Source organism: Pogona vitticeps, chromosome 6 (genome assembly GCF_051106095.1).
Source record: "Pogona vitticeps strain Pit_001003342236 chromosome 6, PviZW2.1, whole genome shotgun sequence".
NCBI classification, from domain to species: domain Eukaryota; kingdom Metazoa; phylum Chordata; class Lepidosauria; order Squamata; family Agamidae; genus Pogona; species Pogona vitticeps.
This window is the reverse complement of record NC_135788.1, coordinates 88,773,711-88,845,799: the sequence shown is the minus strand read 5'-3', so window position 1 is coordinate 88,845,799 and position 72,089 is coordinate 88,773,711. Positions and strand designations below refer to the sequence as shown.

At 41.4% G+C, this 72,089-nt stretch overlaps 2 protein-coding genes and 1 long non-coding RNA gene across 5 annotated transcripts in view; 1 reads left to right on the top strand and 2 right to left on the bottom strand.

Moving 5' to 3' along the window:
- The window catches only part of ZNF385C (zinc finger protein 385C), a 204,655-nt gene extending 193,631 nt beyond the window's left edge, over positions 1 to 11,024 (bottom strand). Inside the window, exon 1 of the mRNA XM_020811683.3 lies at positions 10,890 to 11,024. The gene's annotated coding sequence lies outside the window, so the exon portion shown is untranslated. The remainder of the gene's footprint in view (positions 1 to 10,889) is intronic.
- Positions 11,025 to 47,529: 36,505 nt separating this feature from the next.
- METTL16 (methyltransferase 16, RNA N6-adenosine) lies at positions 47,530 to 64,391 on the bottom strand. 3 transcript variants are annotated; one of them, XM_020811689.3, is made up of 10 exons: positions 64,210 to 64,391; positions 63,921 to 64,067; positions 62,244 to 62,446; positions 61,354 to 61,494; positions 60,987 to 61,102; positions 58,944 to 59,086; positions 56,021 to 56,090; positions 53,707 to 53,796; positions 49,265 to 49,438; positions 47,530 to 49,160 (listed from the first exon to the last, which is right to left on the bottom strand). In XM_020811689.3, the coding sequence occupies exons 2-10, from the start codon at positions 64,046 to 64,048 to the stop codon at positions 48,573 to 48,575; spliced, it is 1,653 nt and encodes a 550-aa protein (XP_020667348.2). In that variant the 5' UTR covers positions 64,049 to 64,067; positions 64,210 to 64,391; the 3' UTR covers positions 47,530 to 48,572. The 3 variants fall into 3 exon arrangements, with proteins under 3 accessions (XP_020667348.2, XP_020667350.2, XP_072860262.2); XM_020811691.3 differs by having other exon boundaries at positions 64,186 to 64,340; XM_073004161.2 differs by having other exon boundaries at positions 64,166 to 64,284.
- LOC140708412 (uncharacterized) lies at positions 64,250 to 66,816 on the top strand. The gene is made up of 2 exons (XR_012088579.2): positions 64,250 to 64,357; positions 65,902 to 66,816. It is a non-coding gene; the product is annotated as an uncharacterized LOC140708412 (long non-coding RNA).
- The last annotated feature ends 5,273 nt before the right edge of the window (positions 66,817 to 72,089 follow it).

The following is a 72,089-nucleotide window of genomic DNA, read 5'->3' as shown; positions in this document are numbered from 1 at the left end:
TCTACCCCTGCACATTCACTCTATGTTAAGAGCTGTGAACAAGAATCTTTAAATATGAAGAAAATACTGATGAGTAATTCCATCAGTCTTACAAAAAGTCTTACACTTTCCCTTGAAATTCTTCCTAAAAAGCAGTGTAAAAATAATTTAAATGAATGAACAAATAAAAATGCATTGCTGATATAGCTGCCAATTAATTATTCCAGGAATATGTAGCATTTTAATTTTCATGCAGAGTTGGTAAAATAGAGCATGGGCTATTATATACTTCGTTTTTTCTTAGTACCTTACAGGTTTACTTCGGAATCCATGTGACAAGATTTAAAATGCACTCATGCTCAGTAAGCACTGCTCCTCAATAGTCCACCCGTGCCATATGAAAGGGAATTAAAACCCACCACAAGTAGTAACCTTAATCACTCACATAAGTAGCCAAATTAATTGAATAATGTAGCTGAAGACACAAGGGGATGGCTGATATCTTCTCTTTGCAGATTATCTCTCTTGGTTTGCCACTTCCGATCACTGAGCTTAATTTGCCAGAGGCATAATTACTTTATGGATGCAAAAGCTATCAAAGTTATAAATCAGCTGCCAAGGTTCTCAAGTCTTGATCCCTCCTGGGATTCTAACAGGAAGCACAGACTTGAAGGATCTCTTTCACTGTACTGCCACCAGGTCCAAATGCAAACACGTTTTCTCGAGGAAAACCAATCTGGTAGAACAGGACCCTCACCCTCACCATGGATGCCTGCTTCCAGAGGGGGCTCTTATTGTTCAGTTACCCTTGACTTGTCCACAGAATTGTGCAAGAGGCCCAGACAGAATACCTTGCCTTTCTAATCCCTCCTGTGCTTTCCCCACCATTTCTCCCATTTTTCTTCCTTAGCAATCTAGCAACAACAACAAAAATAACAATAACATGGAACATTTACACAATTATCTAGTCAAACCGGTTGCTGGGCCAAGCTAGAGCAGAGCCACTGAATTTATTGCTGAGCATTCAGTTAACACATATGCAAATATAACTGATTCAATAGGTCTGCTTAGTTGGAGATTACCAATTAGATTGAGATTGATATTTTTAATAAATTCTGCAAGATGTCAGTCTAAATGTACATCATATTGAGCTCCCCCCCCATGCAGCTAAAAACTCTGCACATGAAACCAGGGATTAGTGAGAACATGACAGAGTAAACTTGCTAACCACACAGTTTGGTTGCCTTTTATGACAGTTAGCTTTCTGTTCAGAAACTGGGAATTGACATTTGCTGGTTTTGTTACAGGACTTCAAGTCACCTTTGACTTATGGGAACGCCGTGAATGAGCAATCACAAAATGTCCTGTCCTCAACTGCCCTGTTCAGCTCTTGTAAACTCAAGTCTGTGGTTTCCTTTAAGGAGTAAATCCATCTCATATTTGGTCATCTTCTTTTCCTGCTGCATTTCATCTTTTTCTACCATTATTGCCTTTGCCAGAGAATTCTGCCTTCTCGTGATGTGCCCAAAGTAGGACAGTCTCAGCTTCATTATTTTTGCCTCCAAAGGTACTTCAGGCTTGATTTGATCTAGGACACACTTGTTTGTCTTTCTGGCAGTCCAGAGTATCTGCAAAGCACTCCTCCAGCACCATATTTCAAACAAATTATTTTTCCCCCTGTCAGCTCTTTTTACTGTCCAGTGTTCACACCCATCCATGCTGATTGGAAATCCAAAAGGGGGGATGATCTTGGTCCCTTCACTGCTGCTCTTCCTAGTCTTATTTATTTTATTTTATTCCTGTCCTTCTCCTTAAAAAGAACCCAAGGTGGATTAGTCTTAGTCTTCTTCTGATTCCTTGGCTGCAGTCTCCTTGAACCAAGGTATACAAAATCTCTATTTCAACTTCTTCATTGCCAACAAAGAAGTTGCGTAGTTCTTCTGTAGTCCTCTTAAAGTTTAACTGCAGTTCTGCATTGGCACTTTCTATATTTCACTTTCACTAAAAGGCATTGTTGTTTTCTGCCAATAAGATGGTGTTTTGCAAATACTATTGATGTTTCTTTCACCAATTTCCACTCTTCCTTCTGTTGAATCAGTTCTGGCTTTCCATATGATATGTTCTGCATACAGACTGAACCAATAAGGGTATAAAATGCACTTTTGTCTGATACCTTTCCCTATGGGAAACCATTCTGCTTCTCCATATTCTGTCCTAATGATAGCTTCATGTCCACAATACAAGTTTTGCATCAGGACAATCAAGTGCTGAGGGATAACCATTTCTTTCAGAACAACCCCTAGTTTCTACTGATTCACACAGTCAAAGGCTTTGCTATAGTCTATAAAGCATAGATTGCTCTTCTTCCTTTGGTGTGCTCCAGTAGCCTGCGGATATTTGCAATATGACCTTGAGTGCCTCTTCCTTTTTGAAATCCAGCTTGTAAATCTGGCATTTCTCATTCCATCTAAGGTAAAAGCCTTTGTTGCAACACTTTGAGCATCATTTTGCTCTAATGGGAAATTAAAGCAATGATCCTATAGTTACTGCACTCCTTGAGATATGCTTTCTTGGAGATTGGAATGTAAATTGAAAGCCAAGAAAGCTATCAGCTTTCAGAAGTTTATATTCCCTCAATTCCCCTTATTGGTCCCTCCCCCCCCCCACTTGCAATATTCCTGTTTGGTGCTTTTTAGCAACTATAACAAAAACAAGAAATCTAAATCTAGTTCTAGAAAGCCAACATGACAATTCATTTACAACACATAATAACAATTCAGGATTTTAAAAAGTGAAATCCAAAAGGGTTCAATTCAAAGCTCTGAAATGTTGCCTTTAAAATTAATATTAAAATTTTCTCACAGCATATTTAGATGTTGCAGAGATCTTTTGCAGAGATTTTCCCCAGCAGCCTTGACAATAGAGTTCTGGTAAGGATTAAGAGTTGTAAAAGGATGGATCTGAGTATAGGCTGGCTGGGCCAAACTCAATACCCTCATCCCTCTCTCTACCTTCACTGGCAGTCTATAGACAAGTTCCACTGTTATAGTCTCCATGCCCTCTGCTCTTACCTCTCTATCTTATATATAGTTATATATAGTTACCAGCTGGAAGGCCAGATGCTTTACCTCACAATGCCCTGGGGTTATCAAAAGCCAAGAAAGAAATAATTTAACGTTCTGAGGCACCATTAGGATCTAAAGAGACACATTTTTTCCCTGTAAGTCCCTAAGGCATGCACTTTGATTTGACCCAAAGTGAGGATTCTAGGAGATATTCTCCAAGAAGAACAATGCTTGGAAAATTATTATTTTCAAATAATGCATTTCTATTTTTCATTACAATGTTTAAAAGAGAATTTATTACTGTTACTCATTATAATATTTTAGCAGGTGATTGTGTCGCTTATCACTTTTTAGTTCTTTTTCTTATTTCTTCTGGAAGGGGAAACCATAGGAACGATAAAAAAGGGATGAAAAATTGAGAAAAATCCTGTCAAAATGCCACTGAAAACACCCATAAAGGTAATCAGAAAAGGTAACCAGAAAATGTTACCTGTTATGCTACTATAATGGCTTTCTCTCCCTCTCCTTTACATTGCTTTTGAAATGTGGCTTTGTTGTACACTTGCTTTTCCAAAAAGCAATTTCTTGGAAGAAATTTGTTACTTCTGACCTCTGAGAATATCCAGAATATGTCAAGCTAAGACCCATATTTCCCCAAGATTTTTCAAGACATGCAGATTTGTTAGAAAACCTGAGAATATATTAACCTTTCTCTCTCTTGCTGTATGTCAACATGACCTGAAGGTCTATCTCCAAAAAGGATATTTTCAAGTTATTACTACCGCTTGAGACCTACGTCTAGTGCATCTATGTGATGTCTGTTACTTTTTGTGGTGTTCACCTGCTTTCCAAATCTTTCAGAGTATGTTTTCTCCCTTTCCACCCTTAACATGTTTTAGAGGGAGTTACTGTCACTGTCGGGACAGCATGAGCAAGATGAAGATATACTAGTTTGCAGAGAACACACAAAATAAAAGAAATATTGGTAGTCCTTATTCCAGCTTTTTGTTCCTGCATAGAAACCCTTGAAGACTTTGTTGACTGTAAGTCAACACCAAGCTGATAGACGGGAAAGTGGGCACCCATGATTTAATCCTAGATGAGTGAGCTGATATGTCATTATTGAAATCTGACAGGGCACAGCTAAATGCAACTCATCTGTCCAAACTTAGCTTACCTGAAATCTTGGTCCAGCAGCCACCCAAACTGAATGCAAGGAGAGGAAAGTGTCACTGTGGTATATCAGAATGCTTTTTCATATGTTAGGTATCCCGTACACAGCAATTTCCCAGTTATGAATGTTGGTACTTGGTTCAGAGGCATGAAAACAGAATAGTAGCCCTATGGACATACCATCCGTTACAGGAATACAAGAAGCTGCCTTACATTCATTTAGAACACTAGTACCTCTAGACCAGTTTGAACACTAGTCCCACTAGTTCTCATGGGTGGCAGGCAGTTATCTGGTTTAGGAAAGTATAGTCCTGCTGCCAAAGGTTATTTCAGGGACTGTGCTGGAGGCTACCTTGATTTCCTGGAGGGATTTCAGTATTAATTCACCTGGTAGTGTGGAAATGCAATGGCCTGGATCCACACCTATCTATATTTATACCAGCCCACTAATATCTATGGGTCAGCTCCTCATATGACATCAAGATACATGGTTCTCACACTTGGTCCCCAGTTGTTCTTGGCCTTCAGCCAACCCTTAGACAGCATGGTAGTGATCAAAGATTCTGGGAGTTCTACTTCAAGTGGAGACCCAAGATTGGGAATCATTGATCTAGACCAGTAGTTCCCAACCTTGGGTAACTCAGGTGTTCTTAGATTACTGTTCCCAGAATCCTCAGTCAAGACAACTGGTAGTGAAGGCTTCTGGGAATTGCAATTTAATAACACTTGGGTTACTCAAGGTTGGGAACCACTGGTCTAGATCAATGGTTCCCAAACTTGTGTCCCCAGATGTTCTTGGAGTACCACAGAGAAATCTTGGCCAGTACATTTAGTGGTGAAGGCTTCTGAGAGTTTAAGTCTAAGAACATCTGGGGACCCAAGGTTGGGAACCGCTGATCTAAATCCATTCCAAACCAATTAATTTTCTTTCATTTTTCATTTTCTTCCATGGACAAATTCAGACTTTGGCAACCAATTAAAATTGTTATCCACTGAAAACTGATGAATCTTAATGGATTGTTGATGCTGCAAAATGCCCAGCTGACTTCTGGAATCTGGGGATGCTTTGTCTCACTGAGAAACGGTCCTTTATATTTACAAGAAGTTGTTGATGAAATGGCAGAGATAAATAGCTCAGAAGCAGAAAACTCATGTTGAATCCAAGTGAAGGTGTTCTAGAGCCCAGTTTGGGGCCTGTTCCTTACCATTAACTTTGGAAAGAGGACCCACATTAGTCCTGCCATCGCGACTTCTTGAGCTCTCCAACAGATCTGTGCCCATTGGTGGAGGGCCTTTTACATTTAGGCCTCCTCCAGATACATACGCCACATGGAGCAACCACCAGTGGCAGAAAACTCACTTGTTATGTTGCAGATTGCAGATAACACATTTAGCTAAAACTAGCATTCTGGATGTGGCTAGGACTTTTATTTATCCTTTTTCAGTTTTATTGTTTTGCTTACACTGTATAGTCTAAAGACACAGATCTTGCTGGAGAGGGGGAATCCATCCAGAACACAGACCTCTGTTCCTGTCTGACTTGTTGCATCAGAAAATGACAACTGTGGTGTGGAGGTACTGAATACTTCAGCAAGGAACAAAGTGGCAACCAAGTTGTCACAATACTACACCACAGGCAAGGAAAGTTAGTTTTAAAAAGCAAATTCATATGGTTACAGATCCGCCAAAATTAATCTGTTGCCATTAATGTGATATAATTTAAAATTTAGTAATTCATCCTGTTGCTTGCTGCTTTTTGTTGCTTAGGGAAAAAACATAGGTTGAGAGAATGACATAAAACCTCTGCTAATGTCTCTAAAATTTCTTTAAAATTTTATCCCCAGAGCAAGCAAAAACATGACCCATTACACACAGAAACACACCTATTGTCTTTCCCACTTTTTAGCTCACTTTGGAAATCTGGTGGCTTTTGACCGTTACGATGCCTCTCTCTCTCTTCACTATTTTTTAAAATCTTATTCTATTTTTTTACAACAGACCCAGAGCTCTAATAAAGGTGGAAAGGCCAGAGCTTTGACTCACCTCCCCCAGATTTAGGTTGTGCAAACATTTGTTGCTGGAAGAGTATGCCAGTGCCTATTCGTATTCTCTGTTGGAAGGGTTCACATGTTTCAAGTGTGTATGCTGCCACCAGCCACTCCTTCCCAAGGAGAATAAAATACAAAGAGGGCTGGCTCATCCTAGAACCAATACGATCATCACGTGCTCAGACCCAGGCATTTCTTCCCATTCTTCTACATTGTCCCTACATATGCCCACTACGTGTGACTTAAGCTTGACCAATAGCATAACAAGGTCGCAGGCATCAAAATTGCTAGTAAGGGCTCTGAGCAGACGAACACAACTACCTCCCTGAAAAAAGGTCAAAACTGATAGATTATGTGGGATGTATGTATGTGTGTGTCAGATTATTTCCTACTTACTGTCACTAACCCTCTATTTTAAGCATCATGCAAAAAAATTACCACAAAGCAGTCACTGCACCAATATTTTCCATGAGGAAATAGTGTTTTCTTGCCCTTATTTCCCATCTCTTTGTCACCTTTGATATATTAAAAAACATTTATGCAAGGGAGCAAAATAAAGTAAAATCACTTTGGTTTTTATTCCCGGTATTAAAGTATCCAATGACATTGTGGAGACTGGTACTGTGTGTGTATTGGGGGGAACACCTGCACTGGTTCTGATTCACATATTGAATGGGCGCAACCAGGAGCTCCAGCATGTACAAACCAGGCCACAATCCAGGATTGAGAAGCCTCAGCGATGTGTAGTCAATTCTGGCACTTCTGGCATCCCAAACTAGTCCCTTGTGGTTCTCCAGTGGCCACATCGCCTTCCCCATGACACCACCATTTGATGGCTTCCCAGCTTCTATGCAGCCACGGCCACCTCTGGCCCATTATACAAGGTTGGAATGCTTCTCCTGAGAGCTTCAAGCTAAAATATACTGCCATTGTTGGCCCCATCCTTCTACATTTGCCCCCTCTCATCATCCGTATGTGCACCCTGACAATATCTCTGAAATGGAATTCAGCTCTTGAGCTAAAAGAACATCCCCCACAATTAAAGCTCAGTCTGTACCAATATATGACACATTTGATAAAGTGGGATATAGTCCACAAAAGCTGGTGCTGTTGATAAACCTGTCTGTCTGTAAGGTGCCACAGTCCTTTGTTGTCTCTACCAACAGAATAGGCTGCCTTCTGCATGACTAACTGCTGTGGCCTTGCTTCTTCCCAATCAACCTCCACTGCAGGCAAGTAATTTAGTCCCTTCAGTCAATCACTCCAACTGCAGAGATGCAGCCAAATTACTGGCCCTCAAAGGAGGTCACCTGTTGCTTCTCTGCATGAATCAGTGTTCTAGAAAGATCCTTTCCAAGTAACAAGCTTGCTAAGTCACCCAGGCACATATCAGGTGCTTGTCTCTAAGGCAGGGTAGCTGTTTTGCATTTGCACATTAAAAGTAAAACCTTCTGGCTATAAGAATATCATCTCCCATGCCCCAAAAAAGAGTGGGAAAGCCTTATTGGTAAAAAAAAGTTCTAGGAAACACTGGCTTAGATTGAAAGTGATTATTGTGGCAGGAACTCCTCAAAAAACAATTTCCTCCATTAGATGAACTGATGTCCTACGGCAACAGCAGGTATAGCAAGAGATGGAATTCAGGTACAGTATGGTAGAGGATAACATGGGTTAACAAAAGTAGAAAGTGTGCTCAATACTGGAGCACTAAACACATCATACAAAACTGCTACATTTTGTACTAGAAAGGGGACATCCAGGCTTGATTTAATTCCTGAGAAATTTAATCTCATTTGTCAAGCTATTGCTCCAATTTGCCCTTTGATTTTTTTTTTAAACCAGACAAGTCCAAGATTGAAGAAAGTGTTCAGAGATATTCTATCTATATCCTTATATTTCACATCTGATTTGGTATCATAAGGACATTTTAAACATGCTTTACCTCAGATAGCAGTTGCAGTTTGTATAGACATATTTTCTCCTTAATATTCCAACAACATCTCCAGTTGCGAATTGCTCCTTTTTAGGAGCACCCCTAGCAGGTTTGCGATAGGGGAGTTTTTCAGGAGGGGAATCTTCTTTGCGATGGGCCTTTGATTTGATCCAGCGGGGCTATCTGTCGTTTTAAGACACTTTTGAATGAAATGGGAATTTATCTCCTATGTACAGGCCTCCTGCCATTCCCAACCAAGGACAAGCTTTTTTGGAAGGTTAATAAATGTGTCAAAGCCTTGCGGTGTAGCAATCTCTATCTGCACCAGATTCTAGTACTGTGCTATTAACAATTCACCCCACTGGTGCCCTTGAGAGAGAAAGATACTCCCCCAGCTTCTCTTAGAAATGGTCCTAGAAGAATTACACATATTGGAGATTTATCAACTAGAGAATACTACCCAAATTAAGAAAACAATGAGAAGGGAAGGAGCTTTGGGTAGTATCAGAAATTTTTACGCACAAAAGATGACACTTTGCCACAGTTGCTTACAAGCTGTTATTGATGTGAAATAATTGTTACTGAGTTGGCTCCAAGCAATATAGTGTCTGTCCACCAATAACTTAAATTGGACTGGATTTTGTTGAGGTGTGAATAAATAAGCTTTTCTGACACTGGATTCTCCTTTAGGCAAAAGTTATGCAGAACTAGTACATCTGGCTGATGCAGAATTGTGTCTGACATGAAAGCTTCTGAAATCACAAAATTCTTCATTGGGTTGAATTAGATGAAGGGCTCAAAAATAAGGAATTGTCCATCAAGCTAATGAAGAACTATGTTCAGTGCCTAATGAGTGCCAAAGTATGCATAGTTCAATACTGAGAAGACTTGATTGTATAAAAGATGCTGCTGTGCTAAGTTTGCCTACTTCAAAATTCTGACACTATGACACTATTAAAATCTCTTCATCCATTTCTATTGAATTGTGGTCTTTTCATTGATATTCAGCCTTTTCAGTTGTACAAAATTGTTTACAAGGTAGCCCACTTTGTCAAAATAGGCGAGTAGATATGTGTTATTGAGCCAGCTTCTTGTAGCACAGAATTCCACAGGGTCTTTCAGTTAAAAAAATCAAACAGAAAGAGTTTCTGTAGCTGGATAGGAGTTCTGCAAAGCTACTGCCTGTGACTAGAGTAATCTGAAAGTTTATGTTACATGCATCTACAAGTCAAAGGGAGAAAAGCAATGAGAAATACATTATTTCATCCACATTATTGGCACTAAAAGTATCTATGTAACTCAAAGGACTGCATAATCATGTATCAACGGAAGTTGGGGCACTATTAAATTTTATTTGCCTTTTTGACCGCCACACTGTAAACTGAGTTTAAGTCAAATTCCTGCATACTTCTACACCAATTATCTTTTATAAATCACGTGTGCATGTGTGCGCACGCGTGTGGGTGTGCGTGCATCCATGCGTGCATGCACACAGATGAAACTGCCGTTGGAACGCTGATGAAACTACTGTATATCCTATTTGGATATACAGTATGCTAAATAGATTTCCAATCTATATTAAATGCTTAAAATTAAAACTGAAAACTTAAAGTTCAGACCATTTATCATGTTAAGTCCTATATAAATCTTTCAGAACCTATCTTGTATGAACCCTACTCAGGACAAACACCAAAAGACTCTACGGATACCCTTCTATTTGGCTTCAACCAAGCCATTCACCAGCCTACCCAGTGTCTATATTTCAGACCTGAAATCCCTTAGAACCACACTCACACCTTGAAAAAAATATCTCTGTACAGAAAATAGCCCACTGTAGGGTAACAAATGCAGAAGGAAACATTCCTAATAAAAACTTAGTTCAGCCATCCCTCTGGGCTCTCTATAAAGGACATTCCACTTGCCTGAACACACACATCTTTTGGTTCACAGAGAATCTGCATCTGCAACTGTTGATCAGCAGCACAGTAGTACCTTGTTAATAACAAAATAAATAAAATTAACGACAGGAAAGACAAACCCAGAGAGGGCAAGCGCAACCCCATTCAGCTCCAAAAGAGGATCAGATAGGGCGTTTTCAGAAGTCCCCTTTGCTTGTCTTAGGTTCATGGGAAGCGGGGCGGGGGGGGGGGGAGGAAAGGTGGCCGGGAGGATAGCCGGGTTAGAGAGGTATTTAAAAAGTGGAATGAGGGAGAAGCCATAAAATGGACCGGTACACGGACAACGAAGAAATGCAATCGAAAGCAAATAAGAGTAGACATTAAGAGCATAAAATTCGAGAAGAAAAAAATAAGAGGAAAAAGGGGGGAAAGGGGGGGAATAAGGCGAAAGGAGAGAGAGAAAGAAATTGAATGGAGAGGAGGGGCAGGCAAGAGGGCCGATTGACAGACACCGGGGTTTGACAGACAGAGGGGCGCATCCTTTCCCCCCCTCCCTCGAATACGTCCTCTGGGAAGGTTGTTCTTCCTCACCCGGGCCCACGCCAGTGGTGCCCACGCGTGCCCACTTTTCCACGCACACCTGCCCATTAGTAGACGGACGAGCCCAGGACCGGTTCCGCCTCCCGCGTGCCTCGCACCGCTGGGCGCGCTTTCTTCCAAAAGGGGGGAGAAGTACGCAAGCCCCCCCCCCGGATTCGCCCGGGGGGGGCGACCAACCTTCCTTTCCTCTCACCTGGCCAGCTGCTGCTCAGCTGGGCATCCCTCACAACATGTTCTCTTCCCGGGGTAGATCCAGCGGCGAGCGAGAGAGCAGCCGGCAGCCCACTTCGCGCCCGCCTGCCCGCCCGCCCGCCTCCTCGGACCCTGGGGGACGCGCACGCGCGCTATCCCGGGCTCGTGGAAGGGGGTGTGTGTGTGCGCGCGCGGGGAGGGGGTGTTGGCGCGCAGCTGATTCCCGCCCCCCTCCCTCCCTCCCTCGCCTCGGGCTGCCGTTGGAACGCTGACCCGGGCAGCGCGCGAACTGTGACAGCTGCACCAATTAGCGCTGAAGGGAGGAAAACGTTTTCGCATGCCCGCTGCATGTAAAAAAAAAAGGGGGCTCCTTGCATTCCGCAAGCCCCGGAGATGAGGTGGTTTTGCGCGTTGATCGCTTAATAATCGAGCGAGAGGCGCTGAAGGATAACCTGAGCGATCCAAGAGTCAGAGCGCCTTCCCGACAAGGAAAGAAGAAACTTTGGGGGGGTGGGCTTCTTAAATGAGATGGACGCAGAGTGAGGGGCTTGGTGGCGGTTTAAAATTTTATCCGGTGGGTGGACTGCAGAAAAAGGGGTGCTGTTTTCCTTCCTCCCTTTTAAAAAGCACTGAGGGCAAAAAATAAAAAAAATAAAAAAATAAAAAAAAATCCGCGGGCGGGAAATATCTTTATTAGGACTAAACATTTTACGGAAGTGGCCAAGTTCGGAGTTCTCCTGAACACCTTATTGGGCTGGATGGTCTATAAAAAATAGGAAGAGGTGAAGTAGCAGGACAGTAAAAAGATATGGCCAGATGTTGCAGTGGTATGTATTAAATCAGAGCGTGTTTTATAAACATTTTTTTCCCAAAAAAATTAATTGAAATAAATGAATGGTGCCATTCACTGCCGCTAGGTTTATTGGCAGCTAAGGTAAAGGTAAAGGTGAAGGTAACCCTTGACATTTAGTCCAGTCATGTCCAACTCTAGGGCAGGGTGCTCATCCCTGTTTCCAAGCCACAGAGCCAGCATTTTTGTCTGTAGACAGTTTCCATGGTCACGTGGCCAGCGCGACTAGACACGGAACGCCATTACCTTCCCACTGTGGTGGTATCTATTTATCTACTCACATTTCTACATGCTTTCAAACTGCTAGGTTGGCAGGAGCAGGGATAAGTGATGGGAGCTCACGTCATCACGTGGATTCGATCTTACGACTGCTGGTCTTCTGACCTTGCAGCACAGAGGCTTCTGTGGTTTAACCCACATGCACCACCACGTTGCCTTACTTATTGGCAGGCATTGCCTTAAAACAAAGCAGGGCTGCAATCCTAAACATGTAAGGTAGGTGACTACACTGGGAAAAAAATGACACTTTGAAGTAGGGAGGCATGTGATCCTACTATAACATTGGAATCCCACATCCCTTTGCCTGGAATAAGCCCCACTCGACTCAGTGGGACTTACCTCTAGGTGGACATTTGTAGGACTGCACACCAATTGTGACAACTAGGAGGGATAAATCAACGATTAGTGTGGTATAGTGGTGATAGTATTGGAATGAGTCTGGGAAAAATGTGATCCAAGCCTGTACTGATCTGTAAATGTTGTCACCTGAATTTTGGCCTGCCAAATTCTCTCAGACTGGCCTACCTTGCAGGATTATTCAGAGGATGAAGTGGGGATGAGGGGGAAAAACCCACACATGATATGTTGAGCTCTGTGGAGGAAAAGCATAATCCATATGTAAGTATCTAAATAAATACAAATTGAAATGTTTGCTTCTCAGTCTTAGTTGCTGATAGGGAATCCCTCTTTCTTTGATGCCATGAGTCTCCTAGAAGCACCTGGCTGCCACATTTGGAGAGCTATGCTGAACTCATGGGAACTTTATTTCTTCAGTCAACATGGCTCTTCTTTTCTTACATTCTTAGGGAGAAGGAAATGTGCCCATCTTTAGCTTTCGTTCAAAAGCTCTTTGCCTTTAGCAGTTGTATCACAATTCCAGTTCAACCGCTGTGAGCTTTCATCACAGAGAAGTCCAGTTCTCTTCGTAGAATTTCAGTCATTTGTATAGTTATTACAATAGCAGTCACTCTGGAGATAGCTTGTTTGTAATTCCTGCTGTATAGGTTAACAGGGTGAGGGAGGAAGTGGAGTAAAGCCATCCCAATAGACTAGTAGGATCTCAGGCCCATGTCCAGTTTTGTTTTTTTTGTTCCCACTTAGTCTGCATCAATATTTACACCCCACCTAAATGGAATATTGCTGAACAGATATAGTATTTCCTCCAAACAGTCTAAAGTTTCTATAAACAGGCATAATATGTTTTGTGTCTATGGGGGATTGTGCGTCAAAGTGGTATGGTTGATAAAAGTGTTGGACTAGGGCTCGTTTGAGCTGGATTCAAATCTTGGCCTGGTTATAGAAATTCATGGGGGTGGCAGCAATGGTAGACAACCCACTGAACATCTCACTTACCTCAAAAAACCCCATTAAGGCATTTCATAAATAGGAAGCAGTCAGATGACACATAAAAACAGCAATGGGAAGTGCTAGTTATACCCTTTTGTCTGACAGTGAATTTTGGAGCTGTAGCTGAACCCAAAGTCTGCACCAGATCTGCCTAATAGCCTTTCTATTAGGCAGTGACACAGATACCTCAGTCAGCAGATTTCAAGTGTCAGGAAAGGGCTAAACATAAATGTTTATTTACTTTGTTACTTCTTTTTTTTAAAATAATGACAGGAATTGAAAGAGGTGTCTGAGGGGATTTTCTTCCTCATGGGCCAGAATAACTTTGCTGGCTTAGGGCGTTATAAACCCTTATGGGAGTGAGCACATTTACTGTTCTGCTTCAGGCAGCAAAATCCCTTGTGCTGCCTCTCTTTTTTGGCCAACATCACATTGCGCTGCCCTCCCCCTCTCTTTTTTTGCATGGAACCATGGAATCTATACATCCTTGGCTATGAGGGACAGGACGGTCTTCTGTTCCTGTCAGAATTGCCAAGAAGCTGGTACGTACTGTATGTCAGCATCAAGGGACTAACTACTCAAGGGGAGCTTTTAATGGGAAGAACAGGGATAAACATCATCACATCCTATTGCTTGCTGATCAACCTGGTGTTAAAGGTGAAGGTATGTGCATTCCACGAGTGTCACTGGTTGCAGGACATATCCAAGAGACAACTAGCAGTGCAAAAATATATATATTTATATACTGTACTTTGAGGTATGTGTGGAAGAAGAATAAATCCTACTTTTGGTAGTGTTTGCTTTTAGGGCAACTTGTAGTCTAGGGGTGCAACTCTCCCCCCCATGTTTTTTGTAGCAGATCACAAGCCACCTATGACTACTTTTTGGAAAATGTTCCAGGGGTGGGTGTTGTCAGCCAGTTATCACTATAAGGGAACTTGTACTGATCAGATTTCAGGATACAATGGCTTGCTTAAGAGTGGGACTTTTAAACTTTGTGATTGAAGGGGATGAAGGATATGTATAAAGTCAATTGTCCTGGACTGCAGCCACTGAATAATGTTGAATAGTGACAGGGTCTGCTACAAAGCTGTTTCATGAGTTTGCTGCTCTCAAAGACTTAAAGTAAAGCAACCATGTGCAATATCTTTAGCTACTCACACTGACTCAACAGCCATTCCTTCTAAGTCTAGCAAACTATGCTCAACTTAAAAAAAAACCTTCAGGTGGGTGGTTATAATTAATTTCATGCTTCTTGTTCTTGTTTTTCTTCTTCCAGCATGTAAGTCAATGGGGAATAGCCAGGAGCTTTCCGTCCCTGCATACCACTTTCTTCAAAATACCAGTCAGCACTAGAATTCAGCTACTCAACAAGTAAAGGGCAGGAAAGGAATATTGGATATATTTAATATTGCCCTTTCATGTTCCCGGAAAGATGGTGTTTGCTTTTTAAGTAGGGATAGATTGGCTACTGGATGTTTTATTTAAAACTGCTTTTGCTGACTCCTTTGGCTGAGCTGCTTTATTATTAATTGCTCTACATCATCTAGACGTTCAAGGCTTTAAAAACGAACTGTGTGGACAGTTAGAAAAATTATCACCATTCTCAAGAAAACAAACCAATATCTGCCCAATCTGTAAAGTAGTTTTCCCTCATAATTTTGTTTTTTTTAACTAATGCGTCCATACATGTAAAATCATTTTTAAATCAGCTTTCCTTGTCCTCTTGTCACTGGAGTCAGGATACACACAGACACCCTCACACCACGGCTTTGGAGGGTGTGTCTTTTACTCTGGGGGCATTTAATGGGGCTCTAATAAAAATGTATTTGGAGGAATGGTTTTGCATCCTGATGCAAAGGCCATCCAGAATCATATTTCAGCTGGAATGACATGTTTTTTGTAATATATTATTTGCCTCCTTTTTTTTAAATGTATAGAATCATGTACATATGGTAATCAAGGCTTTTTTTTTTTTTTAATCTGTTCCTGTGCTTTTAAAAAGCACCATCTGCAAGATGAGGGATTCCCCTTTTCCTGCTTTTTCTTACCTGATGGGACTATTTGAAATATTGAAAATGTGCCATGGGTGATTTAGCAAAGTGGCTGGTGTGGAGGGTGAGCCAAGTGACAAAATGCCCATTACTTGGAAATCAAATGGGGAGGCTGAAAGACAAATAATTACTCCCCTCCTCAAACCTGAGTACAAAATAGAGGTGTGCTTTGAGACCTCAATGCAGAGAACAATGCTTTGAACTCAAGAGCTTTCTGCTCCATCAGACTATCCATTTCGCAGAAATTGAGTTGGTGAAGCTGAAGAAATGGGGTGTGGGGTGCCCAAGAACCTGAATACATGGGGGGGCACAGGGGTCTTGACATTCTGCATCGCCTTTTCCCTGCCAGCCTGGTTGAAGCTGACCATTGTGGTTATACAAACCACACACATACACACACACATATATAAAATGTGTCATGATTCTAAGCACTTTAGTCATTGTCCGGAGTACGCACAAAGATTATGGAGGGAGTGGAAAGAAGGTGGATTTGGAATTGATGAACAGGTTGTCATAAAACAGAAGAGAAAACTTGCTTTAATTGATGCTTGCAATGGGAGGGAGGATAGTACACAGAAGGTAGGAGGAGGCAAATGACCACAAAAGCAAGCCTAACCAAACTATCCAATGTCTGTCACTTTTACCCTGCTAGCATGTACCTGTCAGGGCTATGGATATCAAAGTTTTCTGAGATCAAGGCTAGGACTGCCCTGCCCAATTGCTTTCAAGTTCATTGAACAGCAGCAAAATAGAATTAAATACAGCTTCATGGAAGTGGAGTCCTCCCCTTCTTTTGGAAGTTCTAGGTACTTTTGTTATTACATTTTAAGAATTCTTCTCTAGAAATATGAAATGTTCCCTCAGTGTTCAGTTAGGGTTGTGTTCTTGGCTGTTGCTGTTTTTTCTTAATCAATGAAATCTTTTTTTCCATCTCTATAAATAATTACAGATGCTCTAATGGATCTCATACCTTAGTTGTCAAGAGATGCTTTACTTATCAAAAAAGGGAGGATGCAATAGTACGAATATTTTGCTGTGATCACTATTTATATGAAGCTTTAAAATTCTAGACAAACATTTTAACTCTAAAATATTTTCTCCCTGTTATTGTGCAGTTATCTGTAAGAAAAGAAAAGGTTTTAATTAATACAGGCATTCTCTGCATAATATTATACATCATTGTAAACTGAACATTGGAGGGTGTCATATAATTTGGTCATAAGACCCACTTTAACTCCACTCTGGGGACGTGGTGGCGCTGTGGGCTAAATCACAGAAGCCTGTGTGCAGGGTCAGAAGACCAGCAGTCGTAAGATCGAATCCACGCAACAGAGTGCGCTCCCGTTGCTTTGTCCCAGCTCCCGCCAACCTAGCGGTTTGAAAGCGTGCAAATGCAAGTAGATAAATAGGTACCACCTCGGTGGGAAGGTAACAGTGTTCCGTGTCTAAGTCGCACTGGCCATGTGACCACGGAAGATTGTCTTTGGACAAAACGCTGGCTCTATGGCTTGGAAACGGGGATGAGCACCGTCCCCTAGAGTCGACTGGACAAAAATTGTCAAGGGGAACCTTTACCTTTACTAACTCCACTCTCCCAATGTAGCCCTTTCCCATGCAAATGAGGTCAAGGCTCCCGTACATTGAACACCTATCTATCTATCTATCTGTCTATCTGTCTATCTGTCTATCTATCTATCTATCTATCTGTCTGTCTGTCTGTCTGTCTGTCTGTCTGTCTGTCTGTCTGTCTGTCTGTCGTGAGCTGCTTATATATTGTCCCATAGTGCTTAAAGCCCCCTCTAGGCAGTTTACAATTATGTACACATTGCCCTCTTGCCCAGTGAGCTGGGTACTCAATTTACCAACCTCAGAAGGATGGAAGTCTAAGTCAACCTCGAGCCAGCTACTTGAGCCCAGGATCAAGAGCAGAGTCTTCACTGAAGTGCTGCCATTAAACCACTGCACCATGACAACAGATCCTGGCTCAGTGCAACTTGTCTCAGGTGGGAGACAAAAACTACTGGAATTCCTATTGTTGTTGCTTGTTTTTCATTTATTTGCTTTGAATGTTAGATGCTCCTTTTTTGTTTTTATAATATTTCATTTTCATAATTTAATGAATGATTATTTTAGTATTACATTGTTAGCTGCCTTAAGTGTTGCTTTCTTTTAAAAGAACAACACAAAAACAGAGTGTTGCTGTTTTGTTTTTAAACTGCTGCAATAGAGAATAGGCATGGAAGGTGGAATCTGGAGACTTGCAGATGTGTTTGGACCTCAGTTCCCAGAATGGCTCACTAGGGTTATTGTATACCTCAAACACCTGGAGGGCCATAGTTGTTGATCTGTCCCTGATAGAAATCATCACCATCCACAAGATGCCAGCACTGAGTGTGACCAGAATTTAGAAACTCACATTTTTGGACTGTAATTCCTTGGAAGATTTGGGGAGTTGTAGTCCAAAAGTCCAAATTTTACAAGTTCTGGGTGTGACCCATCAGAGATGTGCTCATAGAGGAAGAAAAGTTGCTCAGAGGCACCCTGAACTGAAATGAGTCCAGAATGCTTGTTATCTAGGTACCAAATGCAACACCTTATCCTGCTTGTGCATCCTGTGCTCCCTTGTTTGTTTGTTTGTTTGTTTGTTTGTTTGTTTGTTTGTTTTGGCCACACATAGACAAGAAACTGGCCTAGTTCTTTCATTGCTCTGCCTCTCCTCCCTGACATTCTGTTTACAGCAATGCCATTTCATTTCTGCTTTGCAGAACTTTCTTTTGATAAGGAATCTCTCCAAGCATTCATAATGGCCACACTCACGCAGCTGTCTCCAACCAGCTATTTCAGCAATATAGATTAATGGAGTTTTAGCACCAATCTTCACTGCTTTCTTTCTTTCTTTCTTTTTCTTTTTCCCCTTTCTTTTTGCCATCTCTGGGGAAAGTAGCAGCATGAGAGGTTTAATGAATGTGCATTCACCCCTCTCCCCTTACAAATAGGAAGGAAAAATCTATATATTCTACTTGCAAGGAACTTCTCTTTGGTTTTAGTCTAGTTCATCCTTCTCCTTCAGAAATCTTGAACTACAACTCCCATTGACCCCAACCACCATACACAATTGTAAGACTGGCTAGGGTGACAGAGACTATAGTTTTTTACACATGAGGAGGGGGTCAGGTTGGCTTAATGTTTAAAGGTCTCCCAAATACACTTTCAGCTGCCTTGCTCTTACCATTATTTGTCTGTTTCTCTACAAACAGTGCTCTCTAGTTTAAAAATGCAGCCCTTGTTCTATTTGTTTTATTGCTATTTGTTTTTCATTAATATGTTATCCTAGTCTTAACATCTCTTTCCCTTTTCTTGAGAAGGAAAGAATGACTAAGAGGTGGGTACCGGTACAGATGCAATGAATTTATTGGAAAAACATAGGAAAGTAAACAATAATTCTAAAACAGAGGTTGTTTAGATGGGGTGTATGTGTCTGAGGCCTGTCTCCATTTTTTAAAAACAGTTAAATATTTTTTTAAAAATAGTTAAGTATTTTTAAAATAGGTAAAAAATTTAATAATTAGAATGTCAAAACATATAGGGTATCCTTAGCTACAATCAAAAGAATTACTTAAAATCTGTATCTGGGGTTCACATTTTTGTGCCAAAGAATCACTGTAGAAGGAGGGTCTTTTAGGATGCATTTAATGGGGATGAACTTGAGTGACAATTTCATAGGGGGTTGGGAAGCATTATAAGGTGTTTCCATTTGAAATAGTGAGGGTTTGTGTACATCAAACTTTTATTATTATTATTAAATAAAAGGACAAAAACAAAGGTTCCAAGGTATACACATCGTGTTCTGGTACACACATACCCTGAATTTCCAGGCTCCCTCCCTTGAGTTTTGGGACCTGAACTTCAGACATGCACAATGTGTGGTCCTTTAAACACTGTTGGATAGCCAATGCTATTATCCCTTTTCATGGGCAGTGGTTGCTATGAAAGGCTGATGGAAGGTACTGTCCAAGAGCATCTGAACTCCTATTTGTCTGCACAGGTCTTTAGCATTTCTAATTAGATTTACAGAATCGTATAGAGGAAGGGACCACAAGGATACATTAGCCCAATCTTCTGCTACTCCAGGAAAGTTAAAGCAAGTTCTACAACTACAGCACCTGTTCTAAAACATGTATTTAATAAATAAGCGCTCCAGACTGCTGGTTCATAATGCAGACTTTTAGAAAGCTAGACCATGTTCTTAAACTTGAGATCTTTCACAATCCACAATGCATAGGGTATTACAGCATGTTTGCAACCCCCAATTAATCACAGTTTTCACCAATTCATGCTTCTCAGATGTGTTGGGGGTTGCTTGTATTCCAACACATCTGGAAAGCACCAGGTTGGGGAAGGTTGAATGTTCTTACGCTCACACTTTAGAAGAGAAGTAAGGGTACTGTGCACGGCCACACCATCTAGTGGTGGTGTCTGCAGTACCTCCAGGTGTCAACTAAAATCCAGTTCAAAAGACTCAATTAGAATTTCGGATTTATTTGAAAACAGAGCAGAGATGTCAACTTGAGTTGCGGGATTCGCTGTTAGGTGGCACTGGTGACTTGACTTGAGGTTTTTTTTTAATGGCTTGGAACCCACCCACCCCTCCCTTTTTTCCTAGTGGGAAAAGCTGATTTTTAATAGGGATTTGGATTTGGGGCTTGGAACTCAGGATCTGGTAACAAACACTTGGACTCAGGACTCAGACCCAAAGATTTGTCAACATCAGTGAAACAGAATAACTGTTAGTACAGAATTAGACTTTGATAATCAAAAAAGAATTTTAGGAACACTTTAAGGCAGTGAACAATGCCTCTTCAGTGCCAGATCTCTATTTTTGCCTCTCTGTAATCTGCACCTAAAATCATTATGTGTGACTGACAAATACATAATTTCCATCACAAGTGTTTTCCAAAATGCCCAACCTGACAGTCACAGGCGATTTGCTGATTATGTTTGTCTTAGTGGTAAGCAATTGAGCTTTGCTATAACAAAGTGTACACTGCATTTTAGGCCCCCTTTCCTACCACTAGCATATCCAGGATGGTTACCTCTTATTAGATCTGTCATTTCCAATGTCCAATAAAGCATGTGTCCGACACATACAGGGCTTAAATACCAGCTTAGCAGAGCTAGCTCGTGCCACCTGGCGCACATGTAATTATTTGCAGCTGTTAATTTTATTGTTTTAGGAAACCCCTGCCAAGAGAAGACTGTTAGACTCGCTGTGCGTATATATGTGTAGCTTTCTTTAATTAGGTTCCAGTTTTGGGGGGGGGGGAGATTAAGAGAAGATAATGAGACCCAAGCGGGTAATACAAGCAGCGCAAACACACATAGAATTCAATGAGAAAGACTCCGTTCCCAGAAGAAGAGTGATCGTGGTGATTCCAGATGAAAGCATTCTTGAGCAACTGGAATGTTTTGGACACCCTCCTTTGGCATTCTGGACACCCATAAGCAGCAAGTATGCAAGTGTATTTCTGCGAAACTGATGGAGACACTTTTATTTCTTTGAACAGAAGCACAAACGTCTGGTTCAAAAGGATCTCCTGGGGAGTGGGGAGAAGCTTGTCAGTGTACTGGAGCTTGAATGGGGAACATCTGCCTTTGGAGAGAATCAATTGAGTGGTGCCTTTAACTGCACAAACCAAATTCCCCAGTCAGGTCCTCTGGGTGGGGTACGTGTGGGAAAGAAATCTCCATTTATTAATACAAGTGCATCAGTACTGTATTTCAAATAAACAGTGGAGGGTGAGAGGGAGGAATCCAGATAAATTGTCCGGGAGGATTAGGCATCTTGTTCACTTCTTTTCTGTAAGTGGCCAATTATAGATTGTTGACACTGTATCACTTCTGCAGGGAAATGCTTTTCTTTGTTCATGTTTGTTTGAAATGGAGGGCCTGGCTCAAGGATGCTTACATGTTGGCTTTCATAAAGTTATATCCACAGAAGCCATCTGTAAGGACTACTGCTTCTCTTCTCAAATCTAAATTTTCTTCTGTTTTCTTCTGAATGGATTGTTGGGAATAATAAACTCAAGTTTTTCCTTTGGCCTCATCATGAGGACTCTCGAGTAATTACTCGTAGCTATAAGCTTACCATACCAGCCTGCTGTATTCTTCTACATGATAACATGCAGTAATAACCAAACCTTTACATGAATTGCTCCAATTTGTAATCTGAAAGAGTACAGTATTAGCAAAAGTGTGCATCAGTAGTTTACTATTATTGAGAAGTGGCAAGTAGCAGATTCTTTTTTGGGTGTGTTTTCTTTTCTAAGTGAACCACAAATGTGCACATTCCTCAACTAATGCACATATTAGGAAATGTATGTATCAAAACACACACCAATCTCCATGTAAAAATCCCCTTCATAAATGCTCACAATCTGACATAAAACAAGGCTGGGAAGAAAATGCAGATGAGATTCAAAGAAATGCAGTAAAACTGAGAAAGAGAGATTTTTGCATCCCTAACCCAAAATAGTTTTGGCAGTTTTTAAAATACACTCAATAAAATGGGAGCAAGGGCAGCTTGAATTTAAACATGAAAATGAGAATACTGTATATCCATTTTTTGAATGCAGTATACTTGAAAAGTGCCTTGCTCTGATGTCTTTTAAGGCTAGTAACCTGAACAAAACTGAAGTAGGGGATGATGTAGAAGTCTGGTATCTACATTGAATTTACTAGTATGCTGACCATCATGAACTGCTGGATAACTCAGTGGCCTGGGTATCCGGAAGCAGAGCCAGAGGTTGAAAGTTCAATTCCCCACTGTGCCTCCTTGACAGGGGCTGTACTCAGTGACCCATAGGGTCCTTTCCAGCTCTGCAGTATTAAGATGAAATATCCAGCTGTGGTATAGCGGACAGAGTAATGGACTAGGACTCAGGAGAACTGGGTTCAATTCTGCAGCTCTGCCATGGAAAACTCACTGGTGGGAGGGGAGACATTGGTAAAACCACTCTTTAAATACTTCACTTACTTTGTAAACCTTATTAGGGTCACTGATCAGTCGATTCTGATTTGATTGCACTTAACAACAAATGTCTGTCCTATCTCATGTGTTATTTGAAAACATTTATAAGACTGCCTGACCAGCACTGGGAAGCTTCCTGCTGCGACTGACACTACCATCAGGGCAGCCTCACTCACTTGCCATGTGGGGGAAAAGGAGCCACTGGCGATGCTTCCTCCCCTGGCAGAAGCAATGTCCCCAACCAGCTAGTGCAGTGGCTGGGCAGGGACATTGTTCTTGTCTGGAAGGCAGTTTCAGAAGCTCCACCTTTGACCGCTTGGGATAGAAGCCCTGGTATGGTTAAAATTGTACCACTGCACATTTTTTTTAAAGCTGCAGTACGGCTTGCCTCATGTGAAACAAAAGAAGTTACTCTGAATCAGGTCCTTCCTAAAAGTGTATCTATGGCCTTAGACATGATGACGTTACCTTCACCCTATGGATGCAGAAACCACTCTAACTTCTCTTCTTATACTGTATCTGTTTTTATCCTGAGAGGTCAGCTGTGGCAGTCCCTGTACTAATTATGGATAGATGAAATAATTGTGCCATCAAGTCTATTCTGACTTATAGTGACTCTTTTCAGGTTTTTTTTTTCTAGATAGAGGGTACTCAGAAGTGAAAAGAACAACAAGGAGGATGTTTGCTGGCAGAGAACAGCTTCAGGTTCTTACTAGAAACAGCAGGGGCATTCTTCACAAGCAGCTTTATTTGCAAGTAAGCTTGTCCCTCGGCCATTTTAAACAGCAGACGTGTGGAGCTGCCATCCAGCATTGCTCCATTCCCACCCCTGGCCAAAAGCAGATAAATGAATACTTCCTTAATTTGGTGTTTTAGCAGTAAAACAAAACCAAAATAAAAAACAGCAAATGGGTTAGAAATTCCTCAATTTGTACCAATATATCTGAAATATAGGATGTGAGCATCCCACAGAGAAATTGGTGGGGAAGATTAATTCTGTGTCCGACCTCAAATGTTGTGTTTATATGATGTGATTTCAGAATGGGAGGAGGAGTTGCCAACTGTTTAAACTCTCTCTCTGCCTTTAATTAATTGCTCATCTCCTTGTAATTACAATAAGACAATTAATAATAATTCCATAGAACAGAATACTATACTGAGGATCTGCTAGTTGAAGAGTTGCAAGATTGGGCTCAAGTCTTGCTACAGTAGTAGAACAACACATATGCCACCACCATATAAAATGTGACCGTACTACACTCTAGGTAAGCTAACAGAAGAAAACTCTGCAAGTAGAGCTACTCTGCCTGAAAAGAAGGCGCAGATGGGGCCAATGAGGAGCACTTAGGACGAGCACATGCAGCCAGGCTCATGAGCCGTGGACCCAAAAATCTATAAAAACATGATTTGATGTATTTGAATTATAACTCCCTGCCCCACTTCCTTATAGGAATTCAGAAGACCCAGCAATCTACATTGAAATGTGTAGCTAAAAACTACAAAGGTAGAAACACCTAGAATCACAAAGTGCAAGTATCAATAGGTGTTAGATATTTTGATAAAATAAGCTGCAAGCAATATAGACAGATAGCAGTGGGTGGCTTCATATTGGGGGAGGATAGCTGCCCCCATGCCTATGACTGTTCTGCTTATGTCACCTCAACAGAAATGAGCAATGGTGTAGCACAGCCCCCAATGTCACCATATCACCACCCCAGGGAGACTACGTACATCTCAGTCAGAGCAGACAGTGTGGGACAATATATCGTTCCACACACATTCATCCGGCTTTTCTCAGCTTTAGTTGGGGGAAGGGATTCTGTTTCCTTAGCTAATCATTTCGCCCTATTCAGAATGATGCCCAAAATAATCCTATATCAAAAAGCAATTGTCTAACTTTTTAGTTGCCATGACAACATACTACCTGTAGTTTTGCTTTTAGAAAAGGAATGATGTTTGGCCGGCAGTTTTGACCAGATTTAAGCAAACTGATCAGAGAAGGGGGTGCGCCTTCTCCCCAGCAGGCTAAGGTACAGATCATGAAGTAAACTAGGCATTTCAGTTTGAAGAGATAGTTTATGAGAGGAGGGCACAGAAGGTCCAGGGAGCTTAGATCTGAGGGTCCAGGAATTCTTCATGCTTTTGGCAGCCTGGTGCCTGCATGGGTTGCGTGAATCACCTCATCTTGCAAAGGTGAAGCACCCCATAGCAGGACAGTGTTGCCAACTTGAGATCTGATTATGGGAGAGGTGGACTTTGGCTGGCTATTGGAACACTTAAGCTGTGCTTTTCTCTGCCCTCAGTACACAAACCTGTGTATTTGTTGTTGTTGTTCTGCGCTATCAAGTCATCTCTGACTTATGGTGACCTGATGAAATCACAATTTCCAAAATGTCCTGTCCTCAACTGCCCTGCTCAGTCCTTGTAAACTCAAGTCTGGTTTACTGAGGGCATCAGTCTATCTCATATTTGGTCTTCCTCTTTTCCTGCTGCCTTCCACCTTTCCCAGCATTGTCTTTTCCAGAGAATCATGTCTTCTCATGATGTCCCCAAAGTAGGACAACCTCAGCTTCACCATTTTTGCCTCCTGGCTTGATTTGATGTAGGACCCACTTGTTCATCTTTCTGCTTGTCCAGCATATCCACAAAGCTCTCCTCCAACACTGTATTCCAGATGAATCTTTTTTTTTCCTGTCAGCTTTCTTAACTGTCTAGCTTTCACACCCATCCATGGTGACTGGAAATACAAGAGTTTAGATGACCTTGGTCTTGGTCTCCAGTGAGATTTTCTGCTTCCTTCATTGTTTCCTTTCTGAGTCTCAGTCTTCTGATTTCTTGACTGCAGTCTCCATTTGGATTGATGACTGAACCAAGGTATACAAAATCTTTAACTATTTCTATTTCTTCATTGCCAACAAAGAAGTTGTGTAGTTCTTCTGCAGTCATTATTTTTACCCTCTTAAAGTTCAACCACAGTCCTGCATTGGTATTCATTTCACTTTTTACTAAAAGTTGTTTTAGTTGTTCATGTTTTAGTTGTTCATGTTTTAGTTGTTCATTACTGTTTTAGTTGTTCGTGTTTTAGTTGTTCATTACTGTTTTCTGTCAGTAAGATAGAAAAGATTATATAGAACAGAATGCTAAGAATCTTCCAATGACCTCCTTCAAAAGAAATCCAAACCTAGCTAACTAAGTATGATGCATCTGGATGTTCTTGCAGCTTAGAGGTATGTGATATGTACTGAGCTTGTTAAAGTTACTTTTTTTGAGAACTCACAGACACCTCACCCTCCCCTGCAGCCTGCCTGAGGCATTTTGAGAGCTGTAGTCCAAAAAGTTAACATTTCTAAGCTCTGAGTATGTGCTAACTGTGTTAATATCTCAAAGCCTACCCACAGTAATGGGTAATTATTGTACAATTTGGCAAGAGTGAAGGTCCATAAAGACATTACATCACTCAGAAAAAAGCTCTGTCCCTTAAAGTAGTCTATTAAAAATGGTTGATTAATGTTTTCTCTACACTTCAATAACATGCCAGAAAAAGCTTTGCCATCTCAAGTTCTACAATGCTGTGAAAAGTAATGTGCAGGCACGTTAACAAAACTTGGCATCCCGCTACAGGAGTACACACATTCCAGAAGTAAAACACATCATCATCATCATCATTAGTGTGCCATCAAGTTAATTCTGACTTATGGCAACCCTTTTTCAGGGTTTTCCAAGTAGAGAGTAGTCAGAAGTGGTTTACCCCCTTCTTGTTGGGGTGCCCTTAGGCAGTGTGGGACAGGCTAGGGAGGCACAGAATCCCCAACGGCTGGCTCTATGGCCTGCTATCTAACTCACTGAGCTATATAGTTCACCATTTCCCCACTGAACTCAAGGTGGTATATGAAATTTTATTTCTCTACATCATCCTTTCAACAGCCTCACGAGAAAAGTCAAGCTGAAAAAAGTGACTGGCTGAAGGCCATCCATTAAGTTTCATGGCTTGGTATGACTTAATTTGCATCTCTCAAATTCCAGTCAAATACTCTTAACCTCTTTATCACACTGGCTCTAGCACAGGTACAGCAAAACCAAAGACAATAGTAAGTAAGTAAGTAAGTAAGTAAGTAAGTAAGTAAGTAAGTAAGTAAGTAAGTAAGTAAGTAAGTAAGTAAGTAAGTAAGTAAGTGAGTGAGTGAGTGAGTGAGTGAGTGAGTGAGTGAGTGAGTGAGTGAGTGAGTGAGTGAGTGAGTGAGTGACAGATTTTACTTTCTTGGGCTCCATGATCACTGATGGGAGGAAAGCAATGACAAACCTAGACAGCAACTTAAAAAGCAGAGACATCACCTTGCCAAAAAGTCCACATAGTCAGAGCTATGGTTTTTCCAGTAGCAATGTATGGAAATGAGAGCTGGACCATAAAGAAGGCTGACCGCTGAAGAATTGATGCTTTTGGATTGTGGTGCTGGAGGAGACTCTTGAGAGTCCCCTGGACTGCAAGGAGAACAAACCTATCTATTCTGAAGAAAATCAAACCAGAGTGCTCACTGGAAGGACAGATTCTGAAGCTGAGGCTCCAATACTTTGGCCATCTCATGAGAAGAGAAGACGCCCTGGAAAAGACCCTGATGTTGGGAAAGTGTGAAGGCAAGAGGAGAAGGGGACGACAGAGGATGAGATGGCTGGACAGTGTCATCGAAGCAACCAAGATGAATTTGACCCAACTCTGGGAGGCATTGGAAGACAGAGAGCCTGGTGTGCTGTGATCCATGGGGTCATGAAGAGTTGGACACGACTTAAGGACTGAACAACAACAACAAGTAAGTAAGTAAGTAAGTAAGCAAGCAAGCAAGCAAGCAAGCAAGCAAGCAAGTGATCTTTAAGATGCCACAACATCATTTTTTGCTCTTTTGTTGTTGTTGTTGAAGTAAATAATAGTAAATTATCCAGAAAAAAGGGAATTTTTTTCAGCCACAGTATACATCACAGGTAGTCCATTATTAGGAAAAGGAATTCTTTAAATACAGAAAACATCTGATTGCAAAAGTAGGATATTTTCACACCTCCGTTACTTTGCCAATTAGCTTGCTTATTTTGTGATTGGTCATTGGGAAGGAAACACAGAATTCATTTAATGCTAAAGGAAGGACTCCTTGCAACATAAATTTGGCCAATTATCTTCAAATACTCACTCTTTGGGAGTCTCTCAATTACCTTTGCCTCCCCCAAACCCATCCACCCATCTATTCAATTAAATCTTACACCAGGCAGTGATCTCTCCCCTCCCGTTTCTATTCTCTCCAGTATCTGATGCTCAGATGTGGCCAGTAAGCTAAAGTCAGCTGCTTTTCCTGTACTGCACGTGCCACTAAGCCCCTAATTGCTGGTTGAGTCATATAGTTTGTTGAAAGCGAGTGTTGTCAGCAGCTTAATAACCTTTGCAATTTCTTTAAGAACAGGAAGCAATACAACCCATCACAATTTGAAATCTACATCAACCAGAGGGGAAGCTCATGAACTCAAGCCAACAAGGGAAGGAGAACACTCCCAACTCATTTAGGAGCCTAAATTAATGCCACCAAACAGGCTGCCTGCAGTGCTGCTGCCATTATCACAGCTCTAAAGCAGACATCAGTAACTATTGTACAAGGGGACTGTCGATCAATACACCTCCATTTGAAAAATCCAACTTTAGTATGCCATGCAGGATCTGAAGCAGAAGAGGCGGTGAGAATGTTGTTTTTCCATTCCAGATAGCAGCAGGTAGGAGATCATCATTTTTAACCCAAGTTCCCACACTATTAAAACAGCACAGTTAATTAACCACTGAAATGATAGTAGAACAGAATAATTAAATTTGCATACAGTACATTTCAGATGAATACTAGTCCTGACTGAAAGCAACATTTTCCTTTTATTTTCAGGTGATGCGCCCCGATGCCACAGCAGGCATCTCCTCAGAAGTGGCATCGTCTCTGATGTGAGGGGACTTGGAATGAACATCAAATGTATTCTAGTCCAACCACCTCCCAGTGTGGGAAATTTACTGCTACAGAGAGGTAGACATCCTGCATCTGCCTAAAAACCTCAAACACAAAGGATTCCACCACCTCCTCAGGAAGACTTCTCCGCTGTTGAATAGCTCGTACTATTATGAAGTTGTTAGTGTTTACTCTAAATTAGCGCTGGGGTGGTGCACCAGGGGCCAAGAACTTGACTCCCCACTATCAAGGGGGGGGGGCTGCTTGTTGCCTGTGGACCACACAGTCTACCTCAATCTAAATCTTTTTTTTTTTTGAAGAAAGATTTAATCCCATAGACTCTGATGCCATCCTCCTAAGCAACACAATACAAAGTTCTTCCGTTATTTATGACTCAGATTCCGTATGGCATCACCATAAATATTGAGAGATGGCTTTCGTAACACCTCTTGTCCACTCTAAACATAGGTAGTTCTCCAAACCTTTCTATGGTCCCTAGGAACCTCAACAATATTCTCATCCTTCTCTGGACCCATTCCAGGTTGTTGATACCTTTAGTAAACTGGGATGCCCAGAACTGGAACCATGGCTCCAAGAGAGGTCTGGTAGGATGGCATGGTATTGTGACTTCTCACCCTCTGTTTCATGAACATGTCTTCAGAATTATACACATTTTTAAAAAAGAATTCTCTTTCATATTCTCTTTCAGTTCCATCTAAAGCACGGGTGTAGAAGACATGGTTCTCCAGATATTTCAGAAAATAACTCTTGTTCCTGACCAGTTGGTAGGACTGATGAGAGTTCAATGCTATGCATTCTCTCGTTCTGGTCTAAACTGATTGCTCAACCAAGACTTCAACCTTATAGACATTTATCTTGGGAGAGTTCCCATTAAAGCCGTAAGGCTTACTTCTGACAAAAGCTGCAACCCTGTCTCCAATATATATCCTCTCTAGGGTTTCTGATATTCAGTTTTTAATATTAGAAAGCAAAATTGGATATAAAACCCCCTAACTCTTCCATGGTCAGTCTTGTGCCAATCTCTTGGCCTCAGTTTTCTTCACCTGTAAAATGGAAATATTAACTGGAGGTTGGAGTCTTTGTGCATTGACCATTTTGATACTTTAGTGTCAGAATCTCTGAGGTACAATAACTTGGCTATAGTTCCAGATATATAGTATAAGCAAAACGCATGGCTCATGTAGTGCAATAAATCAACGGTTCCCAAACTCTGCTTCTGTAGAAGCCAAGCTGTGCAGGGTTGGTGGAGCTAAAGTCACAGAGAAGGCACTGGGTTGGAGTTATACGAGTTATTTTCGTATGAAAAGCAGGCATCACTGTTTGTGATGAATGTACACACAGGCTGTTTTTGATAAAACAATTTGGGCAGGTTTCCCCATTGTTTTCACACACAAAAAACCCTGCTTGACTAGAGGCAAGGTAGATAGAAGACAAAAAAATGTGTGCATGCTCGCATATATGCCTGCGCCCTGCCAAAACCTCATACTTAGCATACATCAAAGCACTTTTGTTTTAATGTATTCGCGAAGGCTTTTGTTTTAGCTTTCTAGCAGTGGATATACTTTTCCCCCCTAGAAATATCAAATACTGAATTGCTGTCTGTGTTCATTTGCATCCTTTCCCATCTTTTAGCACTCAAGTCTTGCAGATGGAGAGGCCATCAAGAGTGCCTTGATCTTGCTATTCTGACTTGATTTCTACCAGCACTTCCTAGACATACTGCTCAGCAAGGCAAATTGAACCTCCATTGATGGTTCCCAGCAGAAGTGTAGAACTCCAGGCTGTTGTTGCTATGGACAGCAGGCCTCTCTGAATGAACAAACCTTCTATCCTCCATTTCCCACCCACATGCTGGAGACAAACCAATTGCTTCAGCTCACCCTGTTGTTCGTGTGGGTGTTTGTTTTTGTAAAAATGAAAGTCATCAAGCTGCTATTGTAGTCATTGAAGAATAGGTTTCCACGGCAGGGGAATGCCGGCAGCCATTTAGAACGGTGCAGAATATGATCTAGAGATGATTAGCATATACTGGAACTCTGAAACTTGTAGTCTTTGAGAAAGTTTGCCATATAGCATGGCACACCTTCTTCCATCTCTCTACAAACACATACACAAATATACTTCCTTACCCACTCCATGTCTCTTTTCTCTTCTGGAGATGTGGCTGAGCTGATACTTGTTCTATTCCATTGCCAACAACTTCTACAAAATCTAGAAATTGCACATAAATATGGGTATGATTTATATTAGAGTTTCTAGGTATGAGGTTTGGCCCTGATCCACATTCCAGAGTTCATGCCTCAAAAGTCCTAGGTGTTGTCCCTGAAATCTCAGGGGAATAGGACATTAACAACCTGGTAACTTGAGGACAGGACCTTTTGATGATCTCTCATTCATAGGAGTGCCATAAGTCAGAGGCAACGTTATGGCACATAACCTGAAATGGTTTGGGAGTCCATCCTGTCATAGTGCAGAGACAGAGATCTACGAGTAGATCCAAATACTGTATACTCTTTGATTTAGAAACCAGTGTTTCCTTTCTTCTTAGCAATGTACCCACTTCCTTATGTGCATCATAACCCCCAGCCTGCAGATCTCTCCCAACAGCCTCTGGAAGGCAGACTCTTGGTAGCATTACTCTGCCAGCCTTCAAAGTCATAAATGTTTTTCTACATTGTCTATCATGTACACTATTTTGCAATTGCAGCTGAAGGATCCACTTTCTAGCACATTACACGAGCACACTCTTTATAATATTCCTATGACTTAGGCTTTGGTCCTCAAGTCCCAGGGAATGAGATGCCGCTGAGGCGGTAATGCTATGTACAAGTCTTTCAGGCAGTGATGGATAGTGATAACTCCAATCCTAGGGGTGTTGTGAATCCACTCTAGGGATTAGTCCGCACATTATGGGAGTTATCCAAGGTGCTGAACCTATTTTGGGGATAATATTCAGCACCTTGGATATTTCCTGTAAAGTGCAGACATTAACCTGGAATGGATTCACAGCACTCCCAACACTGGAGTCACCAGATGCCACTGCTTTCAGGCTTGCTGCCCAGGCATTTTCTGGGACAAGCTTGTTTCATATAGTGCAGCAGCGACCTCAGGGGGGAGACGGTAGAAGAGAGGAGCTGAGGAGAAGCAGCAAGGTGTTGGAAGACAGAGTTATGTGCATCCAGTATAGATTTCTGGCCTCAGGTATGATGGAAGATGCTATTATCTTGCCATCAACTGAGGCAAGATTCAACCATCAGTCTAGTCAGTATGTGCATGGAGAGACAGGTGGATGCCATCTTGTCTTTCAGCTCTGGCAGTAAATTGATTCAGGTTGGTCCGGCCCTGACAGCAGACCTAGGTAAGCTGTCCTTCACCCCCTTCTCTGCCTGGGCATTGAGCTCAGATTGCTCACCAATGAGAAGAATGTACCAGGGATGTCATGCTCTCCAGCTGCTAAAACAAGAGAGTGCAAGGAGTGCATTTTTTAAAGAGAACATTCACCATTTTGGAAAAAAAGATGAAAAGTGTTCATGGGTGCTGATTTTTCCATGATGTTTTTGTATTACATGGCCATTTTTTATAGACTGGTATTTAAAAACAGCAAATTGTTTTCAAAAGGAATTAAAAGGAAATAGTTATCTTCAGTAAGCAAACAAGCACTTTGCGTGTGATCAGAAAGCTTTTTGTAAAACATTTGTTCCAGCATGGAAGGGTGCTTATCTTTGAGATTACCCCTTAAACTTAAAAGGAAAAGTTATGATGTGCTTTTGTATACTCTTCTGAGCACGCCAGTATCTTGCAAACAAAATATGACAACCCTACAGGGTTATATCCAACCAGCTTATACAAGAGTGAATGAGAATAAGCTGCAAGACTGCAACTTGCTGGAAAAAAAAGAGTTTTAAAAAAAATCATATCTGTGTCTATCATTAAATGCACAAACCTGAGTAAGTGCCTATTCAGAGGTAGACTGAGTTTAATGGGGCTTTACCCCCCCCCCAGAAAAACAGGTATAGGATTTCAGCTTCTGGCTCTCTTTTGTTTCATCCATGTTTCTATTATGATGCTTCTCAATTTTTCCAAGGGCTTAAGTGCAGGCTGTGTTGTTGCTGTTTTAGTTGATATTATGAGATGACAATATGTGCAGAGGATGTATTCAAAAGCTTAAGGGCCTTTGCTGACTAATGGATGACCTTGGAGTATATGTAGAGAAAACCAGATAATTTAATGTCTTCCCTTTCAGCAAATGTCAAGAAAAAAAGGTAAAAGCAGAGCCAGAAATATGGTATTATACTAATACTTGTAAAAGCCTATGTAAGATGATAAGATCATTTAAAAATGTTCACATGTCCAGTAGTCCTGAATTAGTCTTTGGTCTAAATCATTCTGCTGCCTGAGACAGAACAGAAAATGGTACTGTTCACACACTCAAGTGAAGTGAATATCCAAAGAAAGGCATATTGCAGATGAAGTAGAAAACCCTGCAAGAACCTCTCTTAAGCAAAAATTAAATAACTATTTGTTGCCCATGACTGGCAAACATAATCTGAGTTTATGATAGGGCCACATAACAATTATGATATCTTTAGAACTGTCAGATTTATTTCAGGGTGAATCTTCATGGAATACAATCCTCTCCTTTAGGTGCTGACAGTCCTTGCAAAGCCATTTAACAACTTATCCCTGCCAACATGTTCTCCGCCTGGCAAAAGGTGCAACCAGACAGGCATTTTGTCCTGCTGCCTGACCTGTGTTCTTCCACAATTACAGTCAGGAGGTGAGGTTGAGGAGCCTGACGCCGAGGGAGGCCCGGAGGGAAAAGACATGAAACCGGGCCTTCTCGGTGGTGGCTCCTCGCCTCTGAAATAACCTTCTCCGGAGATTTGCGTGGCCCCTACGCTGGGTACATTTAAAACCCAACTAAAAACATGGATGTACACCCAGGGCTTCCCTCCTGTCAGCACTTAACTCTTTTCCTTTTTGATATTTATTATTTATTATATTTTTTGCACTGTTCTTGTTATTGATTATGTCAATGGTTCTGTGTTATTTTAATGAATATATGTTTGTTGGTAGCTGCCCAGAGTGGTAGAATATGCCAGATGGGCGGGATATAAATCAAATCAAATCAAATCAAATCAAATCAAATCAAATCAATCAATCAATCAATCAATCAAATATTTCAATATTTTCTCCAATTAACAGATTGCATTACTGCTAATCCTAAATATATCTGATTTTTGTTTTGAGTGGGTGGACCGGGACACTGTGTTCAGCCCTCAGTGGGTCTTTTTTTGAGTGGGGGGGGGGTCTTCCTATTTTTCTGGCTTAGAATGGTATTTTTTGAAAAAAAAATTGGTTCACCCAAAACATTGCTGGGCATGTGTTAAGAACCTAGATCAACAGTGAAGTATGAGAAGGGAGTGAATATTTTTTCCTCTTCCATTCCATTGGCTTTCATTGCCACTAAATAATAAAAAGTTTCTTTTACAGTTTTCTTCAAAGAATTTAAAAGGATTAAACAAATTTTCTAAGCAAATCATCTCACTGCAACAATAATATGTATTCAGAGTCTATCTCTTAGTGCCCTCTCTTGAATAAGAGGATGGTGGTATAGCTGCTGTATTCTGTATAGAGGGATGTGGTGGCGCCACAGGTTAAACCACAGAAGCATCTGTGTTGCAAGGTCGGAAGATCAGCAGTCATAAGATCAAATCCACGCAACAGAGTGAACTCCTGTTGCTTGTCCCCGCTCCTGCCAACCTAGTGTTACATACAGCACTGATGTTACCTGTCTGTCATGGGTTTGGAGGGAAAGTTCCATCCTATGGGGAGTGGAAGGCGGGACATCAGGAGGAGGGGCTGTACTGTATATATATGTGGAGCTTGTGTGAAGCTGAAGGAGAAGCTGGAGGAGAGCTGAGAGAAGAAGCTGGTGTGGGAGTCTGTGTGTCAGACAGGGTACTACTGTGTGTCAGTCAGTACCAACCTGATAGGTTCAGGTGTCTGTAGGGTTAGCCAGAACTGATAGGTTCAGGGTCTGTGCTTTATTTAAAGGTGTTCTGTGTGAACCAAACTGGTGTATGTATGATTGAGACTAAGCCACGTTACTGTATCTTATTCACTTGATCATTTTATTTTCCCTGTGTGTTATTTAAATAAACCTTATTCCTTTGTTAGTTAAAAATCCATCCCTGGTCTGTGTGACTCCTTACAGGGAATGGTTGGTGGCAGCTTAGTGAAACTGTGGCCTATCCCAGTAGGTCTGGGGTTGTCACACCTAGGAGTTCGAAAGCATGTAAATGCGAGTAGATAAATAGGTACCACCTCGGTGGAAAGGTAATGGCGTTCTGTGTCTAGTCGTGCTGGCCATGTAAACTGTCTACGGACAAACGCTGGCTCAATGGCTTGGAGACGGGGATGAGCACCGTGCCCTAGAGTCGAACATGACTAGACTAAATGTCAAGGGGAACCTTTACCTTTACTTAAGATCTATCATATAGCAAATGCACCTGCTAAGATCCATCTATTATGTATCGTTAAGTAATAATGACAGATTACAGTATGTCAAAGAGTGACATCAAAGGGCCAGGATTTGGTTTTGGGGTAGAGCCAAAGCCCCCAAATGCAGCAAGGCTGGCTTATTATGTGATATTTTAAAGTATGGAAAGCAGGACATATTACCATCTGAAAAGCTCCCCAACTCTTGTCCCTCTTATCAGCTGTGCCCCACAGGTGTGGGAAGTTGTACTACGGAAGACCTGCCAAAAACAAAGGGGCAGCAGAGAGACCCATTTTTGCACACTACCTCACGAGGAGGAGAGATGTCATGGGTGTGTCAGCTAGAGAGGTTGTCGGTCTTTTCTGAGGACACACACACCCTTTTAATTTCCCTGCATGGTTAATCTTTTCAAAGGTATTTGCAGCCCTCTGATGCTAAGGTAAATTACAGAACATTCATTTGTAGAATGGGTAAAGCAAAATTAAGCGGCAATGTTGATAAGGAAAGCTGTATTCTGAAAAGGCTGCTGTTCCTCCCAGTTATAGATGAAAGCTCCGAGGCTCTGCAAAGATGGGACTTGAGGTCTTCATTAATTATAAATAAATTATCTACACTTATCGCCAAAATGGAAATTCCAGATAAAACTTTACATTTGGAAGAACATCAGCTGTATAAATATTTATGCAAGCAGCAGCAATCTTATTCTGCGTGTGTGACACACACTCACAGAACAGTAAGCCTGAAAGATTGAATGGGAGGGAGAGAAAAGAATGTGAGTTTAATTTTGCATGCTCACAACAGGAGCTCAATCCCATGCCAACATCTCCCCTCCCTTAGCAAGATGCATGACAGCTGAATAAAGTTACTTAATGAAAACTTGTTCTATACAAGTTCAGGTCTAATGTTCAACTAGCTTGCAGATACAAAGGAAACATCATTCCAAGTAACACATTTGTCTGGTTCCAATCCCAAGAGAGAGGACTTGATCCTTTTAATATCCTAAACTTGAAAGGAAGCTGTGGCAGCAAGATGGGATCAGATCCCTCAGCAGCCCTGAAGGATAGAAGATAACCTCTCCGGCCCAGACTTTCTGTCTTATTAAAATTGCTCCCTTAAGCCGATAAAACACCCTTTCTCAGTAGTATTGCCAGATTCCCCTTCCCATGCCTGATTTATCACACAGCTTCAACATTAAACATAGGTTGCTCTATATTCACATTGAGGTCCAAATTGGAAGACGAAGTCAGCAAGTCATTCAAGACGAATTCCTTTAAGAACAACAACAAAAAAAAGATGTGTGTTTATTCTATCTGAAGCCTGCCTCAGTCCTTATCATGCGCATTAGCTTGCTTTGTTTTGTCATTCAGAGGCAAACATGTGCTTCATTTGCAAGTCTAACTGCTCTTTGAAGGACTTATGTGCCCAGAGGAAAAATGTTGTAATAGATGAAAATATGCATTTTCTTCAATGTTTGATTTGATCCCTAGTCTTGTGTACCCTTCTGTTACCCTGTTAGGTAATTGGGACAATTGGAGGTGATTTTCTGGATTTAAACCATTCCTTGTCCCATTCTGCAGCTCACAGAAGGGATCTTTGGAACTTGGAAGAGAGATGGGAATATTTTAATTCCTCCCAAATGGCCACAGCATGCTTGTGGTTGATGATGTCACCAGAGTTGGACAGCGTAACTTATGATAAAAGGATTCTAACCACTGTTCTAGTTTCTTTTACATTTACAGAGGTGTGTAGTCTCACTATGTAGGTGATTTGTGAACTACAGGGCAGTAGCATGTAGCATTCAGGTGCTTCAAAACATAACCTCCATAGTCATGTTTAAATAATGAGAAAGTAATGAGTTACTACTTAAAACTGCAGATATAATGGCAGCTAAATGTTTTGGGAGGCCTTGTAAATGCATTTAATTACCTTTTGGAATAAATTTTCTAAACTCTGCAAGCTTACACAACCTGTTCTGCATGAGCTAGCCCATTATCCTCATATATCAGAAAGATGCTCTTCTGTAAAGAGTATTAAAGCAAAATAACAATTGCCATAGCAGTCAGCTTTGGTATATGGAAAAAGGGTGCAGTCCTTTGTCTCAGGTAGTAAAATGTGTTGCCCCGGCCAGGCCACTGTGTTCATTGGAAGACACCTATTAAGTCTAGTGAGTCAGGTAAAGCAGGGTAAGGACATTGCACTAGAAATGAAAGGAAATTTAAGAGATAATAAGTCACAGCTTTTGGTAATAATGGTTCTCAGGCAAGATGAGAAGGGGATGTCAGAGGACAAGATGGTTGGACAATGTCATCGAAGCTACCAACATGAATTTGACCAAACTCCGGGAGGCAGCGGAAGACAGGAGGGCCTGGCGTGCTTTGGTTCATGGGGTCATGAAGAGTTGGACATGACTTAACAACTAAACAATAAAATACAGGGGTGCCTCAACTTATGAACTTAATCCGTCCCAGAAGATGTTCATATGTCAAAATGTTCTTAAGTCGAAGCACCATTTCCCATTGAAATGCATGGGAATGAGATTAATGTGTTCCAGCATTTAAAAAAATACCAAAAATTAAAAATAAAACACTGCAATCCCCATAGGAACGCACTGGGGCTGCAAAAAACAAAACAAAACAAAACCCTCACCAAAAAACAAATAACAAAGCACAGAAACATAACCCCTCCAGACCAAACCCACCCTGCAAAAGCCACCCAAAACAAGCAAAAAGCAGCATCTTACCTCACCAGTCCTAAGCCCCCTCTGATCGCACTCACTCCCTGGCCGGGCTCAGCCTCCTGGGCTTCCAACGTTGCTGGCTCCATCGGGAGGCCTCCCGGGCTTCCAATGCTGCTGTGGCAGCGGAAACCTGGGAGGCTGAGCTCAGCTGGGATGGTCTGGTGGTGTGCCTCCTGGCAGCAGCGGTCGCGGTGGAAGTGGAAGCCGGGGCCAGGCTGCAGCGGTGGAAGCCCGGGAGGCTGAGCCTCCCATTTCCTAACCGTTGGGGCGAAAGAGCTACAAAGAAGCAGCCTCTTTGCCACCAACGGTTTGAATTTCCCGCCTTTCCCCCCTGCCTTTTTCTATTCGTACATTGAAGCTCTGTTTGCAAGTAGAAGCAAAATTTTGCAGCTTGAGCTGTTCGTAAGTCGAAATGTTCGTAGGTAGGGGCGTTCGTAAGTCGAGGCACCACTCTAATGGTTACCAGAGCTGTACGTCAGCAGATCCTTTGCCTCACACAAGTAGATTTCCCTGAGGACAAAGAATTCCTACTCAAGTTTGTGGTGTAGGAATATCATCTAATGTGAATGTTGCTCAGTATCTCAACTTGGCAAATTAAAATGTAAGAGGGTTCTGAGGTTTCCTCATTCACCCTACCTCATTTCCATCGTTCCCTCACCTGAATACCCAGCCCTGTTGCTGGTGCTGCTGCTCATTCTGAAAGTGATGATGGATTGGGACATTCCTTGTTTATCACTGCAAATAAAGAGCCACCTTAGGTGCTCTTGAAGAGGAAGGCGGGGTATAAACATTTTAAATAAATAAATTAAATAATAAAGAGCTATCCAGCCTGGCTAGTGATATGACCATGCTGACTCAACCTGTGCTGACTTTTTCTTACCAATGCACACAGCAAACTCCAGATGTTATTATTTATCAACGTATTTATTTACTACTGTACATTTAAATCCAGCCTTTCCACCAAAAGGCAATGCTCAAGACAGCTTACAAAATCATTTTAAGAATAAAAACTGATAAAACCAATATTTAGACAAAACCTTAAAAATCAAAGTACATTAAGAATAAGACATTTTATTCTGAAAATTTAAATCTTTAGGGTCAGAAAAGTCAGTGTTCTAGTTTCATGGTTTGAAGCCTAGGAGAAGAGAAGATACGTAGGATTCAGAAATTAAATCATGTAACTTCTGCATCATCTCCCATGTTACAAATCCTTATTTTCGATATTATTCATCCTTGTTTCCATCCCCACAGTAATTCCCAGCGGAGAACAGCAACAAACAGAGACCTCATAAAAACACAAAGAAAATCATCTTACTTCTGAATGAACATTTTGGCCTCTCTACAGGACTGGTATTGTTTACATAGAAGGCATAGTAATAAGCAACAATTGAAGAGCTACAGTGAAAAAAAAGTTAATTATAGTAATAGGTCTGAGGGTCCAAAAATAATTAGTTTGAATCATAATTAAAACAACAACAACAACTCAGTGTTTCTTGGAAGTGAATAGAATACAGATTTTTTGTTAGTTTTCTCTTGGTAAAATCTGAATGCTAGAAGTTACTTGTCTGCGGTACAAGATGTATTCCCATAAGAACCTCCATGTTACCTCAAAACCCACAAGCAGAATATGAGGTGGCAGCACTTGAACCAATGAGGTATTTCTCTTCTATCCTCTAATGAGGCCACATTGCTCTAACTCTAAATGTAACTAAAAGTTATAGTCATCCTGCGAAAGGAGTGACATTATCCTTTGATATGTGAAAATATAATATAGTTGTATCTGGTTACAGGAAAAAAAGGAATTAATTAGACATAACTAGTTATTTGTAGCTACTTACTTCCTAGTGATGCTGCCCAACTGTGGGGAGAAACAAATTTTTGGTTTCTTTCTCCTCCATACCCAAAAATCTTCTAGTCCCTTTTATTTTTTACTCAGGACAGCTGTTATCAGACTAGTGCAGGAAAAAAAAGGCAAGCTTAGCCTCTCCCTGATAACAATCAATAACGCCAGAAGACTTCATTACAGTTGACCTCCATGCCTACCCTTCCCAACCCATTTGTGCCTGCTGATAGTGAAACAACAAACCTGCACTAGGGCAGGTCTTTGCTTGTTCTCCTCACATCGTTGCAGCTTTTTGAATGAAATTCAAATGCCAGAAGGCCAACGTTTATGACAGTGTTAAAGAATTCCATAGAGGTAAATCGGATATACTGAGCGGCTTTCTGTGAAGTGTTGGAACAAACAAAAATGAAAGAATACTGTTTCACCGGTGTGTGAGAGAGAATGTTAGTGAGCCGTTCTCCATCCAAAAAGTTGCAGGAGGAAGTGTATGGATGTGTAGAAGGCATACTTATAGGGGAAGAAGAGATGACAGAAAGAAGGGCTATAGAGGTGTGTTTGTCAGAATATCAAGGGGAGGAAGAGGAGGAGCGTGATTTGATAGTATGGGAGGAGGTTATAAAAGAGGGAGATGGTACACGGGAATTCAGTATTCAAATGGAGCAGATAAGGGGAGAGACGAGAGGCTGTGCTATACAGACAGAGAGAGAGGAGGAAGCCTCGATTAAGGTTGGTAATCTCTTCAAGGACTTCCCCAATTTAAGGACTGGCGGGGGATTGCTGCCAGATCTGGAGCTATCCAAAGTAGAGAAGACAGGAGCCGCTCTCCTAGAATGGACCACAGTGGTCTAACCCCACAACCAAGGTGGGGGGAGGAGAGCAATTCGTCCCAGTCCCTCTTACAACATTGCACCTCTAGAAGGGGACTGGGCGAGGCACCCCTATTGTGGGACAGCTTGCGCAGTCAGAAGTACCCCTCTGAGAAGAATGACAGACTGAGAGCAATTTGGTCCAGCCCCAATGTGAGGAGTGAAGTGTTAACTCCCGGGACTAAAGTTATAAGTTACAAAACTTTACCAGAACTAAGTTGCTTGGGCTCATTTGATCTAGTTAATTTAGACGCTGGAGTTAATAAAGTTGAACCAGTTGAATTTTTAAAATCGTCTCTGTCTCTTATTCCCGCCAAAATGAGGGAACCGTCACCAAAACATGAAGAACCTGATCACAACTGGTCAGGACTGGTGGAGGGGCTCCTGCCCCTTTTGTTCACTGGGGACCTGACATCTCCCAAAGTCTTCTCTTTAATGCTTCAATGTGAAAGAGCTCTTCACACCTTCAGAAGTAGACTGGATTAAACGTTTGTTTCAAGGGAAAGCAAACTGTGGTTCAAATGCCATGCGACTCAGAGTCGATTTAATCAAATTTACACCAACACATATGCTAAATTATTGCTTTAGTGTAAATGAGTCCTTGGTTTAATATTTTATAAATCTAAGATCATGGCTTTAGTTTTACAAACAATCCCGAGGAACTGTGTTCCAGGAAAAAACAGATCTGATATGAGTACATATGCTGTTCTTTGCATTCGGCTTTGAAGAAACAGGCAGCATTGTGGCCTCTGTATTTCTGTAGTTCCTGCCCTTTGGCCAGACCCAAGAGGCAGAGCAGACAGCTTTCTATGTAGGGAGGCAGAGTTTCAGGGGCTCCAGGCTATTTGGGAAGAACTTTCAGGGGAGGTATGAGGGAGAAGCCACAACAATAAAATATCTTCCCTCAATTTTTGCAGGTACAGTTCAGCGTTCCTTGCAATCTAAGTTGAATACAGCAAATCTTTATACTTCAATGTGGCAAGGAGAAGGCAGGTAAAGACAGAGTGTGTGTGCGCGCGCACACACACATACACACATGCTTGGAGGGACATCATTTCAAGCAATATTGCCCGAGCCAACGCTATTCGGATTGCTCTCCATCCTGCCTCCCTTTGCACCCTTCTCAGATATGACACTGCTAAGAACAACATGCTCTTGTTTTCCTGAAGGTTACCTTCGCCTTCAGGGCTAAGAAAATGTCACACAGGCTGATTCCCTGGCCACTCCAGAAATAACTGTTTCCCTGCAGAAGAAACCTAGTTTCATTTTATATCTTTGTTTTGAGCAGCCACTACCACGCACTGAAATACCACCTTCTACTCTAATCATGATGCTAGAATGGAAAAATAAGTATATACAGCAGGCTGACAGCACAAACAACAAGAAAGGAAGATGCTTCTTTGATATCATCAGGGTGGGGAATCAAGATATTGTTTGACTCCAGCTTCTATAATCTCTGAGCTCAAACTGGCTGGAGCTAATGGGAGATAAACTCTAACAGCATTGGTAAAGCCATAGATTCCCAGCCCTTGTTTCAACACCTTTATCTCATGCAGAAATGTTTAAAGGCTTCATAGGATATGCTTTTAATCCTCTTGGGTCAACAAAGTACACCAGTGAAAACAGGTAAGTAAAACCAGACATTACAAAAGCAGCAAAGGGAGGATACTATAACTCCAGTTTTAGGATAAAACTGGGTAATTTTCTGAATGTGGATTTAGAAGCAGTGTTCCTTTAAGAGGCAAAAGACATTTGTCAGAGCATGTGCTTTTCCTCCTCTACCTATCTTGCACTTAGTGTGCTTTGTTTTCTGATTGATCATTGGGAAGTAAACCTGGGCTTTCTTTTAAAATCTGAGTGCTAAAGAATGGTTCTTTGAGCAAATCCCATATCCAGGGAGGGTGGGTGGGTGGGATATGTTAATATACACCATATGAAAGAAGCCTTTCTCCACACTCCCCCACCAATCTGTGGAATATCCCCTCCCCAACTAGGAAGGCTTGCCTGTCACCCACATTATGCTGTTTTAGGTAAAGGTAAAGGTTCTCCTTGACAATTTTTGTCCAGTCGTGTTTGACTCTAGGGGGCGGTGCTCATCCCCGTTTCCAAGCCATAGAGCCAGCGTTTTGTCCGAAGACAAATCTTCCGTGGTCACATGGCCAGTGCGACTTAGACACGGAACGCTGTTACCTTCCCACTGAGAGATGGTCCCTATTTACAGTATCTACTTGCATTTGCATGCTTTCGAACCACTAGGTTGGCGGGAGCTGGAACAAGCGACGGGCGCCCACTCCGTCACGTGGATTCGATCTTACGACTGCTTGGTCTTCTGACCCTGTAGCACAGGCTTCTGCGGTTTAGCCTGCAGCGCCACCACGTCCCTGTTTTAGGCTGCGATAAAGAACTTTAAAATCTGCCAGGCATTTGAAGAACTGCCTTTAATGTTCAGCAGTTCTCTTTTGCTGCAGTTTTTTCTTCTGGTATTCTAGATAGTTTTCCGAAACTTTGCTACCTGTTTTTGTCTCCAGTCATTCTCCTACGGCTTGCATTTTTAAAGATGTGTTGCACACTGTCCAGAGACATTATCAGGTGGTTTAATATCAAAACACACCACGTTGCAAGTCAAAATCTCTAGGCAGGCAGTACTCTGTTTACAGCGAGGTGCAATAAACCAAACTAGAGAGGAAGCTATGTCATCCTCTCTGACCTCACTGTTCATCTCCAATACCAGGCATGTTTTGGTAGTCAGTATTTGGTAGTGAAGAAAAGGCACTTTGCTCTTGCTCAGAGGCACAGTGGTTAACACTTGTGCTCTAATCTGGGACACTAAATAGCAAGTTCCCCAATGAGCACTGGTTCAAGAAAGCCCTGCAGGTAAGCGGCGGGAAAGAAGGTCACAGGGCTTCAGAGCGTGGGTGGACATATAGGCAGTGTTTCATCCAGTTGCATTCAGGGTTTCCTACTGGGATTTTTTTTTGTGCCATCCCCAGAGCTCAGGCACTCCAGCAGGGTCACCTTTGGTAATCAGCGGCTTTGTACGCCACACGCTTGGGTAACTGGGAACAGTATCTCATTTCTTCCTCAATTAGCTTCTGATTAGCACCATCCCCTGGCCCCTGGCCAGCCTCCATTTAATGCACCATTAATAATTCATATCTCAGCGAGCAGAACACAACGAGAGAAGAAGCTACCACAGACTGCGCACCAGGATCTGCATTTTGCTGGAGACACAATGCAGGAGGGAGAGATGCAAAGAGAATAGCAGTGAGGGGTGAGAGACATGCATCGGCGGTCAATGGACAGGTACCGTTATCTAGACATCTTAGAAAGACTCAACTGGGCTTCTTAAGATCATAGACAAAGTCAGCAGCAGAAGCAGTAGGGATTTATGTAGGTTTTCAACTAGCAAAGACTGCTTTTGGTTTTCTTTTCGCGTGCATTAAAGAAAACAAGCCAGTTTCCTCTTCCTGCCCCGTCTTTTTCCTTTTGTGTGTTTCTTTGAGATTGTAGGCCTGAGGCAGATTCTGGGCAGAGACTGATATGTGCTTTTTAAAAATAGATCTTTAAGCAGCTCTGAGAGTCCCTCCTTCTGAAAACTGGGATTTAAATAAATGAATACAGATTCAGGCATTTTTGTGGCATCTGAAACGCATGTTGTAGCAGGATGTCAGGAATTTGTATACATAGCCATGTAGCAGAAATGGACCGCAGAACACTCAAAAACATTTGAAAAACTAGGAAAAAAATCTTCTTAAACCACAACACCTGGAGTGCACCAGACATTGTGAGGAGGCCGGTTTCAGGAGTTGCAATTTTTAAAAAGTAACTTTTTCATATTTTGCCAATAGCATGATTTGGGGCAGGGGGAATCCTCAGAATTCCCCCCTACACAAGACATGCACTTTTCATTTTCAAACTGCCAGGAGACAAGCTAGGAGCTACAGAGAAATTCAGACAGGGATCTTGATTTTGCAAATCCCCTTAGAATTGCTGCAGGGGGAAAAAGATACTAAAGAGGAAGAGAACCTGTATACATATCCTCAGGACACCTACCTGTCTGCAAACAAGCTAAATTAAAAAGCAAAATAACTACCACAGTGTTACTTCAACTCTTCTATGGGAAGCCATAAGGACAGAATGGCCCATGCACAGAAATGATCTCAAGGGTTTCTGGAACAACAGACTTAAACTCTCCTTAGAAAATGGTGCAGCTTTCAAGAAAGAAAACACTGTGAGAAGATGCATTAAAATATGCCAAAGAATATGCAGAGAGGATATCACGGAATGATATTCTGCTAACAATGATAATTTGATACTCTGTTTCTACAAAATATGAAAAGCAGAAATGCAAATAATATGTAACAACCCTAAATTCGTTCAACAAGACCTTGTAAATCTTTTTCTTTTAAAGTAATTTCCTCTGAGCTACACTGTAATTCTTACAGTAACTGGAAGCAAAATATTCTTACAAGCTGTGCTGCTGCAATGCAAAATATTTGAGAATAGTTTGGTCTTGAACAGATAATTAAGAGCCATTGGCTTGACAAAGGACCTGCTCCTCATTTGTTCATAATAGACCAATTAGTGGCCTACACTTTTGAACCCTGCTTATATGTTTATGGCATAAGCACCTGTACTTTCTACCACCACAACACTGCTGCCACCTCTTGCACAGTAAGTGAAAGATCCAATGGCGCCAACACCCTTCCACCTAGCAAAGCAAAAGGCCTGTAGTTCAGGACCAGAAAAAAAAAACCATAAGGATACGGATGAATATTCCATCTTGGCATTACAGTGCCCTTTCTTGTGTCTAGCTTCTTAGTTCGAGTGCATGAGGCATCTTGGCTTCAGTTTCTAGATAAGCAAGTAGAAAAATCATAAAAGGCCATAGCTGTAGACTTTCTCCCCAAAGTTTCCTGAAAAAAGCAGTTTGTCCACCAGATGCTGCAAAGTTTTAAAGAACTGCAGCAGTTAATATACTATTTGTTTACCAGATGACAGATATGGCTGCAACTGCATGATGTGTGCACTTGATGGCAGTAGAAAAGATGAATAAATAAGTGACTGAAGTGAAATTCTGCATCCATGAAAAAAGATAAGGTTTTACAATCTTTGCATCACTTTTAAAAAAACATACGCACACCCCAGTATTACAGGATATACAAAAATATGGGGTGAGTTATCCTCACCTAGGAAAATCGACTCTTTTTCCAATAGCTAAATAAGTCATTATATTTCAGATAACGTGCAGCTAGAATGAAAATAGTGGACAATATATTATGTATATCAATTAATTCATAGCACCCCTTTTCCAATAGTAGTGATACCTTAAGCTTTACCTAATAAGTCTAAAGAGTCCATAGGTAACTTACAGTCAAACACATTTTCAACTTCTGTCTGTACAGTTCTGCACATATGCATCCACAAGTCAAATTTAAAATCTGCATTATTTGTGTTTCTTCTATAAATGAGATTTTGGAGATTACTACCGGTATGAATCTAGCCACATTTCCCCCAAATTACTGTACTCAAATACGATGTACCTTTTTTTCATCCAAGAACTTTATATTTGGTATCAAGTAGAGATGGAGGTATTTGTATACAAATACCCCTATGCAGCTGGACTTAACAAAGGTCCAGCCTCTGGGGCCAGACCATCCACTCATGTGTCCAGCGGCGGCAGCCTCGCTCATCCTTCCAATCGCTCCCGGAGCTCTGCTCTCTTCCCGCTCGGTTGGCCACTTGGAAGCCTTGCAGGTAGACTCGTCCTCCCTCTCCCTGCCTGGAGAGGCTAGCCGAGTCGGAAGAAAGCAGCGCTCTGGGAGTGATCAGAAGGATGAGCGAGGTTGCCACTGCATGCATGAGTTGATGGTCCGGCTCCAGGGCCCAGACCCTCATTAAGTCCAGCTGCATGGGGATGTTCGTATACAAATACCCCATCTTTAGTATCAAATACATTTATATGGAAGAGAGTACCTCTTGTTATTTCCTAGAGGAAATTATAATGCTTAATATTTCCATTCTTGATGAAATCTTCCATGCTTAATAAATGATGTTGCAACTGAATACTAACATTATTCTAACATTCTATGATAACATTATCCTTTCTCTGTTGTACAAAAACAGCAGGGAAATGTCCAGAGCTAATGTATATTTAAGTTTGTCCGGCCCAATGCCAATCAATCAATGGCTGAAATCCAGTTGTGATTAACACATGTGCACCCACAGACTTCATAAACGCTCAAGGATCTGAGGGAGCTCATTAACTGCCAGCAAGAAGCCACTGAAAATTTTGCCATTTGCCTTCTACACAAGAGAATAAAGGATTTCAGCCACTATGATGGTGTAGGCTGTCCAGACATTTTTAGACTACAATTCCCACACTACATCATCCAGTATGGCCATGCTAGTTATAGGATTCTGACAACCACAATCCAAAAATGTAACATGTCCAAATTTTTTCAAGTGTTCCAACTTGGCTCCTTCAGCTAAGCCAAGCAATAGGATTCTGGCCAATGTCACTTGATTTTTGCATAAATGTAGTCATGTCCCCTCATCCTTCAACAGGCTGAATAACTGAGTAACTCTAGCCACCTTCTAATTTAAGATGCTATTATTAACACTTGCTTGGATGGCACTTAACAAAAAATACATTCTAAAGCCAATGCCAGACCAAGTAAAATAATACAAGGCAACACCTTAAGGTTTACTGCTGCAAACCTCTAAAGACTGTTGCACTTTTTAATATATTTTGCTGATTCTTAACAATCTGTGATTAAAACTGCACTCAGCTAAGTCTGCAAACTTCCCAAGTATTACATTCTTCAACTATCAAAAACATCTTTCCTTTTCTTTCTGTTCTTTTCTTTTTTGTTCTGAAGAAAGCTCAAAATGTTGTTGCCGTTGTTTTTTAATCACCATACATGGCTCAGGGTAACAATGGCATCCAGTGTTTCTTACATTTCTCATGCCTGGATTGGTTCTTTTTGTACAATATCTATTTTATTAAAATTAACATTTCAGAAGTGGGACGGGCATACCGCTATGGAGAACTGTGGACTCAAAAAGATGCCTTACCTCCTCCATCAGCCTTCCCCAATGCTGCTAGATAAAACAATGGTTATAAACAAAACACAAATCCTGATAAAATTTGTGATCCAGGGTTTTTATTTACTTTTCCTCAGGCCCACAGCCCTTTGTTTTCTGATCTGGAAGAAATAGGAAATTGCAGTTAATTAAGGACTTCCTGATTTGGTTGGTTGCCCATACAAAAAAAGCTTCATGAACTGCTCCAAGACTTGTCAATGAACTGAATGGATGCTATGAATGTAGAAGATGAATGAAATGGGCGTTACTCCAATAGCTTTATCTTGTCATCTGCGTGATGCAAATCACTAGCAGTGACAATGAGGCACTGAAAGCCCTGTATTCACTCTGGTTTTACATCAACTTTCAATTTAAAAATAATTTTTCATCAAAATAAATCAGAGTACCACAGATTCATACAATTCCATGATAAAAACGAACACATCTTTTCCCTTTTCTTTCAAAACAGAAGCTATAGCATGTAGAAAAATATTTCTTTCATAAGAATCCAAGATTCAGCAATATTCACGAGGCAACTGTCAAGGGAGGCAGGGCCCCAAAGCACAATGCTGGAGGCATTCAAGAGAAAACTGGACAACCATCTGTTAGATCTGCTTTGATTTGGCTTTCTGCCTTGAGCAGGGGGAATGGACTCAATGCCTTATAGACCCCTTCCAACTCAAGTATTCTACAATTCTAAAACAACTGTGTAGAATTTCCAAGCAGATGAAAAAGTCAGCAGTGAACCCACAACAGATTTGACTTTTGAAGGCATGTACAATATTGATTCTAAGTACATAGAACAACTGTTAATAAAATACCAAAGGATACATGAAGAGTTATGGATTCAGACTAAGTTAGCTGCACAGTGAAAGCAATATGAAGAGCAAGTCACACCTTAGGTCCCATTTATTCTAATCAAAAGCTAAGAATAACTGAGCTCTGATCCAACTCAGGGTTTCTGTACATGTTTTTTTTCACCTTCACACTTCATAAGTATTCTAAAAACAGTTATCTTTCACAGCAATGGTGTCAAAAATATATTAAACACAAAACCAAGACCACAAATATAAGAGTAATACAATCATCCTCACTCGCACAGGTACTTAAGTAGTAACCAACCGAAACATTTGATTCTTTAGGTATGTACACAACTGATTCATTAAGTCTCTGTTCTGTCCTTCTATCCAGTGCATTTCTACTAGGAAATCAGGTCCTTCTGTCTTCACAATTAACACACATTTGAAAAGGAACCATTCGCTGGATGTGCTGGCATTCTGCCCAGACTCAGTTTGGTTATCAGAGCCTGAGATGCTGGACTCCTCCTTTCCATCAATGGACTCATCTAAGGCTGGTTCTGCTGCTGTGCTGTTTTCTTCAAGATGGCCCGGGATATCTTCCTTATTAATGACAAGTGCACTGTTGAGTTTATTATCCTGAGGTGACTCATGGTTGTGATCAGATGGTTCACTGGCAATTTCACTCTTGTCTCCCTCAGATTCTGTGGTATTACTTGTGTTTTTCTGGGCCTTCTCTTCTGGGGTTTGCAGGAAATCAACAGATGCTCGAGGAAGTTCACGCAATTGCCTGACTCTGTCCCTTTTCTTCCTCCTTAAGTGGATCCAGGAATTTTCCAAAGCTGTTAGAAATAAGCTGACTTCATCTGTGTCACAGGGAAGATTTTTATGCTGAACCTATCAAATTAATCAAACACAGAACTTGAGCGTAATTCTGATGGATTATCTGCCATTTTCGAAAGTACAGTAACAGTGAAAAACATAAATGTTAGTTTCTGTACCTTCAGGTCAGTGAGAAGTTTTCGAATCCATGCTGCAACTACTGCCATGCCTTCAACAGCATCTATTCCTACTGAAGGGGCTTTCGTAGCTAGTTCTTTGGCTGTAGAAGCCAAAACAAGGAATGTAATTGGTTTCCGAGGCTTTTCTAGTTTTCTTTTCTTAGAAGGAGGTGACTGAGGGGGAAAGCACACCACAGAAGAACACAGAGTTGAACAGAAGATTTAGAAATCAAAACTGTATTAGCAGAATCATGCCATCATTCTCGACATGAACAGAAATTCACTTACAATGCTCTGACAAGGGCTTTCATCCTAAAATAAGCTGATTTAAGAATATTTATGAAAAGAAAGTTTTCTATCTCCTTCTCTTCAGCTTCCTGTGCCTCTACAAAGCCTTTCTAGAGGACCAGGGCCTCCAGAACAAAGTAGAGTGGATGTGGAAGACTGATAAAGAAGAGGGGAATCACTGAAACTCAAGTTCATATCCAACTATAAGTTTACTCAAGGATGCCCCTGGAAGGAAAGTTGTCTGTCACATCCCATCCTCAATCATGCAACTACCTGCATCTCCCTCCAAACATCTCTGAATAAGATGCGATGGTGTATAAGATTTAGCTGGGAGAGTGGGAAATCATTTAAAAACAGGCCCAGATTCTATGCTAAAGAAGTTTATGGAAGAACTGCTTCCTGCCCCTTCCTCCTACCAGCCCACCATACTGCGGCCCACTTTGACAGTGACAGCCCTCTCATCCTCCACAGCAGCCTTTTGAGGCGGCTATGGCTATCCAGATAGGCAAAGTGTGGTCTGAGAGTCACTGCAGAACACCCCAGTACCAAAATGTTTGAAAACCTTTGGCAATTTCCAGAGGTCTCTAGAAGCAGCCATTTTTGCAGAAATGAATCCCACAACCGTACCCCCACCGAATCAAAACTGGAAGTGAATGTACAGGCCTTTCCTGTTTTGTCTGTAAATTTTCCACAGATTTGCTAATTTCTGGGCCTTGTGCAGCCTGCAGCAGATGCTGGAGGCAAATGTTCAGCCTTTAGTTCTGCCAAAGTTAATCACCCTATTGTGGCAGGGAAGAGTTTAGTAATTTTGTTTCAGTGACATTCTTTAAGTTAACACAGGAATGATAAAATCTCCAAATAAAGAAAATTCCAAAGTAGAAGAGGTCAGGGAAAAGCTGCATACAAATATGAAATTTGGAAAAAAAAAACGTATTTGATAAAATATTTATTTACTTATTTATTTCAAGAGGAACTCAAGGTGGCTTAAATGCATAGGAGCTAATAGAAGAAAACAATGAAATGCTCAATAAAGATTATTTATTATTCTATCAATAGTAAAGCAGAAATGATTATTCGACTGCTGCTAAGCATGGATCAGTCTTTTACAGAACAGCATTCTAAAGGAATACAGTGGTGCCTCGCACAACGAGCGCCTCGTAGAGCGATGAATTCGCTCTACGAGGACGCTTTCGCGATCGCTAATGCGATCGCACAGCGATGGCCCCAATGGGTGAAAATCGCAGAGCGAAGGTCGGTAAGCGGTTCGCTTACCGACCTTCGCTTTGCGACCCACCGATCAGCTGTTCCGCAGCTTCAAAATGGCCGCCGGAACAGCCGAAAGGGCCGGGTGCAGCGTTTTCGCGCCCTTGGTAAGCAAGGGGAAGGCGCGAAAACGCTGCCGGAACAGCCGAAATGGCTGCGCGCAGCGTTTTCGCGCTCTCCCCTTGCTTACCAAGGGCGTGAAAATGCTGCACCCGGCCCTTTCGGCTGTTCCGGCGGCCATTTTGAAGCCGCGGAACAGCTGATCGCAGCCATTTTCGTGCCCTCGTTCAGCGAGGGGAGGGCGCGAAAATGGCTGCCAGACCCCGGAAGCATCGCTGAATGGTGAGTTTTCAGCCGATTTGGAACGCATTAAACGATGTTTAATGCGTTCCAATGGGCTTTTCTGCCCCGCTCAGCAATGTTTCACACAGCGAGGGTTAATCCGGGACGGATTAACCTCGCTGTGCGAGGCACCACTGTACTTGTGTATGTATGAAATCACCTGTAACATAAAAACTAGGTATATTTGCAACTCCGTTGCATTATAAAAAACAGAAGTAATAAAGAAGTTAGGGGTTGCCATTTTGGCTTATTTCTGAATGATCAGCATAGGAAAGTCGAAATGTTGCCTAGCTTTGTTCTGTAGGCAGAAAATATTCCAACTATACCGCATTCTGACTGGTTAAGGAATTTTAGACAGAAGCTGGATGGCCGCAGCCGAGCTCTTATATCTGGTATCGCAGGCCCTTCTACAGGAATGTAAGCTCATTTTCCTTTTTTTCAGGATGCTGGGACTAGCAGTGTCAACCTGACAGCATCCTGCATGCTTGTTATCAGAGCTGAGGTAAGAGAGTTCAGGAAACTGGAGAGGGAACAAAACAAAACCATATACACAAAATTCCCACAATTGAATCGGAATGAGGAAAAATCAGATAACTGAAATAAGTGTTTTATTTATTAATGAAATACAAGGTGCTCAATAAAGCAAAAACAAAAAAAGATAATTTAATGCAGTATTTGGCTATATACTGCAAATGTCAACTCTGGGCACAATGCTAGTGAAGAAGAAAAAAGGTAAACTCAAGTGGGCAGGAAACAGTAAACAACAAGCATCACAATTCCATCACATAAGTCTGTGATGTAATCACAACTGGCACTGGCATGCGTGTCATTTCAGGGAGCTCTCTAAGCTGAAAAAGCAAAGGAAGAGGGCCTGAAATAACCAACCATCTACAGCATCTCCTCACTGCAGATAAGCTGAAATGTTTCTGGATATGGTCTAGAGTTAAAAAAAAACTAGATTTTACTACAACTCCCAGAACCTTCTAGCCAATAAGGCTTTACTTTTAGTAGAGAAATCAGGAAAAAATATACTTGGTTGGCAGGGAGGGTACAGTGGGGTCTCGAATTACGAACTTAATCCGTATTGGAAGGCAGTTCTCAAGTCGAAAAGTTCTTAAATCGAATCTGCATTTCCCATAGGAATGCATTGAAAACCATTTAATCCGTATCTGCTCTTTTCATCCATAGAAACTAATGGGAAGCTGCTATTCCGCCTTCTGCCACTAGAGGGGGATAATTTTTTTCTTTTTTCCTTTTAACCTACGATGACTTAGCTTTTAAAAAAAAGGGGGGAAAAGAGTTTGTAACTCGAATCTAAGTTCGTAAGTCGAGTCCATATAGTCCTATGAGAGCGGTTCATAAGTCGAAACGTTCGTATGCCGAGCCGTTCGTAAGTCGAGACCCCACTGTAATTCTTGTGTCACTCAACAGAACTCTTCCAGAAAACTGCAGAAAAGTTCATATTATGCCAAAGTAATTTCCTTTTCTAAAATATATTGATTCAGAATTGCTTTAACAGTGAAAGTTAAAGGTGCTACCAACAACATATAAAGAAATAAAATTACATTAAGATACTATAAGAAATTAATTATGCTTAAGACTGCAACCCTACTTAAGTGTACAATGTTTTTTAAAGGTTATAATTTGCTACATGGTGTCAAAAGGCAGGTGGTTGTTGCTAAATTGTGGATTGCTCTTCAAAAAGAGATTCTTGCTGTTTGCTTTGGAACACACAAAAATCTATCACTGAGAGGCAGTGAAAGGAAGCATTTTCTGTTGAATTTCTGTCAGACTGCTATCAAAGGTAAAGAGCCCTCAAACTCATTCATGCTTTTTCCTTCACTCTCTTCTCACATAGGACACATTAAGTGATTTACAAATGCCATCACTAGCAAGTCTATCAGTATAATTCTCCTCTAAGGCAGAAGGGAAATCATACTTCAACAAACGCAAGCCCAATGTGCTGCATATGCTGACGTTATGCACAGTTGCAGCCTGAAACCTTGCATATCAGAGAAGCCATCTTGACTGGTCGGAGCTGCTCAGGCAGAGCATATCAATTAGTGAAAGAAGCTCAAGATACTCACTAATGATCCATTCAGTACCACCTGCCCAAATCTGAGCAGACAAACAAGACAATCTGTGCCATTTGCAACCACTTGCACAGCTAATGTCCTCCGTGCGTTTGAGGAAAAGCAAAACGGTAGAGGGAAAAACATTCCCCTCCTTCCTCTTTCTCTAGGGTCTATGCTACCGTTCTAAATGTTTCAATGCCTGCACCCACTATGTTCAGTCACCGGACTATACGTCAAGATGTGTTTTCTTATGTACAGAAATAGTTACTGCCAAGTTAATTCACGTAAATCATACAACTGAAGCCAAATTTGAACGCTGCTAACACGGAAATCCCCTTAGCTCTGATCACATCAATGAAACCAACAACTTTGGCAATTGTGATATCCCAGCTCTAAAGTGATTCCCAATGTAGACTCAATCTAGACTCAAACAGGATCATAAGGAGGGTACAGATGTGGGTGAGTGGTACTTACAGGCACTTTAACATTTTCATAGAAACTCCAAGCTAGTGCCCATCTCATGGTGCGACCTTGACAGAATTCAGTGTGAGTGACTTTAGAAACCTGCAAAAGGAAGGTTTTTGTCAATAGGCTGAATGTTATTTTCTTCAGCCATCTCATTACAGCTTCAGATATATTTAAATGAGAGCTCCCAAACACTCCATGGTAACACTACATTTTCTCAGTTGCACATTAAAGTACTTAACAAATCATACAAACAAAAACAAAAGAAACTCTTACGTCACCTGTGGGCAACCTGCAGCCCACATGTAGTGCATCGAGGCTTTTGGCGAGGTCCACACAAATGTCTGTGCCCAAGTTCAGCTGAATACCTCTTTTTAGCTTAATTGTCCATAGTTCAGCTGTTTCTCAGGCTATGGGGAGCATGATTGTGACACAATGCTTCCTATATGGAACATTCCTGCTATAAACAATCTGTACAGTCTGCTAAACAGCTTTCGGTAGACTGCAGGGATCATCACTGCTGAAGGGAGGATGCCATATACAGTGGTGCCTCGCAAGACGATTAATCCGCAAGACGACTGGTTTTTGCAATCGCTGTTGCGCTTCGCAAGACGATGTTTTCTATAGATGATTTTCGCAAGATGACGATTTTTCCCCATTGGAACGCATTAAATAGGTTTCAATGCATTCCAATGGGGAACCACGTTCCGCAAGACAATGTTTTCTATGGACGATTTTTGCAAGACTTTCCCCCCCATTGGAACGCATTAAATAGATTTCAATGCATTCCAATGGGGGACCGCGTTTCGCAAGACAATGTTGTCGCAAGAAAGAGCTTTTCACAGAACGAATTAACATCGTCTTGCGAGGCACCACTGTATACAGAGTCATACTCATGCATTCTCTGTCCCAAGACCATGCATGTGTATATATTTGGCTGTATTAGAACATAGAAAAGACCACACTGTGTGCAAGAGAGAATGGAGGGAAGTAAGAGCAATGCCACACTTGGCCATTATTACTGCCAGGCCATAAAACAAAATGTTGATGTGAGACTTACTCACAGGAAGCAGGCCCAACCCAACCAGCACACACTGTTCTCTGAGAGAAACCATCATATGACAATTTTCTCCTAAAGTCTCTCATCATGGACAACAGAGTGGTCTGAAGATCAGTATGAGATCATAAAGCCCAAGGCAAAACAAACATGCTGAAGCTAAGCCAGTCTAATACTGAGAAGCCCTTCTGATAATTTTACAGTTTAAATGTTCAGTAGAACAGTAGGCAGGATACAGATTTTCTAGGCAGAATGGTTTTGAAGTCGTGGGTGAGATGGAGCATAATGGATTTCTTCTTCTAGAGATGTGGAGTTGTGTGTGTGTCAAGGGACCTTTCAAAGCACTGTCTGAATGTACCAGGTTTCACTCCCCACTCTCTGACTTCCTCATGCAATCTAGAGAAACTCCAGATGGTAATTCAGCCAGGGAACTGTGATGTTAGGGGACAGCATTCTATCCCCTAACATCCATCCCACCACCCCAAACCTCTATTATTTATTTAAAATATTTTTACCTAGTTTTTCTCCCTTTGCAGAGTTAAAACTTTTACCAAAGAGCTGGGAGTGCAGGCAGCATGATGCATAAATATACTGATGGACAGAGAACACTAGCAATTTCACATAGGCAGTGGCAGCCCACTTTTCTTCTTTATATGGCTTGGTGTATCCCACTAAGAGGAAACCTGGAAGGCTCGCAGGAAAGCAGACTCGCCAACACAACGCTTCTAACAGCCGCATGTACTTTGGACTGAAAGATCCTGCTATATTGTTCAGTGTATCTTTGATAGTCACTGCACTTGCCTCTTTTCTATGTCTGGGAAATTATAAACGTTCACAAACTAGAAAGAGTCAAGGGGAAAATGAGAAATGATATGTATTGCAGAATGCATGTATATGCACTAAAAAGGACAACAGACATCTCACAGCAAAACCCAAAATCATTGCTGGTGTGAATGTACTCAGAATAAGACAAATGCATTAACACACAGGGCACACTGCATCTTCAGCCATTCTCTACTGCTAAAACGGTAGTACTTTGACTGAGGTGGGAACTGCACAAAGTAATGTGGAATAAAGGACCAGCGAAAGCGGGACTTCCTTTCAAGATCCACATTTGATAGAGAAGAGTGCTAGATTTTTCAGTGCATCAGAGGGTACTGTATCAGTAGACGCTATACCACAGAAGAACAATTTAAACAAATAGCAGACAACAAAAACTAAGCAAACATTGCAAACTGGCTGCTGCACATTTAAAGAAATACTTACTCCATGGATTCGAAGCTCCTCTTTCAATGGGGCCAAACTACACTTCTTGCCCAACATACAACTGTACCACCTGTTACAACGACAACAATTTTTTTAAAATCACTGAACAAATTGCAGGAATGGCTTGACTAAAAACAGCATTTGAACTAAAGAGACATACAATTCACTATGCCTTAAAATGGTGACAGCAGTTAAGAGAATCTCTGTTTAGAAGAAATATTTTTGGAATGCATGCCTCTCACATTAACTGTCCCCTAAAGGAAAGGATCTACAGTAGATGAACATATGAATGGTTAACCTTAGGGATGTGCACCATATTCAGACAGATGACAAAATACCAACTGAACAAAGGCTTTACATGTTTCTGCAACAATCATGGAGCAGAAAAAAAGAACCAGAGGCACTCATGAGTGCGAAGTAGCACCTCTCAGATTGTACTAAATCCAAAATTTGTGTAATTAAACATTTTTTTTTTTAAAAAAAGACTGACTTTTTGTAGCTGCAGTGTGATGTTAGAGATGCAGCACATGCCTCGGATTTTCTTTTTTATATGTATATATAAAGACCTTATTATGTATTTTGTACACATACAGATGAATGCCTACATTCCCAAGGAGACTCTGAAGAAACCACTTTATAATATTACAGTCTCTCTTTGTTGGCCCCTTGTGATTTTTGCTAGCAGCACAGTGGCAAATGTGGTGGCAGGAGCCCAGTGACCACCAGAACAGCCACGGAGGATGATCTATATGTATTCCAAGGGCCATGGGGTTTCCCTCTGTGACATAATGGAACAAATTAGTTCCTACCCATTAATATCTCACTATTACAATGAACAAATTGGGAAGATATTCTGAATGACAGAAGTGATTAGGGACGGAAGAGCTTAATTTTCCATTTTATATTTTATGGGAAGAGGATCTGATAAGCAAGAGTGACGTTGTCTGTGGTTGGTTCATGACATGGCAAAGCAAAGCTCGGTGGGAACCTTGCTGCAGGTGAACAGCACAGCATGCTCACTGCACACCAGTCATTCTTCCCTCTTGCCATAGAAGTGGCGGAATAAACCAGACAGCTTCAACCCAGGTGCAGCTACAGTTCTGTTTCCAACAAACCAGAGATGAAATCTACAAAGAAACCCTGAAACAAACTGGATTCCTTCTTTGCTTTGTTGGGTGAGAAACAAACCAGCGGGAGACCTCAGGTTTGTACTACATGAGGTTTTGCCACTCCTGCTGCAATGTGTGGAACAGCTGGGGCTGCATGCATAAGCATCCCCTTTGTAACCAACAACTCATGGGTTCTTGCAGGGTTTATCATCATGTGTGGACCAGGCCATCAAGGGAGGTTTTTTCATTTCTTACAAATCAGACAAGCAATTAGCATATATGGTCTAGAGCAGTGGTCCCCAACCTTGGGCCTCTAGATGTTCTTGGACTACAACTCCCAGAAGCCTTCACCACCACCTCTGCTGGCCAGGATTTCTGGGAGCTGAAGTCCAAGAACATCTGGAGGCCCAAGGTTGGAGACCACTGGTCTAGAGTGTACATTATTTCAAACTGAGACAGTCATCTTTAGCTAGCAAAGGTTGGATAACATATTGTAATGACTAAAAATATAAAAGATAAAGCTATGCATGGAAAGAGATTTACAGGTGACTATATTAGGTGGAAATAGGTAACTCAAATGTAGAAAACATTTCTTAGTGACTAATTGCTTTAGACGATTTCACACCAATGCTATTAATTCTATGAACAATTAAAAATAGCTTATAAATGTTGATTATTTGATCAGCTAGTAGTTGATTACATATTTTTCTTTCAGAAATATCAAAACACCCAGTTTTATTCATAATAGAGTTTTCTAATACTGAGAAAATGGTCGATTGTGAACTTTCTAGTGACTGCCTGAAATTATTTAAAGGACAACGTGGAGAAAGATGGTGTAGAAACACTTGGTTTAAAAAATTTATTGGTTACAATTCATAACTTGCTCTGCGTAACTCTGATGACATCAGCAGCAGTGGCAATTTTACAGAAATGAAGCATTTCCCATGAACGCCTTCAAGAATACATTTCCCCATTTATCTCCCAAAGGTCCTAAGGCTCCTGTGAAATCTTTTTTCATTGTTAGGAAATTGTGGGGGCGATGGGACAGGAAGATGTCTTTAATTAACAGAAATCACCGCTCATGGTAAGTGATTCAAGTGGTGGTCATTTTTGGTAATTAAAGACTTATTCCTCATGTGCCTCAGCCTCCACAACCTCCCAATGATGAAAGGGATTACTCAGGAATCTTGGAACATTCAGGACAGATGAAATTTTAAATTAAAAAAAACCTCCTGCTGCTACTATCATCAGACTTACATGGTATAAGTTATGGCAAGAGGATTCCAGCCACCTTGGATTACATCTACAAGCCAGCTTTCCTCTAAGGCAGTATATATGGCTGTTTTCCTTCCCACATGATCTTCACAAAAAAGTCCAGCGAGGTGGGTCAGGCTGAGAGAATTTGAATCTGTGAGTCAATGAAGATGAAGCCTCTTTTGTATCTCCTATTAGGTTCTCAACCAAATGATCAACCAAGGCATAAACACATTGCTAATATTTTACAGTACATTGCTAATAAGCCTGTAATAGATCTGACATGTATTCTTCTTTCAGGCAATGAGCTATACATTTTATTGAGGGTGACCAAATTTGTTTTGTCTGAAAAAATAATTTAAGGAAATAGGGGGTCTGTTGTGTGCTTTTAATCACCTTGTTTAGTACTTAATATGGTGGTTTGTTTTTAAATAGTCTGTATACAAAGATTACTTTATTTTCATTTTGAATATATTTGGGTCATATTTCATATTAAAAAATAATGTGGGATTGCAATGGCAATATAGGCAATTAGACTTGATTCTATGTGAATCTTTTACCTTAACCTTTTTTTCAACTGCAGGCTATCATGAATAATTCTCTTGACAAATTCTAGCTCTCCTCCTTCCGCCATGATCTCAGTGATTCCTCCTGTGTTGACCGAGCTTGGAGGGGGTCTTCTAGGATTACGAGAATTTACACCCTAGAAGAGGAACAAAGTGTTTGTTTCATAAAATATTTGCAAGTTGTCCTTGGATCCACTAAATTAGATCCCATGAATCTGTATGCTGATGCCACTGAACTTTATTTTCCAACCCCAGACCATTTTTCTAGCGTTAAAATCAACTCATACGATATGTGGTACTGAAGGACAGCTTTACAGAGATCACAGATTACCAGAAAGACACATGAATCAAATCAGCCTGAAAATGTACTACAAGGAAAAAGACTAAATGGATTATTATACTTAGAACATACTATGAGAAAACAAGATTATTGGAAAAGACAATATTGGTAGGAAAAATGAAATACAGGAGGAAAACAGGAAGACCACGCATGAGATGCATAATACTGGAAGCTACAGTCTGTTAATGACAGAATCTCCTGGAAGTTATAAATTCGCAAGGTTGCTACAAATTAGAAATGACTTGATGGCATATACCGTTTTTTCCCGTTTAAAAGATGACCCAATGTATAAGACGACCCCTCCCTTTTTCTAACCCCAAATTAGAAAAAGCAGGGATCAAAGGGCTCTCTTTTTGCTAAGCCCTGTGCCTTGGCAAAAGGCAAGGAAAGCAGCTGTCAAAGTGATTGCCACTTTTCCTTGCCTTTTGAGAAGGCACGGAGTTTAGCAAAAAGGAAGGGAGCAATTCCCCCCTTCCTTTTTGCTAAGCCCCATGCCTTTGCAAAAGGCAGCGGTAAAGAGCTGCCTTCTGTGTATTATTTAAGGAAAAAGTGTCATTTTATACACAGAAAAATATGGTCACTTTTGTGATATTACTATTCCATCTCCTGCTTTTTGCTGTCTTGCTGTTTCACCTGTATGTCCCTTATTCCACTTTAACTTTATACAAAGCCATGTGGATTGATATCACTATATAAGCAAAGAACAGATTGTAACTCTTTGATAATATATTTGCGAAGGCTTTCACGGCCGGGATCTGATGGTTGTTATGGGTTTTTCGGGCTCTTTGGCCGTGTTCTGAAGGTTGTTCTTCCTAACGTTTCGCCAGTGCTGTCCTCTGAAGATGCCGGCCACAGAGACTGGTGAAACGTTAGGAAGAACAACCTTCAGAACATGGCCAAAGAGCTTGAAAAACCCACAACAACCATCTTTGATAATAATCTGGTTACTCTCTGCAAGATGTTATTAAGACTGCTACGCTTTAGTATTAAATATTCCCTGATAGATAATGCTATTATATCTTAGCTCATTCTTTCTTCTTGGCCATATTCACTTTGCTAGTCATATTCATTCTGCCACTGTCATGTCATCCTTCTTCCTAGTAACACTACAAATATCACTATTAATATAGACTTTCAATGTCTCTTGGCTAAACTCTCCCATTTAAGCAAGCTTTTCACTTTTAGCTCTCTTAAATTTAAACTAATCCTTTTACTCCAAACTTCCAAACTGTACTCTCTTCTCTCTTAACATTTCACCTGCAGATCCCTGGATTACAAGAAATTATTGTATGTGGAAAATGAGACCATCCTTGGCAGATCTGTGTATAGTTACAAATAATTTGAAATGCAGTAAAGTTGGGAGGGCTGGTTTGGAGAGTTAGGCAAACTCATTGCCACATGGACAGCTACAACCATATCTGTTTGCCTTACATTTTATAAAGCAATAGTATGCTCTTGAAACCACACAGCTGGCAGTGTCTTCATAATTTAGATGTGGAGAAGAACAGTCTGCCTTGCTATACAGCCAAGCAAATCAATTAGATGAAAACTACACAGATGCAGAGCATCTTCAGCATCTACCAAGTGTGTATCTATGTAACCAACAACTAAACTTAACAGCTGTTGCAAATAGACAAAGGAGCATCTGCCAGCATCAGCGGAAAAGGCCTAGTTCACATGGACAGCAGTCAACACACCTTTGCTTCCAGCTGGTTGGCAAAAAAGGGAGGATTGCACATGCAGAAATCATAGATAACTTCAGACTCCTCTTCCAAGGCATCCAGTAGGAGCGTTTTTTGTGGTACTTTCACCACTGCAAGAAAATGAAAAGGAAAGGGCTGATCAGGCACTAGCTTAATTTCCTTCGAATGTTCAGAAATTGTTATACAATACACAACTTTCATATCAGTGTGGAGTCTTGACTCCCTTTTCTCAAACTCTGGCTTTCGTAACTGAGTAACTTTACAGAATTGAAAGTCCAATTTTTCTCCTCCATTTGTAATTTATTACATAGGAGTCATTTGTAATTTATTACATAGGAGAAAAATGGATATAAAAGGGTACCTTTTATCAGACCAGAAAGGTTATTTTGCTCCACATTTTTCTTAGCATAGCTGAAGCACACATCATCCACTTCTGTCGCAATGAAATTCCACCCATTCAAAGTTGCACCAAGTAATGGGTAAATACAAGATGCACCTGTACCTACATCATAACCAAGGGAGAGAAAATGTTCATAGTTAAAACAGTGAAGAGTGGCCAAAACATATTACTGACAACGCATTTAAGTTATTATTACATGTCTTAAAATAAGTTACCTACTACAGAATGCCCGCTATCAGAGAAAACATCCATCTTATGTTTTGACTTGAATCCATCATTTCACAAGACATTGTATCTATATCATTATTACAGCAGCTGATATTTTACACAAAGGCAAGATTAAGCCACTATAAACTGATAAGAAAAGATGGCCTGCATTTTCAAATCAGAGAAACCTATATGTTTCTCTGATGAAATAAGTCTGTTAGCAGATTAGGAATAAAGGGGGTCATGAATCCCGTGAGATGGGGTTCATGGGTCATCCCACTCCCTAAGTTTTTCTTGCCTGCACCACAGTGGATCATGCACTGGAGAGCACCATGTGTTAATGTCTCTGTCAAAATGTATGTCAGATAGGGAACAATTACAAAGGTATTATGTGGTTAAAATTAGTGCATTTGGTGTCCAGAGATGTTACCAGTTCATGCTTCATACACATCAACTGTTTTGCCATGGACAATGTAAAAGTGAACCTTGTTCTGTTCTGTGCTTTTTGTTCCAGCATGTTTTTACTTCAATGTTTGTCCTGGAAATATATACAAAATACTGACTACGCTGCACGGATGATGAGGTGACATAAAAAGCCTGCAGGACAATAGGCCTGCTCTGATAGTCACCAGCTTAACGCATACCTATGTCTATTCCCCATATCACCGAGCCTTTAGCAGCAGCATCTTGCTGAGCAATCAGGTCTTCAACCCAGTGGATATAGTTAAGTCTCAAGGGAACAGTCGGGATAAGCCTTTCTAACGGTATGTCAATTTGAAGTCCGAAGTCTTCTTTTAACAGCGTGCATGTCAGGGCTCTCACTGCTTCTGGATCTTTGAAGTTTACACTGAAAAGCATGAGATACAGATCAACTGAAGACATCCTGTGTTGAGCTGTGCCTCAAGGAAAACAATGTGGAATGCATTACAGGCAAAAACACAAATAAAAACACAGACTTGGGTTATATCCAGATTTGAAAGTAAGAATTGCAGAATTTCAGGGAAAATGCCACACCATGAAAAAAAAAAAGGTCCCAAGTTCAACCCCTATTACCTGTAGGTCAGGCTGAGAAAGAACTTTGTCTGGGGTCCTGGAAAGCAGCTGCCAGTCGGAGTACATAATACTGAGTTAACTGGGCCAGTGGTCTAAAGCAGTGGTTCCCAACCCTGGCTAACCCAGGTGTTTTTGGATTACAACTCCCAGAAACCCTGGCCAGCACAGCTGGTGGTGAAGGCTTCAGGGAACTGCAATCCAAGAACATCTGTGTTACAAACCACTGTCTTAAATGACAGCTTAGAAAGGTTACACTTAGAAAGGAACTCCAAGATTCACCCAACCAGTGACCATACTAGCTAGAAGATTCTGGCAGCTATAGTTGAAAAGCTAACCTTTCTAAGTTCTCATCTGACTCAGTATAAAGAAACTACCTATGTTCCTAGCTGTGGTAGCCACCTACCCTTCCTTTGCTATCTTCAACTGCTTGTGAAAGGAAACCATCTAACACTCCTCATTATTCTTCACCAGACCCACTGGCCATTGCTGTATTCCTGGTATTTATGTTCCACTCAGTTTGGCAGGACTCAATATTTTCTCTACATCAGTCCTTCCTAGAACACAGCCCCCCCCCCCCCCCCCGGTGTGTGGCATTTCTGGCAGCAGAGATGCCAGAAATGAGACACAGTAGCCATGGGACAGAGAATGAAAGATCACCAAGGTGGTAGCACATTTTCCCAAGCACACAAGCAAAAACCGTGTCAACTGTGGATCATTAACACTTGCTGTCTCTGTGGCTCTTGGCTCTTTAGGGATACCTCCCTTCTAAGATGTAAGGATCTAGACCCACTCCTAATGCAGACCACACAGGCAGCCTACAGATAAAACATAAGAGGCAGTAACTCATCTCAATCCAACTCTTTTTTATGCTAGGTTGCACCTTCTTCTTTCAGCATACTCAAATCTGTGAATGCCCAAGTGCTTGAATCCCTAGTCACTGCTCATGGTACCTCAGGTTTCTGGGAGCTGAAATTCCCACAAAGCAATTGGGGGCCCCATAAGAACCACTTTTCTAGCAAGGTTCTTGTCCCTCTTCCAGTTGCTTAAAAGACAGTTACTGTATATAAAAGATACAATTTAGCAATTTTCGTTTATTGAAAGTAGTCTTAAGTATCTGCAATTGATCCAAACACACACTTTCGCAGTAGCCACCAGAATGCGCTATATTTTAGACTGCAAACTGCTCAGGCCAAGCACGTGGTTGTTCGTTATTTGGCAAAGCGTCTTTCTTACCATATTATTCAGTACACGTATGGATGCTAACCTACCTGACTCTTCCCGACAAGTTTATCTGCACGTGTTGCTTAAACTCTGGGTACTTGGATGCCAAATAGGCGAAGTCAGGCGGCTTGTCCTTGTATCTGTTTCTTACATGCATGGATTTGTTGAGGGCCATTGCGAGGGGTAAAGAAAGCCTGTTGAAACGATAGATAAATTAAGACATCATATCAGACTTGCGTACTGCCTGTGAAAGGGACCACAGCACCCAGCGCTTTTCTTAATACCACCTTACGCGCGCATGCGCACACATACGCATTCTCCTTCCGGCAGGCGTACCTGCGCTCTCTCAATGCTTCCTCCGCGAGCGTCCCTCCATCCTCTCCCGCGCCCTCCGCGGAGGCGTACGAGATGCGACGGAGAGAAAAGTTACCCGAAGTGAAGTAGGAAGGAAGCTAGAGAGCGCGACACCCAGCCTGAACTTCCGGTAAGGATCTCGATGGTGAAAAGGGCCGTGTACCGGAAGTCCGCAGCATTTCATGTGTTGGTTTTATTCGACCAAACGAAGGTGCCGTTCTGTCCTTTGCCATCTCCATGGTCGAAGTGGCCCTGAGGCGAGCGAGGCTGTGCGTTCCTCCTTGTTCATCCGCTCTTTTTAGGCGGCGGAGAAGGAAGGGGGCGCCAGTTGCCGCCGCGAAGGGGAGGTTCGAGGAGTGGTGCTATTTTTCTCTGTCCGTGCTACGTCCTGGTCCAGAAAGTTTCCCTTCCTCCCCCTATTAATTCTCCGAACTGCTTCCCCGCCAGCAGGGACTGGTTAGGAGGACAGTTTCCGTGGCTCCAGCTGCCCGGAGCCCTCCTTGGTTGCGGCCGTCGAAAGACCGCAGGGCTGGGCCCTCGCCTGCTCTCCCTCATGGGCGAGGGCGGAGGACTATAACGCTGTTACAACGCAACCTTTACCTTGTTGGCCTTCGGGTGCATGATAGTGCTGTTAGCTGAGGGAATTGCAGGGTGGTAAGAGCTCTTTCTTCGTCGCAGCCTCCCTCCAACTTTTTATAGCAAGATGATGGATTACACTGGCATGGAGAGGACGGCTTTTTAAACAACTGGAGCCACGGAAACTTGTTAACACACTCCGTATGAAATACTGTACAACTTGAGCTCTTGCCCCCACCGTTTCTTTCCGGATAGACTACTGGATTTACCCTGAGGGTTATGATGGACAACTGTCCCGTGGTCGGGGCAGGGCTCTGACACTAGGATGGGGTAACTGGGGCTTTCTACTGGTGTTAGGAAAATTAAAGGCAATGCCTCCTGGTCCCGTTGACTTTTCTTTTTTTCCTAAAAAGCAGACATTTTCTCCAAGGCTATGAGTCTGCTCTGTTTCCTTACACCCATGCCTCAGGGCAGGGCATGACGGAGATGGCGCCTAAATTTCTGATGATGGCTGTGGTTCGTGGTACTCTTGCCTATACAAAAAACAGCATTCAGCATGAACCAACACTTCTATCTGCTGGTGTGATTAGATATGAAAGAGTCTGTGCCTTAGCTAGCTTAAAATAATGGCTGCAGTTCAAAAGTACTAGAGTAATTCCTTTGTATTGCAGGCTGCACGTTCCACTTCTTACATCGAATTGATTTTCCACTTCAACTTCCAACATAAAGTATATAGATCAAATTTTCATCATAGAGATTCCAAGGGTCATAATATGTGCCAAATGATAATACCTAATCTGGTGCCCTCCAGATGTGTCAGATTACATGTCCTATGATCAGTAAAGCTTTCAACTGTAAATGTTTCAACCTAATAGGAAAGAAGTCCAGTTGCCATGACTCATCTTCCAGATAACCTCATCTGGATAACTGTGAATCTCCACAGATATATAGATACTGCTGTTTTATTCTAGACTCATCAATTATTATTATTATTATTATTATTATTATTATTATTATTATTATTATTATTATTATTATTATTATTATTATTATTATTATTATTATTATTATTATTGTATTTATACCCTGCCTATCTAGTCATTTCGACCACTCTAGGTGGCTCCAATCAATCAATGGCTTAACACATAGGGAAAGTTTAGTGACTGCCATGGAAGATTTACTGTAGAAGGAAAACCAGTAAAACAAGAACTCGGATGTCTCTTTCTGACAAGACTAGACCAGCAAAGGCGAACTCCTGAATTCACCAGGGCAACAAGAAGTCGGCCAGCTAGCAACTGCACCATATAACGACACTATTGGCACAGTCAAGGATTGCTTCCTACTGGGGAAGATGTATCATCCAAATGTGCAGAAATAAACTGTTTAGATATCAAATAATCTTTAGTTTTTCACCTGCATTTTAACTAATTACAATTAAGTCACTTTTCATGCCTGATGTAGCTTAGAGTTGTGAGGGTAAATTAGGAAGGAATTTAACAAAATGCCACTTTTTGAGTTTTATTCGGATTTAGATATACCAAGAGCAAAACCAATACTCAGTGTGGTGTGGGACTAGGACTCAGGAGACCTGGGTTCAAATCCCTGTTAAGCCATGGAATCTCACAGAATGTGGAACTGGTAAAGCCAGTCCTTAAATACTTACCTTGAACACCCTGTTTAGGGTCACTATCAGTTGGTTCTGACTTAACAGCAAACAACAGAGCAAGACTACTGAAATCAATGGGACTTCTCAATATAATTTCTCATGGATTTCAGTATTTCTGCTTCAAGTATGATGACATCTTGACCTTACATGTTACTAGCAGTAAAGACTGTTTTCAGTATTTTCTTTTATTCTGTCTTATATACAAACGGAATTAAATTAATATTTTAATATATTGTACCTATTATCTTGCCTTACTAGAGAAAGCTGACCTCTATTCACCTATCAGCCAACTAAAGTTGTTGATTAATCTATGAATTGTATGAATTAAAGTTGCAATATTTCAGGAATTAGCCACCTATTTTTCTGAATGGCTGTTTAGGGGAATAATTTAAAATCTAGTGCAGAATCATTTTATGTATGTATGTATGTATGTATGTATGTATGTATGTATGTATGTATGTATGTATGTATGTATGTATGTATGTATGTATGTATGTATGTATGTATGTATGTATGTATGTATTCATTTATTCATTTATTCATTTATTCATTTATTCATTTATTCATTTATTCATTTATTTATACCCCGCCTATCTAGTCATTTCGGCAACTAGGCGGCTTTAGCAGTTTTTAATAAATCTAAATGTTTCAGGACTAGGAATATTTCCTGTTACAGAAAACCAGTCATTTCAGAACTTGCCTGTGTTAATTACCCTGGATCATTCTCATCTATCCCTTGAAGTTTCTGTTGGAAGGACAGGGACTGGAAAGTTTCTTCATCCTCAGCATGACCCAAGGAGAAACAAGTTTGCCTGGATATAGTCTGGGAGAGAAGCTCTCATTGACAATGACAAATTCACCTGCCTGGTCTTAATTGCAAAGAGGCAGAGAGGTTAATTTGCAAGGTAATTTAGCAGCCACTTAAAATAGCAAGACACAGTTGGGGGCATGTCAACACCCAGTATATCTTAGGGCAGAGACTTGAGATTAAGTTCAGAACCTATTTATATTTACCTCAGCACTCTCTCAGATGACTTCTAAGATCAAGACTGAAGTGGAAAAATCTGGTGTAAAGCATCAAAATGTCTATTGGCTGGTTAACTTTATAATTCTCTCATCACTTATACTTGAGATATACTTACATTGGCATGTTACAAGTTAAGGGAGGAAAGCCACAGAATTTGACCCTCTAATGAGATCAGTCTGGAGATTTCTTTAAATTTACCATTCTTATAGAATATTATCTGAAGAATCCTGTTATTAATGGCTGCCACTTAAAATTGCTTTGAATTCCTACAACTGAAGGTGCATGGACACATATGCTTCTGGCATTCTGCCTGTTACTTGACCAGAGACAAGTACAACACTGCAAAATTGTCTAAAACAAAAAGCACGTCCTTTTCAGAGATCTGGATCATGTCCTTTATACAATTTTATCCCTGCTGGTGCTCAAAGAATCTTCAGCATCTTGGACATGGGCACCAACTTCATGACACATCTGACAGAAATAGAGGTTACTTACCTGTAACCATGGTTCTTCGACTGGTCCTCTGTGAATCCACACAAATGTTTTACTGCGCCTGCACAGGACTCTTCAGAATATTCTAGAGATTAATACATGATTAGTAGGACGTTGCCCTGTGGTGCGCATGCTCCACTCACCCGTAATACCTCAGTTCTGAAAATGTCCGCCGCTGTCAAGGCTCTGACCCCACAAAGCTCAAGACACCAAGTGATGGACAGTGGGGGTGGGGGCTGGGCGGGATGTGTGGATTCACAGAGGACCACTTACAGAACCATGGTTACAGGTAAGCTCTCTTTCTTCTTTGTGGCCTCTGAATGCACACAAATGGGTGACTAGCAAGCTAATTTTCCAGAAGGAGGGCCGTCATGCCAACAACGAAGTCAACACAGCCCTTCCAAAACTTGCTTCCTTCTTGACCCTGATGTCAAGACAATAATGCATCACAAAAGTCAAGGGTGTAGACCAAGTGGCCGCTTGACAGATGTCAGGGACTTCAGTGCCACACAACCAAGCTGTAGATGTTGCCATTGCTCTCGTGGAGTGTGCCTTCAGCACTTCTGGCGGAGTCATAAGCCAAAGTAATGGCTGAGACAATCCACCTCGAGATGGCGAAGAGGCAGGAGAGCCCTTTTGTGGGCCATGGAAGCACACAAAAAGTCTGGGGGAAGTGTGGGATTCCTTAGTCCTGGAAATGTAGAATGCTAACGCACGACGAACGTCAAGGGAGTGGAGCATGCTATCAAGATCAAAAGAGGGATTTGGAAATAATGTCAGAAGAATTAGTAGTTAATTAACATGGAAATCAGAAATCACTTTGGGAAGAAAGAACACATCTGGATATAAGACAACCTTGTTGGGATAAAACTGAATGTAAGGGGCCTCAGCTTGAAGAGCGGAGAGCTTGCTTGCTCAACGTCCAGAAGTTATAGCCACAAAGAACAAAGTCTTGATAGCAAGAAGTTTGAGATTCGTCGAGGCCATGGGCTCAAACAGTGGATGAGCGAACATGCGGAGAACCATCTGTAGAGACCACTGTGGAAGTGGAGGTCGTGTAGATGGGCGCATATTCCGCAAGCCTCTCGGAAATCTCTGTAAAATGGGATGAGAAAATAAATAGGAGACTTCAGACCCCTCAGGCTGATATGAAACTATCGCGGAAATATAAACTTTCAATGTTAAATGAGCCAAACCACGGTCAAACAACGAAAAAACTTCAGCAAGGCATCCAAGGAGACAGGAACCATGGGCAAGTTCCGCGATGCAGCAAACTTGATGAAAGTGTTCCACTTATACGAATACAGCAATTGAGTAGATGGTTTCCTAGCCCTATTTAAGACTTCAGCTATGTTAGGGGAATTCTCCATGCAGTGAGGTGTAGAGAGTCGAGGTTGGGGTGGCAAATTTGACCCTCATCCTGCATCAGAAGGGACAGTTGAAGGGGTAGCTTCAGGAAGTCAATAGCTATGGCTCTGAGAGTGGTGAACTATGGTTGATGAGGCCACCACGGTGCTAGTAGAATGGCATCTGAGTTTAGCTGGCGGAGCCTGACTATCATGTACTAGATGAGTGGAATAGGTGGAAAAAGATAAAGAAGAACATTGCCCCAGTCCACCATGAATGTGTCGCCTAGATAATTCTTTCCTCTTCCTGCCCAAGAGCAGTAGTTGTTGCATTTGGAATTGACCTTGGTGGCGAAGACGTCGAGACCTGGCATCCCCCACCAACTGAAGAGAAGAGAGAAGACAGTGTTGTTGAGAGCCCACTCGTGGGTTTGGGTAATAAGACAGCTCAGTCGGTCAGTGACCTTGTTGTTCTCCATAGCCACATAAAGAGCTATGGGAAAGATGTGGTGATCGTAACACCATTCCCACAGCTGAATTGCTAAATATAGAAGATGTAAAGAATGGGTGCCACCCTGTTTGTTGATATAATACAGGGTGGTCATGTTGTCCGTGATGACCTGGACCCCGTGACCAACTAGGGAGATTTGGAAAGCTCAGAAGGATTTGATGACTACTAGCAGCGAACATCTTAGGGAGGCACCCTCTGGATAGCACGTTTTTTTTCTTTTTCTTTTCCTTTAATAATTTTTTATTTTTAAACTACTAGGAATAGGGTAGAGAATACAAAAGGTAAAAGGGAGTGTAAGGGATGGAAAAAAGGGTTTTGAGGATAGGAGAACACAGAATATACAATCATCCACTCTATTCATATTAGGTATACATGCCTCTGATCTATTCATTTTTCAATGCAAAAAACAACTTTGTATTCTTTACACACACACACACACACACACACACACACACTATTTGATTATCCTCTAGATATCAGCTTATATTCATGTTTTAATTTAAATCTAAGTTATTCCAACTCTATCAAGAAATCGAGACCAATTATAAAATACATCCCCTCTTTCGTTTTCCTTCTGCCTCGTTTTCCTTCAGCCTGTCTGGAAAGATATCCATTTCTGGCACTTCCCGTATTTTCTCAGTACCCTTCTCTCGTTTCTGTGCCTCTATTTTCTTCCAGTTTTGGGGAGATAAAATTAAATCCAGGACAGTAGTCTGATTTTTAACATCACCTTTTCTAACTTTTATAGCTGGGTAGCTCACATGGTAACTCTTAATCTCATCTATGTTACCTGGCATCGCTCTCAATAAAAACTGTTCTGGAGTTACTGCAGTTTCATTCAGTTGTTGTTTAACCTCTGATGGTTTCCCTTTCATCAGATCTTCTGCCTGATTGAGGTGCTCAATTACCTGCTGAAATCCTGTTATTATTGTCATTTGCATGGTAACCAGCCATTCTTTATCTGGCAACATTCCCAACCATTGATATTTAACATTTTCGGGGGTCATTTCCATCTTTCCAATACATATGGTTTGTATAAATAATATTTTTTTTGATTCCACTATTTTACCAACAAACCACATCCATCATCAAAAACCTCTCCTAGGTATATCTTCCCCCTCCTTGTCTAGAAATTATAGCAGTGTTCTCAGAATCCACACAGTCCAGCCAAAAGAGAGTCCAAAGTAAGCATCAAACAGGGAGCCAGTCTCTCCTAAAAAGAAAAACCGTCGTAGTTCTTTAATAACTCCAGACCTGATTTTCTTAGGTCCTCCGTCTATTCTATTAAGTTCCTCTCGCTGATGAGCTGATAATTTACTGTCCGTTGTTCCCAGGGATTTATTCTTCCTTCCAAAACCAAAGACACTTCTGTTATCAAAGTCCCATTCGACTGGCTTCTCCCACTCTTCAGTCTATGTCGCCACACTGATGATTCATCACCTGTTTTTTTATTCCCAAAAGCTTATACCTCCTGCTCCAAAGACAAGATTTTATTTTCAAAGTCCCACTCAAACTAGTAAGAAAAGTCCAGATTACACAGCATTGACAAGATTTCACTCTCTGTTGAGTAGTATTTCCTCTGGGATTTTTTTTCCAGAAATACAATTTTTTTCCGTCTCACTGTGTATCTGAATGACCTTGAGCCAGCTTGCTAATTATAAACTTGCTGTTTATCAGTCAGTTCGCTTTGAAAAAAATGCAAGCTGGCATACACGGTTCGCCGCTTCCTCTTTCTCCTTTCGGTCAATATTTTCCCTTTAATTACTTTTACAGCTTAATGAGGTTATTCATAACTCAAAGGCTTACTTTGCTGTTGTGTATTTTCGGCTGTATTTCTGTTCTCCTTCCTCGGGAAAATTGGGGGTGGAGTTTTGTGCAGCTTTCTGCCATAAAATGGCCTTCCCTCTCCGGTCTATGTTTGGGTGAATTTTCAGAGGGAAGAAAAACCCAGTTGCTGCCAAATCTTCTACATTCTGGGCTCATCATCTGCTTCGGGGTGACCTCTCCTGGCCTCCCCTTCCGTCCCCACCTTTCTAGAGGGACGACAGGCTGGGCGGTTCCAACTTTTCCCGGGAGCTGTTGCCGGGAGTTGCTGGCTTCACTGCAGTCAAGCTCCACCTCCTGGATAGCACGTTTTGAAGGAGGAGTGTAACCTCATCCTCTAGAGCAGGTGAGTACATTGTGGGTCTGACATGACCAAAAAAGAGGAAACTCCTTGAATTCCAATAGGCAACCGAAACGTAT

Excerpts from the sequence above, each read along its gene's own strand:
- METTL16 (XM_073004161.2), bottom strand. Across the intron at positions 62,447-63,920 it reads AACTTGTCGGGAAGAGTCAG|TGTAAACTTCAAAGATCCAG; the intron begins GTAGGTTAGCAT and ends CATGCTTTTCAG. Across the intron at positions 56,091-58,943 it reads CAGTTGAAAAAAAGGTTAAG|GTGGTACAGTTGTATGTTGG; the intron begins GTAAAAGATTCA and ends TCGTTGTAACAG.